The sequence below is a fragment of the Triticum urartu genome, chromosome 7, assembly GCF_003073215.2.
Source record: "Triticum urartu cultivar G1812 chromosome 7, Tu2.1, whole genome shotgun sequence".
In the NCBI taxonomy this organism is placed as follows: domain Eukaryota; kingdom Viridiplantae; phylum Streptophyta; class Magnoliopsida; order Poales; family Poaceae; genus Triticum; species Triticum urartu.
Genome location: NC_053028.1, coordinates 50,640,518 through 50,712,606, shown reverse-complemented (window position 1 = coordinate 50,712,606; position 72,089 = coordinate 50,640,518). Strand labels below are relative to the sequence as shown.

The window sequence follows — 72,089 nt, the reverse complement described above, 5'->3', positions numbered from 1 at the left end:
AAGTTCATCCCTACAAAATTGTCACACCCTAGTTTAGTTCAAGCATTAGAGTGTGCATCATGTTTAATTTCCTCCTAAATTTGAAATGGGGAAGACAGAACCCCCAACACCCCCCTGGAAACAACTAGGGTTTACTAAATTTATTTTCAATGAACCTGAAATGCCCTTCTAAAAAGTTCACCCTCTTTGTCTTGGGTTAGAACCTCTAGCAAAATTGGTGCACAATTTTCTAGGTCAACAGAAGGTCATTGAATTAAATCATAAGTATTTGATTTTGGGCATTTAAATGCTATAAAATAATTTAAATGCTCAAATAATTCTGGAAATAAATGTTTGTTGTTGGATATATTCTAAACAGAGCCCACAATTATTTTCAGGATTTTTGGAAACATTTAATATTTTTAATAAAGCCCAACAGTTGCAGAAATAATAATAAATAAGAAAAACAGAAAAAAGAGAGAGAGGGAAACCACCTGGGCCTTACCTGTGCTGGCCCAGCCCACCTGGCTCAGCCCAGCCGACTGGCCAGCGCCAGTCACCCCCTACCTCGCGCCAGGAGGCAGGGGCGCGTGCTCGCCGCGCGCCGGCCTCGCGCCGGCCACCTCCTGCTTCTGCCGACGCCCTGGAGACGTCCAGGGATGCCACGCCGACCCCCACGTCCCCCTCTCATCCTCCCTCACTCTCCCCCTCGTCTCCCTCACCCTCTCCCGCGATGGCCGAGCGCGTTCCTCACCGCCGTTCGCCGTAGACGTCACAAGAGCCACCCCCTCGCCTCTCTGACATGTCTAGAAGCTCCGCCACGACGCCCTCGCCCTCCCCACTGAGCCACGCTTTGCCGGAGGCCCTGCATCGCCGCCATCGGGCCGTCTTCAACCTCGGTACCCGCCGGACGCCGTTCATCGATTCGCCTCGCTCCGGTCGCCCCTGAGCCGACTGATCTGGTCATCGACCTCCCTGTGAGCTCTGCCGCTTTTCCCCTCTTCTTTCCCACGCGTTTGCACCCTCTAGGCCATAGTTCCACCATGGCCGAAGCTCGTCTCTGCTCGAGCTTGTCGCCGGCGTCGCTCCGGCGACCATTTGGTCATCCTGTGCTACGCAACATGCTTGCTGGATCTCGTAGTGCCTCGCTAGCGCCTCAGTTTTCGCGTTTGCACGCCGCAGCCCAAACCCCGCACATGGCCGAACTCCGACCGCCGCCTTGGAGCTCGTCGTCGTTGTTTCCGGCCACCATAGGCCCGGCCTCCACCACCACTAGATGCGCGCCTGCAAGAGCTCTCCGACGAGCCCAAGAACGGCCTCGCCCGTGCCCTGTGGGCGTTTTCCGAGCCGCGCCACCGTCTCGGGCCTCGCCGGCGTCGAGTCGCCGGCGGGTTTGACCTGCCGACCAGGGGTTTGACCCCGCTGACCGAGTTAACCCCCGGGTGGGCCTAGTTTGACCCCTCTGGGTCAATGACAAATGGGACCCGCCTGCTAATTAAGTAGGATTAGGACTAACTAAAAACTAGTTAGACTAATGACACTGACACGCGGGACCCACTGGTCAGGTTTGACCTGGACCGGGTCTGTTGACCTGCTGAGGTCAGCATGACGCAATGCTGACGCAGTAATGCATTTTCTGGATTTATTTTTATTTAGGAAATTCCAGAAAATGTTTAAAACTTCTAAAAATCATAGAAATTCAACCGTAACTCCAAATGAAATAATTTATATATGTAAAATTATCAGAAAAATTCAATCTATCCATCTGTAATGGTTTCATGCATGACAAAACAAGTTTACCTTGTTGTTTAAGCAGAATAAGGTAATGCACTAATAAGGCCATGTTTAATGAGCTAGTATTTGAATCTTTGATTCAAATGAGTTCATCCCCTTCTATTTTATCTTGCATTAGGCCAAGACACTTTCATCTTGCCATGTCATAGCATGCATCATATTGTTGCATATTGCCATGTGTTGATTATGCTCGGTGTGTCTTTCGTGGTAGGTTCTGCCTCCGAGGATAACCCCGAGTATCCGTCTGAAGGGCAGTACCCTACTACCTCTACAACAGGCAAGCAACCATTGATCATTCCGATACAACCCATGTTCTCGCTTCTTCTCTTGTTTACTGCATTAAGACATCGCGATTCAAACTGCTGTGTGCCACGGTAGTTGAACCCTTATCCTCTACATGACCTGCCATTGCCACAGTAACTAGATGAAACCCACTAGCATGGGTAGGAGTTGATTGAGCCATGTATGTGATTCCTAACTTGCTATGCCTGCTATGCTTAGAGTTGTGTCAGGTCTGGTTCATCTGGGTGATGGGCTAGAGTGATATGATTATGTCGATAATATGAGGAATGTGTTGAACATGTTTTGGTAAAGGTATCGATGAGAGGCCATGTAGGAGTAGATGGTGGGTTGTTTCATTGAGGCCGTCCATAAGAACTGAGATCTGTATGTGTGATTTAAGATGCAGTTACTACCGTACATTGGGCCCGAAACCAATGGACCCTCTCGCCTTCTTAATCACCCTAGTACTCTGTCCAGGAGTTGCAAATAGTTTCTGGTGTTTGTAGGTTATGTGTTGGCGGCCGTGCGTAGCGCTGACCCTAGGGGTGGGCTATGTTGCGGTAGATACACCGTGGCCGGGTATGCCGGGCGCCCGTTTGGCGTCTCGGGACCCTGTTCACATCGTTCGGGGCCGTATGTGGAAACCTCGGCCAGACTCCCTGCGGATGGAACCTGGATAGGCGATAAACCTGGACTAGAGACTTAAGTGTTTACGTACGCCGTGGCCGACACCCTCGCTGGGCTTCCGCTTGAAGGTTGCCGAGTACATGTCGTGTAAACGGCGGTAAGTGGTGAAAGCGTGTATGACAAAGTACACCCCTACAGGTTATAAAACTATTCGAATAGCCGCGTCCGCGGTAAAGGACTACTTGGTTGCCTATACAGTTCATAGACAAGTTAATGGATACTACTAAAAGACTCAAGATAAGTGTGAGTACCGAGGATGGCCCTCTCGTAGGATGACGAGGGAGGATCCCCGGTGGAGTATTGTGTTGGTGAGTAGTGGACTCATGTGCAAAAACTATTTTACTAGAGAAGTTCCGTAGGATAGCTTAGCCAAGAGTCAAAGCTGGCTTGCTGCAATAACCCCACCACCTTCTTGAGAATGAGCATGTATAGTAGGTTCTGATGTAAGACTTGCTGAGTACCTTGTACTCATGTTTGCTTATTTATTGTTTTCAGACGACAACACTGCCCCCTCCGATGGGTTTTATGTAGACCTTGATGTCGACGAGTGACTAGCCACCCAGGTGGTGATCCTGGCCATGGAGGGCCCTATGTAGATAGACAGGCTTCGAGAAGCCTTCTTTCTTTCTAGTGTCTGTACTCAGACTAGTTGCTTCCGCATGTGCTTGTATGATTGTATGACTTGAGTGTCGGGTCATGTGACCCCTATCTGTATGAACATGTTATGTATGGCTCTCTGGAGCCTTTAAATAAAGTACTTGAGTTGTAGATTTTTTTTGTGATGCCATGTTGTATGTACTCATATCGGGCATATTGTGTGTATGATTGAAATGCTTGGTATGAGTGGGATCCGACAATCTAGTTGTTTATCCTCGGCAGCGTTTCTTATGGGGAAATGTAGTCTAGTGTTCCTCGAGCCATAGTAGTCCGCTACAGCCCGGTTCACCGGAGTCCTGCTAGCCCAGCACTACTGTTCAGGACACTTGACTGGCCGGCATGTGTTTCACTTCGTTCCTATGTCTGTCCCTTCGGGGAAATGTCACGCGGTGACTTCCAGAGTCCTGCCTAGCCTGCTACAGCCCGGGTTCCCCGGAGTCCAGTTAGCCCAGTGCTACAACACGGAATCACTCGTTGATGACCGGCATGGTCGATGTGATTCATGTATGCCTGTCTCCATAGGTCTGTGCCGCTTTGGGTTCACGACTAGCCAGTCGGCCCGGGTTCTCTGTCATATGGATGCTAGCGACACTATCATATACGTGAGCCAAAAGGCGCAAACGGTCCCGGGCCATGGTAAGGCGACACCCGTGGGATACCGTGCGTGAGGCCGCAATGTGATATGAGGTGTTACCGGATAGATCGATGTGGCTTGGAATCGGGGTCCTGACAGCGTTGGCATCAGAGCCGGACTGCCTGTAGGTTCATTGAGCCAAACTGGTCGATGTCAAGTCTAGAAATGCTTTAGTTATATGTAGGGGAATTGATTGTGGAAGGGAACGTTAGGCTCTTTTACTCCTTTACCCTATGTCTCTGATCTGAGTCATTCTCTTCTCTTTCAACGTGGGCTAAGGACTAGGCTCTCTTCTTCTATCAGGTTCACGTGTTACTAATCCGTAGTAGCTTATAGGATTGTTGTTACAAGCCCCAGTTCAGTTTCTACTATTTTAGTATGTTGCTAATTGGATCAGAACCTTGATATGATGTTGTTGAGTGGTATTGCAGACTGTTGTGGATGTCTCAAATCTTTTTCTAAGCATTTACAGCTCTTATGCTGTCCAATTTTCCCTAGAAATTCTAATGTCTTTGCTTTGTGGTTGTGCTTTCAGATGGCCAACCGTGTTCAAAACCAAGTGGTTCGCCTGACCCGGTGCCTCGATGTGCCCGGTCATACTGCTATGTTAGTCCGGGTAATGATCGAGACGGGTTACCGTTGGTATCCCGAATACACCGTCGAAGAGCAATTCCGATACTTTAATCAAAGCCAATATTTCTGCACCGTCAGGATATTTCCTTCTTATCCTGGATCTACCGAGCCCCTTCACTGTTCCTATGGACTTGGGGTTACTGTTGAGATGGCTGTGCAGGATGCTGCCTATTCCATGAGGACCATCATGCGAGTCCGGACTGGCCTGCTTCGGAACACCGACTTCCGTTACATGCCAGCTTCACTTCCGGGAGCGCAAGGGTATCTTCAGGCTATCTATGCTGACTCCACTCAGGAGGAATCATTAACTCGTACCACTGCCGAGATGCTCGAAGATAAGGACCGAGAGAATCGGGCCATGAGGCTGGAGCTTTTCAATACCCATGCTGATCATTGGGCTACATTGACTCGGTTTGCACCTGTGGTGCAAGCTGGATGTATGGATACAAGGGATCTGTATCCTGTGAGATCTGCTTTGCCAAACATGGTGGATTGGCGTGATGTGGGAGGCATCACCCCACCCCGTGGTTCCCGCAGGCCACCATTTGTTGGTCCAAGACCTCATCCTAGTCCCTATGGTCCACAGGCTCCTCAGGACCGCCTGTTCCTGGATGATCACGTTGAACTTCCAGGCTATGGAGGTGACTTCTATGAGGACTACTACGGAGCTGTCTGAGTTAGTAGTAGTACCACTAGTATTGTAATAGTTGTATCTTCACTGTCCTGCGTGACTTGTGGAATATGACTTTGCGTGTAATCAATTCCGGAGTGTAGACAAATAATGTATAGGAGCTTGGAATGCCTCCGATGAGATGTAACTTCTTTCATCATAGTTGTACTGTAGCCTGGGCTTGTACTAAACTATGTATGATGTGTATGACCGTTGGTATATATATGGCAGTTTTATATTACGATGACATACGGATGAACATATCTGCATTCCGTGTTATCCATTACATTCTGCACTTCCTTGCTAAGTTTGAGCCATCCTTGTCTAAACCGTTGTCTTGTTTTCTCCTAGGATGGTCAACACTCGCAGCAACCCTGCTGCCTCGGAGCAGGGGGAAGCCAGTGCAGCTAGAGGTGAAAATCTGCCTCACCCGCCTTCTCTGGCCGAAGTAATGCTGGAGGCGGAAAGAAACAAGCGTGAGACTGACCGCCTGCTGGAGCGGATTGAGCAGAACACTGCACGCCACCTGCGAAATGACTTGGTGTCAATTAATGACTTTATCAAACTGTACCCACCAAAGTTTAACCATTCCGTCGAACCCCTCGACGCGGATGACTGGCTTCGCAGCATTACCCACAAGCTACGTTCTGCCAACGTAGCCGAAGCCGATAAGGTTACTTATGCTGCCTATCATCTTGAAGGCCCTGCTAGCCTTTGGTGGGAAAACTTCGAAGCTATGCGCCCGGTCGGCCAAATCACTACTTGGGCTGAATTCAGTGAGGCTTTCCGTGAGCATCACATTCTGGAAGGTCTCACGGATCGCAAGAGGGAGGAGTTCTGCAACTTCACCCAAGGAAGACTGACTGTGAATGCTTATAGTCGTGAATTTGGGAATCTGGCACGTTATGCCCCTAAAGAGGTATCTACTGACACTAAGAAGCAGGCAAGGTTCCGCAAGGGACTTAGCCCTGAGCTTCACCGCGATCTTCGTCTGCACGAGTGCACCTCCTTTCAAAAGTTGGTCAATAAAGCCATCAGTGCATAGACAGGCCAGACTAATTATGATGCTTCACGCAAGCACTCCCGTGATTTTGGCTCTTCATCTGGCTCTGGAGCTCAGAAGCGCCGGGTGTGGATCCCAAGCACGGCATTGCCACCCAGGTTCATTCCGAGGCCATCCTTTGAGGCGCCTCGTCCCAACCAGCAATTTGCACCGCCCAAGCCCTATGGTGGCCCCGCTGCTAATGCTGCTCCACGCCCCAATGTGGTGACATGCTTTAAGTGTGGAGAGCCGGGTCACTATAGCCGAGAGTGTCCCCAGAACAACAACCCCAATCAAACTAGAAAGTCCGTTGGCCGTGGTAAGCCCACGGGAAAAACATTCTACGCCAAGCCGGCCACCACTGCACGTGGCCATGTCAACTATGTTTCAGCCGAGGAGGCTCGTAAGGATCCCAACGTCGTCCTTGGTACGCCCCTTGTTAACTGCCATCCGGCATCTGTTCTTTTCGATACTGGAGCATCTCATTCATTCATATCTGAGAACTATGCTCGATTGCACAACACAACATTCTGTGACATGCCCTCTACCATGGAAATTCAAACCCCTAGTTCTAGATGGCAAACTTCTAGAGTAAGCCATGGGAACAAAATTCTTGTCGATAGACTTGTCTTCCTTGCATCCTTAATAGCTCTCAAGTCCTCGGACATAAACATCATCTTGGGTATGGACTGGATGTCAGCTCATTATCCTAAGATCGATTGTGCCACTAGAACCGTTCAACTTACTCACCCATCGGGGAAGAAAGTCAATGTCTTAACTCGAGTGGCCAAGCGCCTACTTTACTCCCTAAATGCCAACCCCCTTGCAGACCTTGAGGATGTTTCGGTAGTCCGAGACTTTCCGGATGTCTTTCCAGAAGAACTGCCAGGTGTTCCACCTGACAGGGATGTCGAGTTTGTGATAGACCTTGTTCCGGGAACCGTTCCAATTTCTAGAAAACCCTACAAGATGGCACCCTTAGAACTAGCCGAGCTTAAGAACCAACTCGATGAGTCCTTGAGAAAGGGTTTCATCCGTCCTAGTTCCTCTCCTTGGGATTGCCCCATCCTCTTCGTTAAGAAGAAGTATGGAATGGATCGAATGGTTGTGGATTACCGACCTGTCAACTTGGTCACCATCAAAAACAAATACCCGCTTCCTAGGATCAATGATATGTATGACCAGCTCGCTGGATCCTCGGTCTTCTCCAAGATGGATTTGAGGTTGGGCTACCATCAAATCAAAATCAGAAACGGGGACATTCCCAAAACGGCCTTTGTTACTCGCTATGGCCAATACGAGTACACCGTCATGTCCTTCGATTTAACCAATGCCCCAGCTACCTTCTCTCGGTTAATGAACTCGGTCTTCATGGAGTACTTGGATAAATTCGTCGTAGTATACCTCGATGACATACTCATCTACTCCAAGAATGAAGAGGAACATGCCGAACATCTAAGGCTGGTATTGATGAAACTTCGAGAGCATCGCCTTTATGCCAAATTCTCCAAGTGTGAATTTTGGTTTCCAAAAGTGACCTATCTAGGCCATGTAATCTCTGGTAAGGGTATTGCTGTCAATCCCGAGCGAGTTCAAGCCGTCCTTGATTGGACTCCACCTGAGACGGTTAAGCAAGTTCGGAGCTTCCTTGGCTTAGCGAGCTATTGCCGCCGCTTCGTCGAGAATTTCTCCAAGGTTGCTAAACCTCTAACTGAACTCCTCAAGAAAGATAAAAAGTTCGAGTGGACTCCACAGTGCGAGTTCAGCTTTCAGGAACTGAAAAGACGCCTGACATCTGCTCCGTACTGGTACCACCAGATTTCTCCAAGGACTTTATTATCTATTGCGACGCCTCGCGACAAGGACTAGGTTGCATACTCATGCAAGATCGTCAGGTAATTGCCTGTGCTTCACGGCAATTACATCCACATGAGGAAAATTATCCCACTCATGATCTAGAGCTGGCAGCTGTAGTCCACGCACTTAAAACATGGCGACATTACCTCCTCGGTAATCGTTGCGAGATCTTCACCGATCACCAAAGTTTGAAATATATCTTCACCCAACCAGATTTGAATCTCAGTCAAAGACTTTGGGTTGAGTTGATCTCGGATTACGACTTAGGAATAACTTACACCCCGGGCAAAGCCAATGTCATGGCTGATGCGCTAAGCCATAAGTCCTATTGTAACAACCTGATGTTACAACAAAGTCAACCACTTCTCCATGAGGAATTTCGTAAGCTTAATCTTCACATTGTTCCTCGAGGATTCCTATCTACCCTGGTGGCGAAACCTACCCTTACGGATCAGATCATCAAGGCACAGAAGGTAGATCCGGGAATCTCCCGTATTAAGAGAAACATTAAGAAAGGAGTCGCGAATTGTTTCTCCATTGATGATCAAGGTGTCGTATACTTTGGAAATCGCCTAGTGGTTCCAAAGGCACGAAACCTGAGGCGGCTGATCCTTAAGGAAGCTCATGAATCCCCTCTCACCATTCATCCCGGTAGTACTAAAATGTATCAAGACCTACGCCGGAGGTTTTGGTGGACTAGGATGAAGAGAGAAATCGCTCAATACATTGCTAATTGCGAAGTTTGTCGTCGTGTTAAAGCAGAGCATCAACGGCCTGCTGGCACCCTTCAGCCTTTGGCTATTCCTGAATGGAAATGGGATAAAATCAGTATGGATTTCATCACTGGGTTTCCCAGGACCAAGAGAGGGAATAATGCCATCTTCGTCGTGATCGACCGACTTTCCAAAGTAGCCCATTTCCTACCTGTTCGTGAGAGTATCACCGCTAGCCAGCTAGCCGAATTATACATCTCCCGAATAGTGTCTCTTCATGGTGTCCCATTGGAAATTAACTCAGACCGTGGGAGTCTCTTCACCTCTCGATTTTGGGAAAGTTTCCAAAATGCTATGGGGACTCATCTCTCTTTTAGCACCGCCTTCCATCCTCAGTCAAGTGGTCAAGTAGAGCGAGTCAATCAAATTCTGGAAGATATGCTCCAAGCTTCTGTTATCTCGTTCGGAATGAGTTGGGATAAATGCCTCCCATTCGTGGAGTTTGCTTATAACAATAGTTATCAAGCTAGCTTGGGCAAAGCTCCTTTCGAAGTTCTCTACGGACGAAAATGTCGAACGCCTCTTAACTGGTCAGAAACCGGGGAAAGACAACTCTTTGGCCCGGATATGATTCAGGAAGCAGAAGAGCAGGTTCGCGTTATTCGTGAGAAATTGAAAACAGCCCAATCTCGTCAAAAGAGTCAATATGATTGTAAACATAAGCCTATGACTTATGGAGTTGACGAGAAGGCTTACCTTCGGGTTACTCCGTTAAAGGGAACCCATCATTTCGGTATCAAAGGCAAATTGGCTCCTTGTTACATTGGACCCTTTCGCATTCTTGCCAAACGAGGAGAAGTTGCCTACCAATTGGAACTACCTCCGCATCTTGCCAGAGTTCACGATGTCTTCCACGTTTCACAACTTAGGCGTTGCTTCGCAGATCCTATCCGTGGAGTGGACCACGAAACTCTTGATCTACAAGATAACCTCTTCTATCGGGAATATCCCGTTCATATCCTTGATCAAGCCGAGCGTACCACTCGACATCGTAATATCAAGTTTCTCAAGGTTCAATGGTCACACCACTCCGAGAAAGAAGCCACTTGGGAAAGGGAGGATCGTCTTCGACTCAAGTACCCCACCTTCTTCCCGGAGGATCCTAAATCTCGGGACGAGATTCTTTTGAGTGGGGGTGAGTTGTCACACCCTAGTTTAGTTCAAGCATTAGAGTGTGCATCATGTTTAATTTCCTCCTAAATTTGAAATGGGGAAGACAGAACCCCCAGCACCACCCCTGGAAACAACTAGGGTTTACTAAATTTATTTTCAATGAACCTGAAATGCCCTTCTAAAAAGTTCACCCTCTTTGTCTTGGGTTAGAACCTCTGGCAAAATTGGTGCACAATTTTCTAGGTCAACAGAAGGTCATTGAATTAAATCATAAGTATTTGATTTTGGGCATTTAAATGCTATAAAATAATTTAAATGCTCAAACAATTCTGGAAATGAATGTTTGCTGTTGGATATATTCTAAATAGAGCCCACAATTATTTTCAGGATTTTTGGAAACGTTTTAGTATTTTTAATAAAGCCCAACAGTTGCAGAAATAATAATAAATAAGAAAAACAGAAAAAAAGAGAGAGAGGGAAACCACCTGGGCCTTACCTGTGCTGGCCCAGCGCACCTGGCTCGGCCCAGCCGACTGGCCAGCGCCAGTCACCCCCTACCTCGCGCCAGGAGGCAGGGGCGCATGCTCGCTGCGCGCCGGCCACGCGCCGGCCACCTCCTGCTTCTGCCGACGCCCCGGAGACGTCCAGGGATGCCACGCCGATCCCCACGTCCCCCTCTCATCCTCCCTCACTCCCCCCCTCGTCTCCCTCACCCTCTCCCGCGATGGCCGAGCACGTTCCTCGCCACCGTTCGCCGTAGACATCACAAGAGCCACCCCCTCGCCTCTCTGACATGTCCAGAAGCTCCGCCGCGACGCCCTCGCCCTTCCCACCGAGCCACGCTTCACCGGAGGCCCTGCATCGCCGCCATCGGGCCGTCTTCAACCTCGGTACCCGCCGGACGCCGTTCATCGATTCGCCTCGCTCCAGTCGCCCCCGAGCCCACTGATCTGCTCATCGACCTCCCTGTGAGCTCCGCCGCTTTTCCCCTCTTCTTTCCCACGCGTTTGCACTCTCTAGGCCATAGTTCCACCATGGCCGAAGCTTGTCTCTGCTCGAGCTTGTCGCCGGTGTCGCTCCGGCGACCATTTGGTCATTCCGTGCTACGCAACATGCTTGCCGCATCGCGTAGTGCCTCGCTAGCGCCTCAGTTTCCGCGTTTGCACGCCGCAGCCCAAACCCCGCACATGGCCGAACTCCGGCCGCCGCCTTGGAGCTCGCTGTCGTCGTCTCCGGCCACCATAGGCCCGGCCTCCACCACCACTAGATGCGCGCCTGCAAGAGCTCTCCAACGAGCCCAAGAACGGCCTCGCCCGTGCCCTGTGGGCATTTTCCGAGCCGCGCCACCGTCTCAGGCCTCGCCGGCGTCGAGTCGCCGGTGGGTTTGACCTGCCGACCAGGGGTTTGACCCCGCTGACCGAGTTAACCCCCGGGTTGGCCCAGTTTGACCCCTCTGGGTCAATGACAAATGGAACCCACCTGCTAATTAAGTAGGATTAGGACTAACTAAAAACTAGTTAGACTAATGACACTGACACGCGGGACCCACTGGTCAGGTTTGACCTGGACCGGGTCTGTTGACCTGTTGAGGTCAGCATGACGCAATGTTGATGCAGAAATGCATTTTCTGGATTTATTTTTATTCAGGAAATTCCAGAAAATGTTTAAAACTTCTAAAAATCATAGAAATTCAACCATAACTCCAAATGAAGTAATTTATATATGTAAAATTATCAGAAAAATTCAATCTATCCATCTGTAATGGTTTCATGCATGACAAAACAAGTTTACCTTGCTGTTTAAACAGAATAAGGTAATGCACTAATAAGGCCATGTTTAATGAGCTAGTATTTGAATCTTTGATTCAAATGAGTTCATCCCCTTCTGTTTTATCTTGCATTAGGCCAAGACACTTTCATCTTGCCATGTCATAGCATGCATCATATTGTTGCATATTGCCATGTGTTGATTATGCTTGGTGTGTCTTTCGTGGTAGGTTCTGCCTCCGAGGATAACCCCGAGTATCCGTCTGAAGGGCAGTACCCTACTACCTCTACAACAGGCAAGCAACCATTGATCATTCCGATACAACCCATGTTCTCGCTTCTTCTCTTGTTTACTGCATTAAGACATCGCGATTCAAACTGCTGTGTGCCACGGTAGTTGAACCCTTATCCTCTGCATGACCTGTCATTGCCACAGTAACTAGATGAAACCCACTAGCATGGGTAGGAGTTGATTGAGCCATGTATGTGATTCCTACCTTGCTATGCCTGCTATGCTTAGAGTTGTGTTAGGTCTGGTTCATCTGGGTGATGGGCTAGAGTGATATGATTATGTCGATAATATGAGGAATGTGTTGAACATGTTTTGGTAAAGGTATCGATGAGAGGCCATGTAGGAGTACATGGTGGGTTGTTTCATTGAGGCCGTCCATAAGAACTGAGATCTGTATGTGTGATTTAAGATGCAGTTACTTCCGTACATTGGACCCGAAACCAATGGACCCTCTCGTCTTCTTAATCACCCTAGTACTCTGTCCAGGAGTTGCAAATAGTTTCTGGTGTTTGTAGGTTATGTGTTGGCGGCCGTGCGTAGCGCTGACCCTAGGGGTGGGCTATGTTGCGGTAGATACACCGTGGCCGGGTATGCCGGGCCCGTTTGGTGTCTCGGGAACCCTGTTCACATCGTTCGGGGCCGTATGTGGAAACCTCGGCCGGACTCCCTGCGGATGGAACCTGGATAGGCGATAAACCTGGACTAGAGACTTAAGTGTTTAGTAGGCCGTGGCCGACACCCTCGCTGGGCTTCCGCTTGAAGGTTGCCGAGTACATGTCGTGTAAACGACGGTAAGTGGTGAAAGCGTGTATGATGAAGTACACCCCTGCAGGGTATAAAACTATTCGAATAGCCGCGTCCGCGGTAAAGGACTACTTGGTTGCCTATATAGTTCATAGACAAGTTAATGGATAGTACTAAAAGAATCAAGATAAGTGTGAGTACCGAAGATGGCCCTCTCGTAGGATGACGAGGGAGGATCCCCGGTGGAGTATTGTGTTGGTGAGTAGTCGACTCGTGTGCGAAAACTATTTTACTAGAGAAGTTCCGTAGGATAGCTTAGCCAAGAGTCAAAGCTGGCTTGCTGCAATAACCCCACCACCTTCTTGAGAATAAGCATGTATAGTAGGTTCTGATGTAAGACTTGCTGAGTACCTTGTACTCATGTTTGCTTATTTATTGTTTTCAGACGACAACACTGCCCCATCCGATGAGTTTTCTGTAGACCTTAATGTCGACGAGTGACTAGCCACCCAGGTGGTGATCCTGGCCATGGAGGTCCCTATGTAGATAGACAGGCTTCGAGAAGCCTTCTTTCTTTCTAGTGTCTGTACTCAGACTAGTTGCTTCCGCATGTGCTTGTATGATTGTATGACTTGAGTGTCGGGTCATGTGACCCCTATCTGTATGAACATGTTATGTATGGCTCTCTGGAGCCTTTAAATAAAGTACTTGAGTTGTAGAGTTTTGTTGTGATGCCATGTTGTATGTACTCATCTCGGGCATATTGTGGGTATGATTGAAATGCTTGGTATGAGTGGGATCTGACAATCTAGTTGTTTATCCTTGGCAGCCTTTCTTATGGGGAAATGTAGTCTAGTGTTCCTCGAGCCATAGTAGTCCGCTACAGCCCGGTTCACCGGAGTCATGCTAGCCCAGCACTACTGTTCAGGACACTTGACTGGCCGACATGTGTTTCACTTCGTTCCTATGTCTGTCCCTTCAGGGAAATGTCACGCGGTGACTTCCAGAGTCCTGCCTAGCCTGCTACAGCCTGGGTTCCCCGGAGTCCTGTTAGCCCAGTGCTACAGCCCGGAATCACTCGCTGATGACCGACATGCTCGATGTGATTCATGTATGCCTGTCTCCATAGGTCTGTGCCGCTTTGGGTTCACGACTAGCCATGTTGGCCCGGGTTCTCTGTCATATGGATGCTAGCGACACTATCATATACGCAAAGTGATATGAGGTGTTACTGGCTAGATCGATGTGGCTTGGAATCGGGGTCCTGACAAAAATCATATAGTTTGTCTATGCTCCATCTTCGTCACACAAAACATTTAAATCATGCACAACCCTGATGACAAGCCAAGCAATTTTTTCATACTTTAGAATTTTCAAACTTTTTCAACTTTCACGCAATACAGAGCGTGAGCCATGGACATAGCATTATAGGTGGAATATAATTGTGGTTGTGGAGAAGACAAAAAGGAGGAAGATGATCTCACATCAACTAGGCGTATTAATGGGCTATGGAGATGCCCATCAATAGAAGTGAGTAGGGATTTCCATGCAACGGATGCAGTAGAGCTATAAATGTATGAAATCTCAACAAAAGAAACCGAATGGGTGTGCATCCCACTTGCTTTCTCATGAAAACCTAGGGCATTTGAGGAAGACCATCCTTGGAATATACAAGCCAAGTTCTATAATGAAAAATTCCTACTAATATATGAAAGTGACAAAATAAGAGACTCTTTATCATGAAGATCATGGTGCTACTTTGAAGCACAAGTGTGGTAAAAGGATAGTAGCATTTCCCTTCTCTTTTTTCTCTCATTTTTTTTTGTTTTTTGGCCTTTATCTTTTTTTTATTTCCTCACATGGGAAAATGCTCTAATAATGAAGATCATCACACTTTTATTTACTTACAACTCAAGGATTACAACTCGATACTTAGAACAAAATATGACTCTATATGAATGCCTCCGGTGGTGTACCGGGATGTGCAATGACTCAAGAGTGACATGGATGAAAGAATTGTTGGGGAACGTAGTAATTTCAAAATTTTCCTACGCACGCACAAGATCATGGTGATGCATAGCAACGAGAGGGGAGAGTGTGATCTACGTACCCTCGTAGGCCGACAGCGGAAGCGTTATGACAACGCGGTTGATGTAGTCGTACGTCTTCACGGCCTGACCGATCAAGCACCGAAACTACGTCACCTCTGAGTTCTAGCACATGTTTAGCTCGATGACGATCCCCGGACTCCGATCCAGCAAAGTGTCGGGGAAGAGTTCCGTCAGCACGACGGCGTGGTGAAGATCTTGAAGTTCTACTGTTGTAGGGCTTCGCCTAAGCACCACTACAATATTATCGAGGACTATGGTGGAAGGGGGCACCGCACACGGCTAAGAGAACGATCTTAGAGATCAACTTGTGTGTCTAGGGGTGCCCCCTGTCCCCGTATATAAAGGAGCCAAGGGGGGTGCGGCCGGCCCTAGGAGGAGGCGCGCAGGAGGAGTCCTACTCCTACCAGGAGTAGGACTCCCCCCTTTCCCTAGTTGGATTAGGACTTGGGGAAGAAGGAAGGGAGGGAAGAAAGGAAAGGGGGGGGGGCGTCGCCCCCCTCCTTGTCCAATTCGGACTTGGGGGGGAGGGGCGCGCGGCAGCCCCTAGGCCTCCTCTCCTCTTTATGTCTCGACCATTTCGAGACTCCTCGTCATGTCCGTGATCATATCCGGTACTCCGAACTAACTTCGGTACATCAAAATATATAAACTCATAATGAAACTGTCATCGTAACGTTAAGCGTGCGGACCCTACGGGTTCGAGAACAATGTAGACATGACCAAGACATGTCTCCGGTCAATAACCAATAGCGGAACCTGGATGCTCATATTGGCTCCCACATATTCTACGAAGATCTTTTATCGGTCAGACCGCATAACAACATACTTTGTTCCCTTTGTCATCGGTATGTTACTTGCCCGAGATTCGATCGTCGGTATCTCAATACCTAGTTCAATCTCGTTACTGGCAAGTCTCTTTACTCGTTTCGTAATACATCATCTCACAACTAACTCATTAGTTGTAATGCTGGCAAGGCTTATGTGATGTGCATTACCGAGAGGGGCCAGAGATACCTCTCCGACAATCGGAGTGAAAAATCCTAATCTTGAAATACGCCAACCCAACATGTACCTTTGGAGACACCTGTAGAGCTCCTTTATAATCACCCAGTTACTTGTGACGTTTGGTAGCGCACAAAGTGTTCCTCCGGCAAACGGGAGTTGCATAATCTCATAGTCATAGGAACATGTATAAGTCATGAAGAAAGCAATAGCAACATACTAAACGATCGGGTGCTAAGCTAATGGAATGGGTCATGTCAATCACATCATTCTCCTAATAATGTGATCCCGTTAATCAAATGACAACACACGTCTATGGTTAGGAAACATAACCATCTTTGATTGACGAGCTAGTCAAGTAGAGGCATATTAGTGACGTTTAGTTTGTCTATGTATTCACACAAGTATTATGTTTCCGGATAATACAATTCTAGCATGAACAATAAACATTTATCATGATATAAGGAAATAAAATAATAACTTCATTATTGCCTCTGGGGCATATTTCCTTCAGTCTCCCACTTGCACTAGAGTCAATAATCTAGATTACACAGTAATGATTCTAACACCCATGGAGCATTGGTGCTGATCATGTTTTGCTCGTGGAAGAGGCTTAGTCAATGGGTCTGCTACATTCAGATCCGTATGTATCTTGCAAATCTCTATGTCTACCACCTGGACTAGATCCCGGATGGAATTGAAGCGTCTCTTGATGTGCTTGGTTCTCTTGTGAAATCTGGATTCCTTTGCCATGGCAATTGCACCAGTATTGTCACAAAAGATTTTCATTGGACCCGATGCACTAGGTATGACACCTAGATCGGATATGAACTCCTTCATCCAGACTCCTTCGTTTACTGCTTCTGAAGCAGCTATGTACTCCGCTTCACATGTAGATCCCGCCACAATGCTTTGTTCAGAACTGCACCAGCTGACAGCTCCACCGTTTAATGTAAACACGTATCCGGTTTGCGATTTAGAATCGTCCGGATCAGTGTCAAAGCTTGCATCAACGTAACCATTTACGATGAGCTCTTTGTCACCTCCATATATGAGAAACATATCCTTAGTCCTTTTCAGGTATTTTAGGATGTTCTTGACCGCTGTCCAGTGATACACTCCTGGATTACTTTGGTACCTCCCTGCTAGACTTATAGCAAGACACACATCAGGTCTGGTACACAGCATTGCATACATGATAAAGCCTATGGCTGAAGCATAGGGAACATCTTTAATTTTCTCTCTATCTTCTGCATTGGTCGGGCATTGAGTCTTACTCAATTTCACACCTTGTAACACAGGCAAGAATCCTTTCTTTGCTTGATCCATTTTGAACTTCTTCAAAAATTTGTCAAGGTATGTGCTTTGTGAAAGTCTAATTAAGCGTCTTGATCTATCTCTATAGATCTTAATGCCCAATATGTAAGCAGCTTCACCGAGGTCTTTCATTGAAAAACTCTTATTCAAGTATCCCTTTATGCTATCAAGAAATTCTATATCATTTCCGATTAGTAATATGTCATCTACATATAATATCAGAAACGCTACAGAGCTCCCACTCACTTTCTTGTAAATACAGGCTTCTCCAAAAGTCTGTACAAAACCAAATGCTTTGATCACATTATCAAAGCGTTTATTCCAACTCCGAGAGGCTTGCACCAGTCCATAAATGGATCACGGGAGCTTGCACATTTTGTTAGATCCCTTTGGATCGACAAAACCTTCCGGCAGCATCATATACAACTCTTCTTCCAGAAATCCATTCAGGAATGCAGTTTTGACATCCATCTGCCAAATTTCATAATCATAAAATGCGGCAATTGCTAACATGATTCGGACAAACTTAAGCATCGCTATGGGTGAGAAGGTCTCATCGTAGTCAATCCCTTGAACTTGTCGAAAACCTTGTGCGACAAGTCGAGCTTTGTAGACAGTAACATTACCGTCAGCGTCAGTCTTCTTCTTGAAGATCCATTTATTCTCAATTGCTTGCCGGTCTTTTGGCAAGTCAACCAAATTCCACACTTTGTTCTCATACATGGATCCCATCTCAGATTTCATGGCTTCAAGCCATTTTGTGGAATCTGGGCTCACCATCGCTTCTCCATAGTTCGTAGGTTCATCATGATCTAGTAGCATGACTTCTAGGACAGGATTACCGTACCACTCTGGTGCGGATATTACTCTGGTTGATCTATGAGGTTCAGTAGTATCTTGTTCTGAAGTTTCATGATCATCATCATTAGCTTCCTCACTAATTGGTGTAGGTGTCACAGAAACCGGTTTCTGTGATGTACTACTTTCCAATAAGGGAGCAGGTACAGTTGCCTCATCAAGTCTACTTTCCTCCCACTCACTTCTTTCGAGAGAAACTCCTTCTCTAGAAAGTTTCCGAATTTAGCAACGAAAGTCTTCCCTTCGGATCTGTGATAGAAGGTGTATCCAATAGTTTCCTTTGGATATCCTATGAAGACACATTTCTCTAATTTGGGTTCGAGATTATCAGGTTGAAGCTTTTTCACATAAGCATCGCAGCCCCAAACTTTCAGAAACGACAGCTTTGGTTTCTTGCCAAACCACTGTTCATAAGGCGTCGTCTCAACGGATTTTGATGGTGCCCTATTTAACGTGAATGCGGCCGTCTCTAAAGCATAACCCCAAAACGATAGCGGTAAATCAGTAAGAGACATCATAGATCGCACCATATCAAGCAAAGTACAATTACGACGTTCGGACACACCATTACGCTGTGGTGTTCCGGGTGGCGTGAGTTGCGAAACTATTCCGCATTGTTTCAAATGTACACCAAACTCGTAACTCAAATATTCTCCTCCACGATAAGATCGTAGGAATTTTATTTTCTTGTTACGATGATTTTCAACTTCACTCTGAAATTCTTTGAACTTTTCAAATGTCTCAGACTTATGTTTCATTAAGTAGATATACCCATATCTGCTTAAGTCATCTGTGAAGGTGAGAAAATAACGATATCCGCCACGAGCCTCAACATTCATCGGACCACATACATCTGTATGTATGATTTCCAACAAATCTGTTGCTCTCTCCATAGTACCGGAGAACAGTGTTTTTGTCATCTTACCCATAAGGCACGGTTCGCAAATACCAAGTGATTCATAATCAAGTGGTTCAAAAAGTCCATTAGTATGGAGTTTCTTCATGCGCTTTAGACCGATATGACCTAAACGGCAGTGCCACAAATAAGTTGCACTATCATTATCAACTCTGCATCTTTATGCTTCAACATTATGAATGTGTGTGTCACTACTATCGAGATTTAATAATAATAAACCATTCTTCATGGGTGCATGACCATAAAAGATTTTACTTATATAAATAGAACAACCATTATTCTCTGATTTAAATGAATAACCGTCTCGCATCAAACAAGATCCAGATATAATGTTCATGCTCAACGCTGGCACCAAATAACAATTATTTAGGTCTAATACTAATCCCGAAGGTAGATGTAGAGGTAGCGTGCCGACCGCGATCACATCGACTTTGGAACCATTTCCCATGCGCATCGTCACCTCGTCCTTAGCCAATCTTCGCTTAATCCGTAGTCCCTGTTTCGAGTTGCAAATGTTAGCAACAGAACTAGTATCAAATACCCAGGTGCTACTACGAGCATTAGTAAGGTACACATCAATAACATGTATATCGCATATACCTTTGTTCACCTAGCCATCCTTCTTATCCGCCAAATACTTGGGGCAGTTCCGCTTCCGTTGACCAGTCTGCTTGCAGTAGAAGCACTCAGTTTCAGGCTTAGGTCCAGATTTGGGTTTCTTCTCTTGGGCACCAACTTGCTTGCTGTTCTTTTTGAAGTTCCCCTTCTTCTTCCCTTTGCCCTTTTTCTTGAAACTAGTGGTCTTGTTGACCATCAACACTTGATGCTCCTTCTTGATTTCTACCTCCACAGCTTTCAGCATTGCGAAGAGCTCGGGAATAGTCTTATTCATCCCTTGCATATTATAGTTCATCACAAAGCTCTTGTAGCTAGGTGGCAGTGATTGGAGAATTCTGTCAATGACGCAATCATCTGGAAGATTAACTCCAAATTGAATCAAGTGATTATTATACCCAGACATTTTGAGTATATGCTCACTGACAGAACTGTTCTCCTCCATCTTGCAGCTATAGAACTTATTAGAGACTTCATATCTCTCAATCCAGGCATTTGCTTGAAATATTAACTTCAACTCCTGGAACATCTCATATGCACCATGACGTTCAAAACGTTGTTGAAGTCCCGATTCGAAGCCGTAAAGCATGGCACACTGAACTATCGAGTAGTCATCAGCTTTGCTCTGCCAGACATTCATAACATCTGGTGTTGCTCCAGCAGCAGGCCTGGCACCCAGCGGTGCATCCAGGACGTAATTCTTCTGTGCAGCAATGAGGATAATCCTTAAGTTACCAACCCAGTCCGTGTAATTGCTACCATCATCTTTCAACTTTGCTTTCTCAAGGAACGCATTAAAATTCAACGGAACAATGGCACGGGCCATCTATCTACAATCAAACATAAACAAGCAAGATTCTATCAGGTACTAAGTTCATGATAAATTTAAGTTCAATTAATCATATTACTAAAGAACTCCCACTTAGATAGACAACCCTCTAATCCTCTAAGTGATCACGTGATCAAAATCAACTAAACCATGTCCGATCATCACGTGAGATGGAGTAGTTTTATTGGTGAACATCACTATGTTGATCATATCTACTATATGATTCACGCTCGACCTTTCGTTCTCCATGTTCCGAGGCCATATCTGTATATGCTTGGCTCGTCAAGTATAACCTGAGTATTCCGCGTGTGCAACTGTTTTAAACCCGTTGTATTTGAACGTAGAGCCTATCACACCCGATCATCACGTGGTGTCTCAGCACGAAGGACTTTCGCAACGGTGCATACTCAGGGAGAACACTTCTTGATAATTAGTGAGAGACCATCTTAAAATGCTACCGTCAATCAAAGCAAGATAAGATGTATAAAAGATAAACATCACATGCAATCAATATAAGTGATATGATATGTCCATCATCATCTTGTGCTTGTGATCTCCATCTTCGAAGCATCGTCATGATCACCATCGTCACCGGCGCGACACCTTGATCATCATCGTAGCATCGTTGTCGTCTTGCCAAACTTATGCTTCCACGACTATCACTACCGCTTAGTGGTAAAGTAAAGCATTACAGCGCAATTGCATTGCATACAATAAAGCGACAACCATATGGCTCCTGCCAGTTGCCGATAACTCAGCTACAAAACATGATCATCTCATACAATAAAATTTACCATCATGTCTTGACCATATCACATCACAACATGCCCTGCAAAAACAAGTTAGACGTCCTCTACTTTGTTGTTGCCTGTTTTACGTGGCTGCTACGGGCTTAGCAAGAACCGTTCTTACCTACGCATCAAAACCACAACGATAGTTTGTCAAGTTGGTGCTGTTTTAACCTTCGCAAGGACTGGGCTTAGCCACACTTGGTTCAACTAAAGTTGGAGAAACTGACACCCGCTAGCAACCTTTGTGCAAAGCACGTCGGGAGAACCGGCCTCGCGTAAGCGTACGCGTAATGTCGGTTCGGGCCGCTTCGTCCAACAATACCGCCGAACCAAAGTATTACATGCTGGTAAGCAGTATGACTTATATCGCCCACAACTCACTTGTGTTCTACTCGTGCATATAACATCAACACATAAAACCTAGGCTCAGATGCCACTGTTGGGGAACATAGTAATTTCAAAATTTTCCTACGCACACACAAGATCATGGTGATGCATAGCAACGAGAGGGGAGAGTGTGATCTACGTACCCTCGTACACTGACAGCGGAAGCGTTATGACAACGCGGTTGATGTAGTCGTACGTCTTCACGGCCCGACCGATCAAGCACCGAAACTACGGCACCTCCGAGTTCTAGCACATGTTCAGCTCGATGACGATCCTCGGACTCCGATCCAGCAAAGTGTCGGGGAAGAGTTCCGTCAGCATGACGGCGTGGTGACGATCTTGATATTCTACTATTGCAGGGCTTCGCCTAAGCACCACTACAATATTATCGAGGACTATGGTCGACGGAGGCACCACACACGGCTAAGAGAACGATCTTAGAGATCAACTTGTGTGTCTAGGGGTGTCCCCTGCCCCCATATATAAAGGAGCCAAGGGGGGTGCGGCCGGCCCTATGAGGAACCGCGCAGGAGGAGTCCTACTCCTACCGGGAGTAGGACTCCCCCCCTTTCCCTAGTTGGATTAGGACTTGGGGAAGAAGGAAGAGAGGGAAGAAAGGAAAGCGGGGGCGCCGCCCCCCCTCCTTGTCCCATTCCGACATGGGGGGGGGGAGGGGCGCGCGGCAGCCCCTAGGCCTCCTCTCCTCTTCCTCCACTAGGCCCATTCAGGCCCATTAGGTTACCGGGGGGTTCCGGTAACCTCCCGGTACTCCAGTAAAATGCCGATTTCACCCGGAACACTTCCGATGTCCAAACATAGGCTTCCAATATATCAATATTTATGTCTCGACCATTTCGATACTCCTCGTCATGTCCGTGATCATATCTGGGACTCCGAACTAACTTCGGTACATCAAAATATATAAACTCATAATGAAACTGTCATCGTAACGTTAAGCGTGCGGACCCTACGGGTTCGAGAACAATGTAGACATGACCGAGACATGTCTCTGGCCAATAACCAATAGCGGAACCTGGATGCTCATATTGGCTCCCACATATTCTACGAAGATCTTTTATCGGTCAGACCAAATAACAACATACTTTGTTCCCTTTGTCATCGGTATGTTACTTGCCCGAGATTCGATCGTCGGTATCTCAACACCTAGTTCAATCTCGTTACTGGCAAGTCTCTTTACTCATTTCGTAATACATCATCTCACAACTAACTCATTAGTTGCAATGCTCGCAAGGCTTATGTGATGTGCATTACCGAGAGGGCCCAGAGATACCTTTTCGACAATTGGAGTGACAAATCCTAATCTCGAAATACGCCAACCCAACATGTACCTTTGGAGACACCTGTAGAGCTCCTTTATAATCATCCAGTTACGTTGTGACGTTTGGTAGCACACAAAGTGTTCCTCCGGCAAACGGGAGTTGCATAATCTCATAGTCATAGGAACATGTATAAGTCATGAAGAAAGCAATAGCAACATACTAAACGATTGGGTGCTAAGCTAATGGAATGGGTCATGTCAATCACATCATTCTCCTAATAATGTGATCCCGTTAATCAAATGACAACACATGTCCATGGTTAGGAAACATAACCATCTTTGATTAACGAGCTAGTCAAGTAGAGGCATACTAGTGACGTTTAGTTTGTCTATGTATTCACACAAGTATTATGTTTCCGGATAATACAATTCTAGCATGAACAATAAACATTTATCATGATATAAGGAAATAAAATAATAACTTTATTATTGCCTCTAGGGCATATTTCCTTCAAGAATTATGATCGGTGGCTTTGCCACAAATACAATGTCAACTACATGATCATGCAAGGCAATATGACAATGATGAAGAGTATCATAATAAACGAAACGATGGAAAGTTGCATGGCCATATATCTCGAAATGTCTATGGAAATGTCATAAAAGATAGGTATGGTGGCTGTTTTGAGGAAGGTAAATGGTGGGTTTAATGTACTGGCGAAAGTTGCGCGGTACTAGAGAGGCTAGCAATGGTGGAAGGGTGAGAGTGCGTATAATCCATGGACTCAACATTAGTCATAAAGAACTCACATACTTATTTCAAAAATCTACAAGACATCAAAACCAAGTACTATGCGCATGCTCCTAGGGGAATAGATTGGTAGGAAAAGACCATCGCTCGTCCCCGACCGCCACTCATAAGGAAGACAATCAAAGAAACACTTCATGCTTCAAATTTGTTACACAACGGTTACCATACGTGCATGCTACGAGACTTGCAAACCTCAACACAAGTATTTCTTAAGTTCACAACTACTCAACTAGCATGACTCTAATATCACAATCTTCATATCTCAAAACAATCATAAAGAATCAAACTTCTCATAGTATTTAATGCATTTTATATGAAAGTTTTTATTATATCCCTCTTGGATGCCTATCATATTAGGACTAAATTCATAACCAAAGCAAACTACCATGCTATTTAGAGACTCTCAAAATGATATAAGTGAAGCATGAGAGTTCAACAACAGACTACTCCAAAAGATATAAGTGAAGATCAATGAGTAGTTGAATAATTATGTAACTATGTGAAGACTCCTTCTCGTAAATAAAATTCCAGATCTTAAGTACTTTATTCAAACAGCAAGCAAATCCTAATAAAATAAATTGACGCTCCAAGCAAAACACATATCATGTGGTGAATAAAAATATAGTTCCAAGTAAAGTTACCGATGAAAGAAGACGAAAGAGGGGATGCCATCCGGGGCATCCCCAAGCTTAGGCTCTTGGTTGTCCTTGAATATTACCTTGGGGTGCCTTGGGCATCCCCATAGGCTCTTTCCACTCCTTATTCCGTAGTCCATCGAATCTTTACCCAAAACTTGAAAACTTCACAACCCAAAACTTAACAGGAAACTCGTAAGCTCCGTTAGTATAAGAAAGCAAATCACCACTTAGGTACTGTTAATACAAGATTTATAATTCTTCTCACATCATTCCTACTTTACCATATAATTCTACAATTTATATTAAGAAATATAAGCCATAGAAACAAGAAAACAAGCAAACTATGCATTGAAAAACGAATCTGTCAAAAACAGAACAGTCTGTAGTAATCCGTAACTCCCGAATACTTCTGTAACTCCAAAAATTCTGAAAAATCAGGACAACCTAAGCAATTTGTTCATTAATCTTCTGCAAGAAGACTCGGTATTTTATCACACTTCTGCTAAAAATGAAACTAATCTCCTGGGCGCAAAAGTTTCTGTTTTTCAGCAAAATCAAATCAACTATCACCGTAAGCCATCCCAAAGGCCTTACTTGGCACTTTATTGAAACAAAAGCTATAAAACATGATTACTACAGTATCATAATCATGTGAACACACAAAAATAGTAGGTATAAATGTTGGGTTGTCTCCCAACAAGTGCTTTTGTTTAATACCTTTCTAGCTAGGCATGATGATGACAATGACGCTCATATAAAAGATAAGAATTGAAACATAACGGGAGCATCATGAAACATATGACTAGCACATTTAAGCCTAACCAACTTCCTATGCATAGGGATTTTGTGAGCAAATAATTTATGGGAGAAAGAATCAACTAGCATAGGAAAGCAAAACAAGCATAACTTCAAGTTTTTAAGCACATAGAGAGGAAACTTGATATTATTGCAATTCCTACAAGCATATATTCCTCCCTTATAAATTTTCAGTAGCATCAAGAATGAATTCAACAATATATCCATCACACAAAGCATTCTTTTCATGATCCACAAGCATAGAAAATTTACTGCTCTCCACATGAGCAAAACTCTTCTCATTCATAATAGTGGGAGCAAACTCAACAAAATAACTATCATGTGAGGCATAATCCAATAGAAAGTTAAAATCATGATGACAAGTTTCATTGATATCATTATTCTTTATAGCATACATGTCATCGCAATAATCATCATAGATAAGAGGGATGCTTTCATCATAATAAATTTGCTCAACAAAACATGGGGGACAAAAAATATCATCTTCATCAAACATACCATCCCCAAGCTTGTGGCTTTGCATATCATTAGCATCATGGGTATTCGAGGAATTCATACTAGCAACATTGCAATCATGCTCATCATTCAAATATTTTGTGCCAAACATTTTAATGCATTCTTCTTCTAACACTTGAGCACAATTTTCCATTCCATCATTTTCATGAAAGATATTAAAAAGATGAAGCATATGAGGCACCCTCAATTCCATTTTTTGTAGTTTTATTTTATAAACTAAACTAGTGATAAAACAAGAAACTAAAATATTTGATTGCAAGATCTAAAGATATACCTTCAAGCGCTAACCTCCCCAGCAACGGCGCGAGAAATGAGCTTGATGTCTCTACACAACCTTCTTCTTGTAGACGTTGTTGGGCCTCGAAGTGCAGAGGTTTGTAGGACAGTAGCAAATTTCCCTCAAGTGGATGACCTAAGGTTTATCAATCCGTGGGAGGCGTAGGATGAAGATGATCTCTCTCAAACAACCCTTTAACCAAATAACAAAGAGTCTCTTGTGTCCCCAACACACCCAATACAATGGTAAATTGTATAGGTGCACTAGTTTGGCGAAGAGATGGTGATACAAGTGCAATATGGATGGTAGATATAGGTTTTTGTAATCTAAAAATATAAAAGAAGCAAGGTAACTAATGATAAAAGTCAGCGAAAATGGTATTGCAATGCGTTGAAACAAGGCCTAGGGTTCATACTTTCACTAGTGCAAGTTCTCTCAACAAGGATAACATAACTAGATCATATAACTATCCCTCAACATGCAACAAAGAGTCACTCAAAAGTCCATAATAGCGGAGAACAAATAAAGAGATTATTGTAGGGTATGAAACCACCTCAAAGTTATTCTTTCCGATCAATACATTGGGCTATTCCTATAAGTGTCACAAAAAGCCCCAGAGTCATAGTAAAATAACACCTCAAGACACAAATCAACCAAAATCCTAATGTCACCTAGATTCTCCAATGTCACCTCAAGTATCCACGGGTATGATTATACAATATCCATCACACAATCCTAGATTCATCTATTCAACCAACACAAAGAACTTCAAAGAGTGCCCCAAAGATTCTACGAGAGAGTCAAGACGAAAACGTGTGCCAACCCCTATGCATAAGTTCACAAGGTCACTGAACCCGCAAGTTGATCAGCAAAACATACATCAAGTAGATCACATGAATATCCCATTGTCACCATAGATAAGCACATGCAAGACATACATCAAGTGTTCTCAAATCCTTAAAGACTCAATCCAATAAGATAACTTTAAAGAAAAACTCAATTCATCACAAGGAGATAGAGGGGGAGAAACATCATAAGATACAAATATAGTAGCAAAGCTCGCGTTACATTAAGATCGTTCCATATCAAGAACACGAGAGAGAGAGAGAGAGAGATCAAACACATAGCTACTGGTACATACCCTCAGCCCCGAGGGTGAACTACTCCCTCCTCGTCACGGAGACCGTCGGGATGATGAAGATGGCCACCGGTGATGATTCTCCCCCCTCTGGCAGGGTGCCAGAACAGAGCCCCGATTGGTTTTTGGTGGCTACAGAGGCTTGCGGTGGCGGAACTCCCGATCTAGGTTATGTTCTGGAAGTTTGGGGATATATAAGAGGTGTTGGTGTCGGGAACAAGTCAGGGGGTCCATGTGGCAGCCACGAGGTAGGGGGCGCGCCCTGCTCCCTCGTGGTGGCCTCGGGACTCTTCTGGTCCATCTCTGATACTCCGTGGGCTTCTTCTGGTCCAAAAACAATCTCCGTGAATCTTTAGGTCAATTGGACTCCTTTAGTATTTCTTTTATGCTATACTCAAAAACAAGGAAAAAAACAGAAACTGGCACTAGCCTCTAGGTTAATAGGTTTGTCCCAAAAATCATATAAAATAGCATATAAATGCATATAAAACATCCTAGATGGATAACATAATAGCATGGAACAATAAAAAATTATAGATACGTTGGAGACATATCACCACCCCCCGCCCAGGCGCACCCTGATGCCTTATGGGGCCCACGTGGCTCTGTTGACCCTTATCTGAAGCCTATAAATTCTTTTTCCCCGAGAAATAAAATGAGAGAAGAAGTTTCATCGCGTTTTAAAAATACGGAGCCACCGGCACCTCCTATTCTTCATCGGAAGGACTGATCTAGAGTCCGTTCGGGGCTCCGGAGAGGGGGATTCGTCGCCATCCTCACCACCAACCTTCTTCATCACCAATCACATCATGCTCACCACCAGGAGTAGTCATTCCTTCATATGCTTGCTGGACGGTGACGGGTTCCATGAGATTTATCATATAATCGAGTCAATTTGTGAGGGCTTGATCCTTAGTATTCACTATGTTCTGAGATTGATGTTGCTATGAATTTTCTATGCTTAATGCTTGTCAATAGGGTCCGAGTGCCATGATTTTAGATCTGGATCCTTTATGTTTTCATTAATATATTTGAGTTCTTGATCCTATCTGCTAGTCATATGTCCTTGTTATTCTTGTAATATGTAGACCCCATAGTGACAATTATGCGGGATACTCTCGGGGATGACTGTAATTCGAGCAGTTCATGTACTCACCATGTGTTAATGCTTTGTTCGGTTCTCTATTAAAAGGAGGCCTTCATACCCCGCTGCCATGGGAGGATAGAACAAAAGATTTCATGCAAGTTCTTATTATAAGCACATATGACTATATACCGAATACATGCCTACATTACATTGATGAATTGAAGCTATTGTGTATTGCTATAGCTTGTGACTGTTACATGGTGAATGTCATCCAACATAAATATCCATCACCGATCTGATTCCTACTCTTTTCATATATTGATCTTTGCTAAGTTACTTTGTTGCTGTTGTTGCTGTTACAATCACTACAAAACTGCTACTATTACTATTACCGTTACTATTGCTACTGTTACCTTTGCTATCAAACTATCATACTACTATACTACTAAACACTTGGTTATAGATATTTAGTTCTCCAAGTGTGGTTGAATTGACAACTCAACTAATAATACTTACAAATATTCTTTGGCTCTCCTTGTGTTGAATCAATAGATTTGGGCAATACTACCTTCAAAGACTTTTGTGATCCCCTATACTTGTGGGTTATGAAGACTCTTTTCTGCGCCATTGCCAGGGAGCACAACTCTATTTGCTGAGTCACTTGGGAATTATATATGTTGATCACTATGAAGAATCTGAAATACACTAGAACCAATATTGTTCCCTATATGACGAGGGGAGGTAAGGAACCGTCATCTAGCTCCGCATTTAATTCACCTTCTGTTTTGAGTAAACTTGCGACGCCACCACCTACAATTAATTTTGATATGTTGCAAGTAATTTATGATGCTACTTCTACTATGAATGATGCTTGTGATGTGATAACCTACAAGTATAGGGGATAGCAACAATTTTTGCGTGTAGAGTATTCAACCCAAATTTATTGATTCGACACAAGGGGAGCCACAGAATATTTTCAAATATTAGGAGTTGAGTTTTCAATTCAACGACACCAAGAGAACTAGATATCTCCAGCAAAGTGATCAGTAGCACAGTAGTATGATAGTTTGATAGAAGTGGTAATAGTAGTAACAGTAACAATAACAGTTTTATAGTGATTGTAATAGTAGTAGTAACAACGAAATTAATTTAGCGAAAACCAATATGAGAGATGTTTATGCATTGGATCACTGATGGATAATTATGTCAGATGATATTCATCATGTAACAGTCATAACATAGCGCAATACAATAGCTTCAATTCATCAACGTAATGTAGGCATGTATTCCGTATATAGTCATACATGCTTATAATAAGAACTGTCCTGGCATCTTTTGTCCTACCCTCCCATGGAAGCAGGGTCCATAAGGAAATCTAACGGATATTAAGGCCTCCTTTTAATACAGAACCGGAACAAAGCATTAGCACAAAGTGAATACATGAACTCCTCAAACTATGATAATAGCCAAAAAAAGAATCCCAATTATTGTCTCCTTAGGTTATGCGGATCATAACAAGTAATAGGTGCATACAAATTGCAATATCGGATCAAGAACTAAAATATATTCATGAAGACATAAATGGTTCAGATCTGAAATCATGGCACTCAGGCGCTAGTGACAAACATTAAGCATAGCAAAGTCATAACAATATCAATCTCATAACATAGTGGATACTAGTGATCAAGCCCTAACAAAACCGACTGGATTACATGACAAATCTCATCCAACCCATCACCGCCCGGTAAGCCTATGAAGGAATTACTCACTCCCAGTGGTGCGCATCATGGAATTGTTGATGGAGGATGGTTGATGATGATGACGGCGTCGAACCACCCTCTTCGAAGCCCTGAACGGACTCCAGAGCAGCCCTCCCAATGAAGAACAGGTGGTGGTGGCGGCTCCATATCATAAAATGCGATGATTCTTTCTCTCTAATTTATTTCAGGATGGATAGGTACTTATGGAGTTGGAGTTAGGGTTGCCGGAGCTGCCATGGGCCCATAAGCCTGCCAGGAGCGCCCTAGGGGGTGGGCGTGCCCTCGAGCTTGTGGCACCTGAGTGGCCCACTCTGGTAATTGATATAGACCGAACCTCGATGGCGAGATCCGATCCGATGTTGTAGCCCAACCTTTCACGACACTCCACCTTCAGCTGCAGTAGCCTCTCGCCCGCGCCCGCGGTGTACACGAAATACAGGGTTTGAACCTTGTGGCTCAGCACGACAAAACCAATCTCGACGATGATACTCACGCGCAAAAACAATTTCTACAAAGAAATCACATTACAGAGGTTTTCTAAAGATCCCTCTAAAACTTGATACGGGTGTCTACACTTGAAATCACATCATGTCTATTTTATAAAATAACCTAATTATTACGGCAACACAATATGGCTTTACATATCAGCCGGATCATCTAACATGACTCGGAAAGCAAGCTCCCTAAGAGCAACTCTAGCAGACCCCGCATCCTGCGGGCCCGCAAAATGTGTTTGCAGTTCGCGCAAAACCGCTTTTGCGGGCCGGCGCGGGCTGGCACAGATGCAAACCCCGTATAATGGACCCGTAAAAAAGCATATTCGTGGAATATGCTTTTTTACCGGTCGGCTTCTGCGGGTTCTGGTCTGGCGCAGCTCCTTCTGGCCCGCAAAACTTAGATTTGCAACTAAATTGATCTAGCATAATGCTTTTCTTTGCTTTTGCAACAACATTAGATACAAAAGATATCACCAAATCTTGGCTAGAATAGCAAAACCAAAGAAAACAAGAACCACAAGTATGCATTTCAGAAGATTTCCAACTTCCATAACTGCTCCCACTAGTTGAAGCAATATCTTCTCCATGCACTCATTGTTGATATGCGGATTCTTGATCTTGCTTTCTTCATTCTTCATCTTTGGTTTCAAAGAAGTAGACGTTGCTTCCCCTCTAGTTGCACATGCCGCCGCATCATTGTCTTTGATTGTACTAAGGAGTGCACTAACATCTATTAAGTTTCTTTCTATCAACAAATCAATGTATTGGCCTTCCCAAAACCAAAATGAGCATCCATCGTCCTACACAAAACAATGAGCAAGTTCGAAGTGAGCTACCACAATTTTACTAAAGAATGAGCTATGGAACGAGGTAGCGCAAGTGCACGTACCCCCTCGTTTTCACATTTGTAGAACACCCATCCGGGGTGCTTCGGCGTGCCCGAAATGAGCCGCAGCACTTGGCGCGGGCAGTCGTCGCACTCTATGAGCGGCATCGGCAGGCCACAAAGATGTTGCGCGAGCGCCGAGCCCGGTGGACAGCCGGACAAGTCCATGCCCGCAAACCTTCGGTGGCGGCGGGCGGACGAACCCGTGCCTGCATGCGGCGATGCGCCCTTGCCTGGGTTGCGGGAGAGGCTCCCCGGCCACTCCATCGCCCGGGGAAGCAAGCGGCGGCCGGAAAAAGGCAAATCCGTCGGCCCGCGATGAAGTGCCGCAGATCTGCAAATCCGGCGGCCCGCCGACGCAGGGGGGAACGGAGGGGAGGCCTCATGCGCGTGGCGGCGCTTCGGCGTGCTCCTGCCGGCTGCTGTCGCCGGAATCTTGGGCGGCGGCCAGCGGCGGCGCGCGGGGGGAGAGGAGAGGTGGTTGGTGGGAGAAAGCGCGGGATGAAATACCCCCCTCCCCCACCAACCGCTTCCGCTTATATGCAGGACACCGCAGCCGCGAGGGGGAAACCCACGTTTTCCCGGATTGGGGTCGGGATTTTGTCGCGCCCCCTAAATTTTTTTGCGGGCTGGGGTAGAATGCAGGGTCTGATCGGGCTGGTTTTTCCGCCCCGACCTACATTTTGACGGTTATTTTGCGGGTCGGGACGGGATACGGGGTCTGCTAGAGTTGCTCTCATAACTAAACTCACGAGAAAACGTGAAAAGGAAACCTGAACGCTATATTTAAATAACAGATTATATGCTTTATATCCGAAAATAGTGGAGCCGCCCCCGCGTCGTCCTTGGCAACTCGGGTGGCGATCTGGCGGTGAAAAGAACCGGCGGCACCTCCATCCTCCCTTCCCCTCGCCGCCGCCAGAGGGCGCCGCCGGCAAAGCCGCGTGGTGTTGGCGGCGGCGGGGCGATGCTCATTCCAGAGATGCAAGCTGCTCGATCTACAACGGCGCTCAATCCATGCATGAAGGCTACACGGGCTGGATGCTGATTGGGTTGTGCGCTGATGCTTTAGCGGCCACGGCTAGGGCTGGTTGTTGGCCGTGTGTGCTGGCCCTGCTTGTTCAGCAGCGGTGACCGGCTTGGTGTCCATCAAATGGAGACACGGTAGCCAGATCTTACTGAGGAGGCGGATCTGTTTCGCCATGCTACAGGTGATGGCGCCGCAACAACGTTGTGGAGCGGTGTACTGGTGGAACAGGGGTGGTGCGACCACGGCCTGCGGCGACCATGGAGATGGCTATGCCTTGGGGCCATCGTTGCTGCAGTGGTCGTGGAGCACGTGCAAGACGAAGCTGTGTATGGCATTCTTCAAGTTGTACGACAGTTCAGAAGCACATGCATGTGTTTGGTCATCAAGTGCTTATGTCCATGTCACGGATAGGCACTCGACCGACTATCCCCGGTCATGTATGCCATGGAACGGTCCACCGACCAGTCTGTCTTCGACAATAAGATGCAATCTATGGACGAGGCGTGATGCAGAGGATATGGTTGTGCAACGACAACGCTGGTGTGATCTAGCGCTTCGCGAGTAGCTGCTGGGACTGCAGAAAAGTGGTGGTGACAACACATGTTGACTTCGATGTGGTGGTGCTTGTTGAGTACCCAGTCTCGAGCTCCGGGTTGAAAAATCCTAGGTCTACCCGAGTGGGTTATACCTAACAATGACGATGTTTTTGCATCGTTATCTTGTTGAAGGCATTGATCGGATATGCTCAGACTTGTTCTTTAGGTGAAAACCTAGAATCTGGCCTCTGGCGGTTGGATCCAGTGACGGCGGCGCTTGAGCGTCATTACCTTTCTGAAGGTGTTGTTGTTGAAGAACCTTGTTGTCCTTGTGGTGTCAAGAGACGATTGGTGTGAATACGGTCGTTGTTGTAGTTTGTCGATTGTTGTTTTGACCGCTTTAGTCTTTTTTTTCTTCACTTAGGCATAGCTTTGGTCTTATATGACTTTGCTTTTTGCCGTTTGTTTACTTGTGTGTGTTGGTGCTGGCTGTGTGCATCCTAGATATGCAGAGGCGGGATGTGTGCTCATTGTGTTTGTATTCACTTGATACTTTATTTTGAGTTAATAAAATCCACCCTTTGTTGAAAAATAAATATTCTAGCTATATAATCCTTACAAAATATTGACCTGGACTCTGTTGAACCGGTGCGTGGACCTCTAATTGTTGTGCTGGTGGACCCATCCGTTTTCCTTCAAGCATAACAGACTCCACATTTTGTACGTCCTATTTGCTGCGTGATACCCCTTACATGTCAGGAACAAAAATAGCAAACGCAGCTTGATCCTTGGCCTGGAATTTTTTAGTGTATTTGATCTCCCTTTACCATACGGGCCACCATTATCCTTCACGCCCACATGCACACCAAAGCATTAGAAATCCGTATGCTTGTTCACGCTCATTGTGTACGTAGGCACAAGTAGTACTCCTGATTCTACTTTGACTTTATATCGGTCAACAAGCATACATGTAATAGCAACCAAATTTTTCATCTTTTCTTCATACTCCTTATCAAACAGTGTGTACTTTTGTACATACGAACTACATATCTCTCCCACTTTCCAAAAGTGGTCCGCCCATGACATTGCCCACAACTATTGCTCCACCTTCAACACCATCTGTAGCATATTCAGTCATAGGTGTCGATATGGTTATATCAGTAATACTCTTCGCTAGTTTTTCTGTATATTCTGAAAATAATTATTCTGAAAATAATCTCCGTAAAGTTTTAGCCCAATCCGAGAACTTTTATTTCATCATAAATATAACATCATGGTAATTCTACTGAAAACAACGTCAGTCCAGATTAATTTCATTCAAATCATGCAAATTAGAGTCCAAAACAAGAGCAAAAGTGTTTGGCAAAGTAGATACGTTTAGGACGTATCAACTCCCCCAAGCTTAACTCATCGCTTGTCCTCAAGCAGTTCAATTGACAAACTGAAAGTGATAAATAAAAACTTTTACAAACTCTTTTTGTTCTTTTTGATGTATATATGTTGAATAGTGCTCAAGTTTTAAGCAAGTATTATGAACTAACCATATGAATGATAACATTTAGGTCTCACAATTACCCATGTCAATAACCTAACCAACTAGCGCGCAATAATAACAAATCTTGGATACCAACAATTTTTTAAAACAATCATGATATAATATGACAATATGGTATCTCGCTAGCGCTTTCTGAGACCATAAAATATAAATGCAGAGCACCTCTGAAGTTCAAGTAGTGACTAAATATTGTAATTCATGGTAGGAGAGATTCAGTCAAGGCACACCCAACATTAACTATACTCAATGCATAAAAATGAAAATAGTACTCTCCAACTGGTGCTTAAACGAGAAGGTGATGACTCAATAATAAAAGAAAAATAATATAAAAGTAAATAGATAGGCCCTTCACACACGGAAGTAGGGATTTGCAGCGCTGCCAGAGCTCGAAGCTTAGAACATAGATGAATATGATTTGAGAGGTATGTCTTTCCTATCAACATCACGACCGAGTGTTTTCAATATCTTCCATGCTAAACACATTATCGATGGTTCTCAAACTGAAAGGTGTTTACTCTCCCTCCACCAGAAAAACACAAGCCATGGCTAGTCGAATCCTCGGTTGCCCTCCATACCAACAACTTTCCGGGGGAGTTTGATTCATTATGTTTCATTTTGATCATGGGACTGGGCATCCCGAATACCAGCCCCTCTCGTGTAATGACAAGTGAATAAACACTTATTGTGAGAATAACCCGCTTAGCATGAAAGATACTAACCACCCCATGTCGCTCCATGAGCGGTACGGGCACACAAAACAGATGCTTATTTGAATGTTTAGAGGTGGCACATGAAAATTTACTTGGAACGGCAGAATAATACCGCATATAGGTAGATATAGTGGAGTCATCTGGGCCAACTTTCGGACAAAGGATTTGGATGCACAAGCAGTATACCCGCTTAGTACAGGTGAATGCTACCATATAGAATGAGAAGCGACCAGCTAAACAGCGAAAACGGTCATAATCATGCATTGAGAATAATTAACATCGAGTACAAGCATGAGTAGGATATAAACACCATGAACATAAATATCGTGGAGGCTATGTTGATTTTGAATCAGCTACATGCATGAACATGTACCAATTCAAGCCGCTTGAATTGTTGAGAGGATGATACCATAATATCATACTACATCTTAACCATTTTAATGCATGTTGACACTCAAGATAATTCATTATCCACTCCTATCTATTTAAGCATGGCATGAATAACTATAATCTCTAATTGTGATCATAAATATGTTTCCCCATAATATGCTGAATCAAGATCGACCCAGCGAACATATTTACAAAAACAAAAACAAGGAGAGTTCATACCAGCTTTCCTTCACCGCAATCACTTCATCAGATCATCATCATTATTTCCTTTCACTTGCACGACCGAATGATGTGAAAATAGTAAAGTACAAGTGTGCTATGAACTAAGATGGAATCTGCAAAAAAATTATTCAAAGGATAAGACAAAGTAATATGGGCTCTTCGATAAATCATCAATAATGCATATGACAGCCACTAAACAATTTGATTGCGGTCTTCTCCTTATGACAACTAAAAAAAGAAAATAATTTCAGAGAAACACACTGAAATATTTTTGGAGTTTTTGTGTTTTCAAAGAAAGCAAATTAACGAAAGGAGAAAAACTATTTACACGGGAAAGCTCCCAACAACCAAAAGAAGGACGTGAATCTTTTTGGGTTTTCTTTTACTACTACGAAATAACTAAACTAGAAATAAAAACTGAAAAGAAGCAAGAAATATTTTTGGATTTTCAAAGTTTTTCAAACACACAAGAAGAAAGCGGAAAATGAAACTAACATGGATATGCAATGAAAGAGGATAAGCAGCAACAACTAGAAATAAAACTAACATGGATATATAAAACAAAACTAACATGGTGAGAAATACGTACTATCCCAAGCGTAGGATTTTGGACTAAGTTGGTCTACGGCCATGGGTCGAAGTATCCTCCTCCAGGATAATACTATGGCTCCTGCGAGTTCCACGGATAGACAGGGTCCTGCGGATCCCACTGGTAAACAGGCTCTGCGACAGGCTCAGGCTCAGGTGCTGGCTCAGGCTCATCCATTTGGGGTGGTGCCAAGCCTTAATAAGCGTAAATGTCTTCCGGTATAATGGTGTACCTACCTATAGAAAGATCGAAAAAGAAGGTGCAGACAGGGTAATAGTCTCACAGGTGTCTTGAGTGAACACGAACTTATACCGAAATTGCCTCGGACACTATGAATAAAATCATGTCCAACCATGCTAGCATGACAGGTAAAAGCTTCTCCTCTACCTCATGGTGCCTAATAGGAATCTCCAAATGTCTAGCGAGGCGGAACAATAAATACCACCATAAGTGACTCCCTTCGAGCGGTTAGTGTGTAACTGCCGAGCAATTATAGCACCCAAACTAAAACTTCTGTCACTATAAAGAGCATGGCACAAAATAGCAAGGTCAGACGAGCTGAGTGATCCACTCTCCCACCATCCAGTCAAACACCTCCCAGCAAATAATGAATAATAACATAACACGGGAAAAATGTAAACTATTAACTCTAGCCCGAGAAACTCCTCAATGCTCCCCCATAGTCAATTTGGATATAAAATCCACAACGTCACTGGGATGTGGCTCTTTAGAGCTGTCCTCAGATGGAATCAAGCAAGCCTCACAAAACTCATCAAGTGTCATCTCCCTAGGAATTTCATATAAGTGGAATGAAATAGTGGGTACCTCTCTCCTAGAGTGAAAACGAAAGTTTTGCATGGAAGTATTTGTGAGGAGAAGGTACTATTCACACTTTTCTTCGAGGAACGGGATAATGCCGGCATTGTCCACCAAATGAAAGAAGTCATTGGGAATTCCCGCATCCCTCAAGAACGTGTTGCAGAGCCATTCACACGGCCGCACCTCAGCAGCACGAGGAAGGTTGTACTTGGGCTTCATAGCCTCCTTAGGACTCCGGCTCGAGTAACCTCTCAACCTCCACATGAGCATTTTGTTTTTCTATGAAATTTTTAGTGAATCAAAAAAAAGTGAACAAACTTAGCCAAATTGACAGCAACTACTTTCACAAGTGTTTAGAGGCTATATCATGCATCGAAACTACTTTCGACCATATAAATTCAACATGCAAGCTCAAGAACATGGTCACCACAGCAACAAAAAATTGCAATATATAAAGCACTAGAACAAAAACTAATTGGACAATTGGAGAGGTCACATGCAGAAGAATAATCTCCCAAAACAGTTTCGAAAATAGAGTTCCAAGCAAGGAGATCAAAAATCGCAGGGAAATGAGCAGTAACACGGGTTTGAGCAAGCTAGTGATTTTTTTCTGGAGGTGGAAGAAAGTGGCGGACTACTGGAATAAGTGAGTGGGTCCCTATGGGACCCTCAAGTCTGCTGGGTGCACCCCCTGGGGTGTGTTCAGTGCCAAAAATTCTAAAATATTCTAAAAAATCATATTAAATATTCTCTTTGGTCCTTCCTCTCGCGTGGCAGCTTCCCTCGTGTTTGCATCAAACCATCATTAGATAACATTTTTTTGCTTAGTGTGGGTGTATATTGTATCACAGAATAAACATAATTGAATGCTGAAACTAAATAACAGACATATATTGATTCTATCATGATTTGATGTGGCAATATATGTTGATAGAAGGTACATATTTTTTTAAAGGTGGTACAACTTCTAACCTTTCTATCAAATGATACACACTGCAAATTATTTGATCACTATTTTTTCACATGAATGTGCCTTCTGCACAAAAAGGAGTACCAAAATATGAGTTGACACAACCCATGCATGCGCCACAGATTCTCTTATATATTATTTTTCTCGTACGGAGTGATTCTTAACACTGGAACGTAATAAGCTTCAGATATACATGAATCACTCCTCGCCCTACATGACCTTAGAAACTAACACAACCTCAACTAATTAAGCTCATCCGTGCAGCTCTACTGAGTAAGGTAAAGTTAGTTGAACTATTTATATGAAAATGGATGTCCTAGCTAAAGTTAGTTGAACTATTTATGTAATCATAAATTTAGCTTTATTGGAATGCAAGATCATTTCTTCTTTTTAGAATTTAATATCTTATACCTGTTCAATGTTGGTCGGGGTTATAAATGGGAAATTGGCATGTGCTACTACAGAGTGCATGGGCTATAGATGAGAGTGTTATGGTGCTGCTAAAAGAAGGGCGCAAGAGGGTCAGCCGGGGGCCTTTTGCCCACGGCCGGGCAAGATGGAAGGGATTTCCTTCTTAATTCTTGCTTGATTAGATTGATACATCTCCTCTCTTTATATAGAGAGGTTTACTTGACTTCCAAGTAAGGCTTACATGACCCCTAAACAAGCGACCCTTATCTCTAATTAACCCTAAGACTAAGGGGCTATACCGCCAGCCCAGGCCATTAGGCCCATTACGTAATCTAACACTACACCCCACCTGAACATGCAGCTTGTCCTCGAGATGCAGCCTAACCAACTTATAACCATGACTCGACGCAACACAAACCTAACACCTAAAAACAAGCCTTTTACATCTTGGGTTGTTTTATTAGTCTCAACCTGAAATGGACTGGAACAATTTATTTTGGACCTCTTAACAAAAAGTGGACACCATCCGCACGTCGGACGTGCACGTGTACAGCCACCTGGATCCCATGGACACCATCTGTACGAAAGGAATGCATGGGTATGGCCACCTGAAAGTGGTCGCAAGAGCGACAGCAGAGGCGCCCTCACGGCGGCCGGCGGAATGCAGTGGTGCTACGCGGTGCGCTCCTGTCGTCGACACCATGCCTTCTTCCCGCCGGACGGTTGTTGGTCTACACCGCAGAGAGAACCATGGAGGGCTTGCGATGGATAATGACGAGGAGGGGTGCGCCCCCCAATCGCCGATGTCTCAGACTTTGAGGTCGCTGCCCACGGGGAAAACAGCATGCCCAAGATCCCTCGCACAGCGGACAAGATCGAGGTCCTTTGCTCAGCGAAGTCCAGCTAGGAGGAGTGGCAGCTGCAGAGCATGCATCTCCCGCACACGCTGTCGCGCTAGGAGGCCGCGCGCAGCAGCCTGCAGGCTCGCCGCCGCCGACACGTGGCGGGTAGTGATCCAAGCCGGAAGCAGTGATGGCGATGGCGGGAACTTGATCTGCTGGATGGGACGGCCTGGGGAAGCGGTAATGGCGACGGCGGGAACTTGATCTGGTAGATCGGGACTCTCGCCGGCGCGGTCGATGCGGGGCCGGAGCTTACCGGCGGTGGCTGCTGCAGCGGAGCGACGGCCGCAGCGGAGGCCGCCAGGAGCGGCGGCTGCCACTGTAGCCAGGGCGGGGCGGTGGTGGCGGTGGATGGCAGCTGCAGCGGCCTGGCGAGCGCGGTGGGGACGCCCTGGGGCAGCGGCAGCGGCTACTGCGGTCGAGCACCGGGCGCGGCGGAGGCCGCCAGGAGCGGCGGCTGCCACTACAACCAGGGTGAGGCGCTGGATGGCAGCTGCAGCGGCCCCGCGAGCGCGACGAAGGCCGCCTGGTGCAGCGGCTACCATGGCAGCCACGGAGGCGCGGTTGCGGTGATGGGTGGCGCAGCCAGGTGCGGCCCGTAGGACCCGGCAAAGAACAGGCGGATCTCCTGGACCGCCTGGGTTAGGTCCCGCAGTGCCCTGGAGACCTCCTCCGGGGTGAGGACGGCGGGGGCGGGCGCGGCAGAGGATCCCGGCGCAGACAGGAGCGGGGCGACGGTCGTGGTGGTCGGCGGAGGCGACGAGGTGACCGGCAGCGGAAGAGATGGGTTGGGCCGCGGTGAAGACATGATCGAGCCGAAGCTAGCTGATACCAAATTGTTATGGTGCTGCTAGAAGGAGGGCGCCAGAGGGTCGGCCGGGGGCCTTTTGCCCACGGCCGGGCAAGATGAAAGGGATTTCCTTCTTAATTCTTGCTTAATTAGATTGATACATCTCCTCTCTTTATATTGAGAGGTTTACTTGATTTTCAAGCAAGGCTTACTTGGCCCTTAAGCAAGCGACCCTTATCTCTAATTAATCCTAAGACTAACGGGCTATATCGCCAGCTCAGGCCATTATGCCCATTACGTATTCTAACAGAGAGTTTATCACATATAGAAGACAAAAGTGAGCGTTTAGAAGTGAATCCCAAATTTTAACCTACCATCACCTCACGCGCCCCATCATCGCCCACCGAGGTGACTATCAATCTCTCCAGTCTCTTTCTTGTCTCTTCACTGCATTGATGTTCAAAGTGCAAATCTAGGCTGCCCAGTGCCATGCATGGCAATTTGCTGGAACATTCATCAATTGATGATATTGCTCACTCAGTGGTGTGTATCATGTTCTTGCTGTGAATTGAATCGCATGTGCATGGACAGACCGTCATGCATTTTGGGCAGGGTTGGCAACATCCACCGTGACCCATCCTGGAATATACAAAATATCTCGCAAGTTATCACTGAGTTCTTCATGTCTCCCAAGCCCATGAATTGTTAACATTTTTTGTTCATCCAAATAAAGTACAAAATATTGATTATAATATGTCTCCAGCCCTTCCTTGCACCTTGCTTCTTCTCTCACTATAGATTCCCTGTTGCTTGCCCAAACACGCCTTTTATAGCACTGTTTGGTTCAGTCTGACCGTATAATGTTTGAAAAAATAAATGCAAGTGAATGTCGAACCTCAAATTAAAAATAGTAACTTCTATTCACTTTTTGTTCTATTGTTTTCCATATGGCAGTAAGAGCACATGATTGATTGCTTATTTTTTCTTAGTTTTGACACACGTTTCTATATAGGTTTTCTTTTCCTCCAAGATAATTTTGCAGGTCCAAAAAAGAATAAGTTATCATCAATAGTTGAAGCTTCACACAGTAGAATCAGTAGTCATATCATACACGACTTGAGAACTAACACAAACTTAGCCAACCTCATCAAGTTAACTATGTATGGGCTCGGTCTAAAACAAACTTGTTCTATCCCATGACACATAAATCTCATAGATACAACTTGGAATGCATGTACTAATATACATGCGCTTGTTCTATCCCAAAGATGCTCCTGACAACGGCCACCTGTGGATCCACCTAACCATCGATAATTTACACTGGGGTGCGGCATTCCTCAAAGACATGCAACTTAAATCTTAAGCCTGGCTATGATACCAGGTGTAGGATATACTCCTATGTGCCACTTGTGCCCCTACGACAACTCAATTCAACTCAGTCGAAGTTCATGATGGGAACAAGTGCGCACACAAACTAGATTCCTTTTAAGCCAATGCCTCTTTCTAGGGCATTTCTCTTTATTCATACATCAGCAATTATAAAAGTTGACGTCAAACGCGGAGTACCCTATCAGCTAGAAAATACAAAAAATCAATTACACTATCAGATTAAATAGTACTGATAAGTATGGACTTCTCCCAATAAAATGTGCAAATTGTGGACACATCAACTAATGGAAATACTCAGACAACTACATACATCAAAGAAACATTGATGATGAAGAGCATGACCGGAAATAAGAAGCTCGGTAGGTCAGATATTTTGTGTTGTCGATCGGGCATCCGAAGACAAATAGTTTCCGGTTTTCTCCATGTGAGGTTGATTGTGTAGGGTGATAGTTTTATAGGGCTTCGATGCCAGTACCTAGTTCTATAGCCATTACTTGATGTGTCCTCATTTTGCACATTGCATCATCAACGTTGCATCCGATGGTTCACAGTGAATGGACGCACCCAAATTGGATTTCAGTCACCTAACATCTAGCCGATATATCTAATGCAATCCAGACGCAAGATCTTCTTGCGAGTTCGCAAAAACATCTAGTCAATCCCTCTTCTATCACCATGGCATTAGGTCCAAGAGTACCTTCAGTAATGCATCGTACTACCCCAGCATACTCACATGCTATAACAGTAGAACCAATACGGACATCTTGCTTTAGAGAAAGTGCTTCTTGGTAGGCCATTGCGTCCAAAATGTTGCGCCCACCCTAGTAATCACATCGGGGACAAACCGACAAAGTCTCTGCCCACCACCCACTACCTCTCGACACCACCACCAGCTTTCAGTCTCTCACACTCCATTATTTGGTTAGCTTGTGCCCAGCAGGCAGAAACGACACCAGAGCCTGTGTTTTACTTTGCTCCATCAACACGTTGCGAGCAGATGGAAATCGAAGCAGCGGCTGCTGACTCCGGTGCCAGCGAGCTGGAGGTGGTGGTGTTCCCATGGCTGGCGTTCGGGCACATGATTCCGTACCTGGAGCTCTCCAAGCGCCTGGCTGCGAGGGGCAACGCCGTGAGCTTTGTCTCCACGCCACGGAACCTCGCCAGGCTCCCGCCCGTGCCGGTGCACCTGTCCGCCCACCTCCGTTTCGTGCCACTGCCGCTGCCGGCCATGGAGGGCCTGCTGGAGGGCGCGGAGTCAACGGCCGACGTGCTGCCCGACAAGATGGGCCTCCTCAAGAAGGCCATGGACGGCCTTGCCGAACCGTTCGCGGCTTTCCTCGCGGACGCCGTCGCCGCCGGGAGGAGGCCGGACTGGATCATCCTCGACTTCTGCCACCACTGGGTGCTACCCATCGCCGACGAGCACAAGGTACCGTGTGCGCTGTTCCAAATCCTCCATGCTGCCATTGCTGCCTTTTTGGGGCCGCGGTGGGCGAACGCCGCGCATCCGCGCATGGAGCCGGAGGATTTCACCGTGCCGCCCAAGTGGATCCCCTTCCCGTGCACCACCTTCTTCCTCCGCCACGAGGCTCAGTGGGTTGCCAGCGCCTTCCACGCCAACGCATCTGGAGTGTCCGACATGGACCGTCTCTGGCACATCTGGGAGCGTTGTCGCCTCACCATTCACCGCAGCTGTGAAGAACTGGAGCCCCAGATGTTCAGCCTCCTCTCCGACCTCTTCCGAAGACCCGCCATCCCTGCCGGGATCCTGCTACCGGCAGTGCCCGACGACCATGATGAAGACCACATACACAGCCGCTCAGGCTGTGTCAGCCGTCCCAAGGTCCTACGATGGCTCGACGACCAGCCCCCCAACTCTGTCATCTACGTCGCGCTTGGGAGCGAGGCACCACTGACGCTACAGAACATCCATGAACTCGCGCTCGGGCTAGAGCTCGCCGGTGTGCGCTTCCTTTGGGCTCTACGGAAGCCGGCCGGCACCGGCACCGGGAACGACGACGAGCACGATCTGTTGCCAGCCGGGTTCGAGGAGCGAACCCGGCTGCGCGGGCTGGTCTGCACAGGGTGGGTGCCGCAGGTGAAGGCGCTCGCGCACGGCGCCACGGGTGCATTCCTGACGCACTGCGGGTGGGGCTCCACCATTGAGAGCTTCGCCTTCGGGCTCCCGTTGGTGATGCTCCCATTCATTATTGACACGCCCATGATTGCACGGGCGATGGCGAAGAGAGGGATAGGTGTGGAGGTGGCGAGGGACGACAAAGATGGCTCGTTCGACAGGGACGGCCTCGCAGTGGCCGTGCGACGTGTCATGGTGGGGATGAAGGAAAGGTGTTTGCAACCAACGCCAAGAAGCTGAAGGAGCTTGTCGTGGACGAGGGGCGTCAGGAACAGTACATCCACGAGCTCGAGGACCATCTGAGACGCAACAAAGACGTGTAATATAATTGCCATGCATCTGCACTTGTATGTTGACCTGTGTGTTAAGAAAAGGGATTCTCCGGTAGGTCCGGTGCATGGGACCCATGCATTAGGCAATCTCTCTCCTCCTATATTTCTTACACTGCATCCAAGAGTAACTTCAACCCAAAGGGACGCACATTTCATTCAATTTTTGTCTGTTTGGGTGGGACAAGCGGACGAGATTGCCCGCCTTTTAATTTGGATCGGCTGCATCTTTCAACGGATGGCTGATGCATTTTTTTCCGCATCCACATAAGTAAGCAATTTCGAAAACATTCGGCCAAATTTCGCATAATTAATCAGTAAACGGCCGGTCAATCCCGACCAAAGTCCACTTAAACAACAATAAAACATAGGAGAAACTAAAAAAGCGGCTACACGCTGCCTTAGGCGTCGCCCTCCTTCTTGTCGTCATCGGGGAGGTGGAAGAAGGCTAGATGCAGCCCATGAAAATACGGTCTCCAATGCCGCTAGCATCGACTTCTCCGGCATATGCTTCGGTGGCGGTAGTGCTACGCGGTGGGTGCGCTCCTCCACCTCCTCCTGCTCACGGCGCATCTCCTCCTCCTCCCGTGCCCAGTAGGCACGGCGCTCCTCCTCGCATTCGGCCTGCATCTGGCAATCGATGTCGGCGTGCTCATTTGCCAGGTGGAGTTGCCACCGGTGCTCGAGGTAGCACACCGGTCCACGCGGAGGACACCGCTCAACGCGTGCCTCTTCGGCTAGGGCAGCGTGGGCGTGCGCTCTGGCTCGGCCTTGGGCTCGGGCAACGGCGGTGGGGGTGGGGACGCAGTCCCCGACAACAAATAGGGCGAGGGCCTCCTCCAGACCATCGTCCCAGCGGGCATCCTCCTCGCGTTGGCTTTCCTCCAGCGTGTCCTGCAGTACCGCCTCCACTACAGCTTGGTAGGCGGCCTCCTCCTCCTCCTCTAGCACTAGCTCCGCGGGTGGTGACACAAAGAGGGGATTGAGCTGCATGCTGTTGCGTCGCGCGGCGTTACGGTACGTGGTGAACCAGGCTTCCTAGTTCGGGGAGTTCGAGCCATAGGCAAGGAGGTGGCGCTGCGCTGGCGTCAGGAGGGCGCGGCGATTGCGCACCTCCTCCGCGTGCGCCCCTTGGGGAGGTTGACAGCCAATCACGACATTTGCTGGTGGTAATGCCAGTGCCAGTGCGTGCGGCGCACCCGGATATGCAGCCGGTGCCATGGCCGGTGACCCCTGGCCACACGCGGCATGGGCTCGAATGCTGCCGGGGGCAGTGGCGGCAATGGAGGTGGCGCGTGGGACGAGTTGGCACCGGCGTCGACCTTGACGGTGGACTTGCCGAAGAAGCCCATGGTGAGCTAGGGTTTTGCGGCCGCCGGCGATGAAGCAAATGCGGCCAGATGTGGACGGGATGGAGAACTGGATGAGCCCCCCTCCCAGTCACGTTTGCATTAATAAGGACGATGACCCGGATGCTTCCACATGCTGCCATTCAGGCCTGAGTTACGTGGTCGCATTGAATACAATTGCGGGTGGCAGTTGGGCAGCCGGCGGGCGGGGCCGCGGCGGACACCTAGCGAATGCAAGGCCTACCCGTCTCGTGTCTGTGTGGATACAAACCAGGTGCAAATTTGGGTCGGGATGCGTCCAAACGAGGAGTGAGAACACACATTTTTGGTTTGTGTTTTCGCGTTCCACTCGGACTCAAACGGACACGGGCGGATTATTTGCGTCGCCGCGTTAAAGTTGCTCTGAGTGCAACTCCAATGTGCCCGATGTCGTATGTTAATGGACATGGTTTTTGTCCATTTTTCATCCGTTTGAGTCGGCTAGAGGCGCGCTGTCCATCCGCGGCCGTCCAAACCTATCTCGTGCACCCAACCGGCTGACGCACTTTCGTCCACACGACCGAATTTTTTGGCAAGAAAATTAATGTAGTTCATGCCAGCGGGCACAATTCATACTGGCATACGTGCCAGCGGTCAGCATACATGCCAGCCAAAAAAAAACAGCATAGTTCTAGCCAGCGCACTTGCCAACGGTCGACACACTTGCTAGCACATAAGAAGATAGACCTATTTTCATCCACGCCATGCATCTTGACTCTGGTTCATGCCGGCACGAATGCTGACATAAAAAAAGATGGCCCTCTCGGCCATAGATCAACCATCAAGCTCGAGCATCTCCTTGTGGCTGTTCTCAAACTAAACCCTTCTCTTCGGGGACAACTTGCTCATGTCGACCGTCATGATCTCCGCCTCCTTGGCCATGAAAGTGAGCGCCACCTATTTTCCTTTTGACTTCTCATTAATCTGTTCAATCTCGAGCTTCTTTCTTTGGACGTTCTCCTTGGTCTTGAGCTTCTTCTTTTGTATCTCGATGTAGCCCTTCATTTGTTCCTCTTTTTCTTGTGGCTTGCTCTCCTCCCTTGCTTCCTTTTGAGTCATGAACCCTTGCAAAGTTTCTTGCAATGCAAATGTCGTTGCATCGCGCTTCTAATCCAACTTGGAGTTGGTTTTCCCCTCAACCGCTTATGTCCTTCAACATGCTCAACGATGGCATACGGCCCTCCATTAATCTTTAGGGAGGCATATTGGTCCTTGAACATGGGGCAACCATTAATGATCATCCAACATTGGGTGAGGGTTAATGGCTTCTCCCCATGTTGGGCCTTGAATGCTTCGAAAGCTTGGTATGCCTACAAACAAACACGAACAAAACAATGTACATTTATATGCAAGCATCAATCAACGGACATTCAATGGAACCATCAGGCAATGGAAATGAAAATGAAGGAGAAGGATTTGTATACAATGTCTTCGATGCCTAGGCTAATCACGGGACGGCCTTCGATGCTCTCAAGGGTGGGAAAAAACTTGTTGCACTCTTGGTAGATGAATCCCCACCTCTTTGACATCATCGAACCATGGTTGCTCTCAAACATGTAGGGCAGGAACTTCCTACGTTCATGGAATTTTCTATGAACTCTTACCCAAAATGGTGATCCTTTTTGCTCGACGCCGATCTTGGGATCTTATCCAATGTTGCTCCAAGCTTTGCAAATTAACATGTCCTCATCCTTTGTGTATGCCTTGGTCCGAATGCTTTGCCGCCTCTTCTTCTGTGCACTAGCTTGTTCAGTGAGTTCATCGGAAAACAAAGGCTCCCCCTCGATGTCGGCATCATCTTCTTCCTCTTGACCATGGTCGTTTGGCCATCGGTGTCATCAAGGATGAAGTGGTCGGCGATGCCCTCTTTGTCATGCGTGAATTGGGTGTGGCCATCTTGGCTTTGGATCTCGTCGGCAACCTAGCCATGGCCCTCGAAAATGTTCTCCAAGATGAAATCAATGGGCGAGTCATCATGTGTCACCCTCAGGGTCGGCGTATTGTAGAACAGGTGGCGGGTGTCGGGAAGGTTGCCCATAGGGATCTCCAGAGGTTGCTTCCTTTGCGTCCCGATGGATGACCCACCAGCCACAGTTGTGGTGTTAAGGTCGATGGCTGCGTGCACAGGAGTTGTTGGTGTGACCACACTTCCTTCCGGCGAGATGTCTCTAGGCGACGTGAAGAAGTGGGATGGGGCCATGTCATAATGGGGAGGGAAATTGTGCATTTGAGGCCTGGTGGAGGTGCGCGACGACTATGCCTGTGGTGGACGGGCAGCCGATGAGTCTGTGCTCGCCGCGGCCATGGCGGCGGCAAGAATGGTCGGCTTGTTACGAGGGTATCCTAGCATGGTGAGGGCACGTTGTGTCGCCTTGGCGAGGAGGTCCTCATTCTCCTTAATGACGGCCTCCTGTTGAGCGGTCGTGGCATCTCTTTCATTGGCCAAGACCTTCCTCTGGCCAGCCCTCATCGTGGATAGTATGGCCCGTGGCTCCGGCGTGAGCTCCTTCTTGGGAAGCTTCTTCCGCAAGGACTGTGGCGGCGGGGGTTGGCGCGTCATCCATGGCGAGCGGGTGGATGGCGAGAGGGTGGGAAGGGTTTTGGGATAGATGGGTGAATAGGGTGGATGTGCCACCGATGGGCGGGCCAGGAGAGGACATGGTCACGCATCACGCACGTCTGCGCCGACTCAAACCCGTCCCTAATTTGGGCCTGAAATGGGCCTCCGGTGAACAAAAATCGGATGCGCGTCTGTTTGCGTCGGTGCACTGGCCAATGTTTCTATCCGTTTCGACCAAAACCAATGCATGCGGACAAAATGCGTCAACGCAATGGTGTTGCCCTAATACTCTACTCACACATGTCTTCTCCATTTAGTTTGGAAGTTTGAATGCAATTTATCTATTGAATCAAAAGTCTAATTAGGATCCGTTTGCATCTGTGTGTGTCTCACGATTAATACTATGAAGTAAGACCACTCTTGAGTATATCATACATGTTTTAAACAATTAAATCTGAAATACGATAAAACTCTATGGGACATATTGCAAAAATGGTTGGAAATCATGAAAAATTTTGACAACAAGTGATCAACGGTTACAGTCACGAGAATTTTTTTGGCAAAGAATTGACCTTTGTGGTATTGTTAAAAAAACAAAATGTGCACTATATCAAAGTTAGTATTCACTCTATATTGTCAGGAAAAATTTGTTTTTCGCTCAGATTTTTTACGGGAGTTTATATATGTCGAAATTTTTATACGAGTTTGTTCGAGAAGTAATTCAAAGATTATAACTTAATTTTTGTATCAGTTTCATCATTTATTAGAATTCAAATTTTAAATCATGCAAATACATTCAAGATTGGCTTTGTTTGGAAGGCTTCATTACCAGAAACATAAATATGTAAACAGATCATGAATCCTAGTTATCTTTCCCATGGAGCACGCATTCTGAACAAATAGAACGCGCTCTCGTCACCTCCAGGGGGGGGGGGCTCGGGCGCCCTAGCCGCCGCAGCCTCCAGGCCCTCCCGCCCCCCTGATTCCCCGCAGCCGCCGGAGGAGGCCGAAGCTCGCCCGGCGGACGGCGAACCTTCCTCCTCTCCTCGTGATGGGATCCTCTGGCCGATACGTCATGGCGAACCTGGTCGCAAGGCGTGGAGGCGGAGTGGGCGTGATGGGGCGGCGACCCGATCGAATTCCGGCGGCGGTTGTGTCTCCACGGCTGCGGGGCAGCATGGGGACGGCCATGGCGGCTGGCGGTGGCGGATCTGGGCCCCCACCCCAGATCGGTTCCCCTCCAGATGGTGTGGGCTCGGGCGCCAGCCTGGCGGCCCTGAGTGGCGGTGGGCGTGCGCCGAGGTTGCCCCCACTCACCAGCGTGGTCGGGGGTGGCCAGAGGTGTGTGCGTGAGGCCGGCATCGTTCGGAGTTGGCTCTGGCGTGCGCGGCGGTGGGAATCTGGCAGGCGGCGGCCGGCTGTGAATCCCGGTAGCGTCATCTCCGACTCGAACTGCTCCGGTTCGTGCTAGTTCCAATACCTACCCTGTGCTGGCTAGACGGATCTGGCGGTGGGCATGGATCCCGGGGAAACTCCAGGCAGGCGTGGCGGCCGCACCGAAGTCGACGTCCTCGGCGCCGATTCCCTTCTTGGAGGCTTCGGTGTGGATCCTACGCCCCCACCTATGCCATGAGCGCAGGCGAAAGCCTCTGTTCCTCTGTTTGGGCGACAATGGCACTTTGGTGTCGTGTTCCTTCCTGAAGGCGTCGGCCGAGGACTGCTCAGGGTGGTGGAGTTGCTGGTAGTTCGGAGTCGACGCGAGATGGCATGTAGGTGGAGCGGTGTGGCATCAATAGTATCATCTGCGGTGGGTCTCGGCGGCATGGCGCAGTGGAGACTCTGCGTCCGATGCGCGGAGATGGACTTGTGCAGGAGGAGGAAGCGGTCTGGCGTCGTGGTGGCATTGACGGCAGATAGACCTGAAGGAAATATGCCCTAGAGGCAATAATAAAGTTATTATTTATTTCCTTATATCATCATAAATGTTCATTATTCATGCTATAATTGTATTAACCGGAAACATAATACATGTGTGAATACATAGACAAACAGAGTGTCACTAGTATGCCTCTACTTGACTAGCTCGTTGATCAAAGATGGTTATGTTTCCTAACCATAGACATGAGTTGTCATTTGATTAACGGGGTCACAATGGAGCGAGCAACTGACATATTGGAAATAATACATACTGATGTATGCAGTCCGATGAGTGTTGAGGCTCGCGGCGGGTATCATTATTTTCTGACCTTCACAGATTATTTGAGCAGATATGGGTATATCTACTTGATGAAACATAAGTCTGAAACATTTGGAAGTTCAAAGAACTTCAGAGTGAAGTGGAAAATCATCGTGACAAGAAAATAAAGTTTCTACGATCTGATCGCAGAGACAAATATTTGAGTTACGAGTTTGGTCTTCAATTAAAACAATGTGGAATAGTTTCACAAAATCATGCCACCTGGAACACCACAGCATAGTGGTGTGTCCGAACGTCATAACCGTACTATTATTGGATATAGTGCAATCTATGATGTTTCTTACCGATTAATCACTATAGTTTTGGGGTTATGCATTAGACACAACTGCAGTCACGTTAAAAAGGGCACCATCTAAATCCGTTGAGGTGACAACGTATGAACTATGGTTTGGCAAGAATCCAGAGTTTTCGTTTCTTAAAATTTGAGGTTGCAATGCTTATGTGGAAAAGTTTCAACCTGATAAGCTCAAACCCAAATCGGAGAAGTGCGTCTTCGTAGGATACCCAAAAGAAAATGTTGGGTACACCTTCTATCACAGATCCAAAGGCAAGTTATTCATTGCTGAGAATGGAACCTTTCTAGAGAAGGAGTTTCTCTCGAAAGAAGTGAGTGGGAGGAAAGTAGAACTTGATGAGGTAACTGTACCTGCTCCCTTATTGAAAAGTAGTTCATCACAGAAATCTGTTTCTGAGACTCCTACACCAATTAGTGAGGAAGTTAATGATGATGATCATGTAACTTCAAATCAAGTTACTACCGAACCTCGTAGGTAAACCAGAGTGAGATCCGCACCAGAGTGGTACGGTAATCATGTTCTGGAGGTCATGTTACTTGACCATGACGAACCTACGAACTATGAGGAAGCGATGATGAGCCCAGATTCCACGAAATGGCTTGAGGCCATGAAATCTGAGATGAGATCCATGTATAAGAACAAAGTATGGACTTTGATTGAATTGCCCAAAGATCGGCGAGCCATTGAGATTAAATGGATCTTCAAGAGGAAGACGGACATTGATAGTAGTGTTACTATCTACAAAGCTAGAATTGTCGCAAAAGGTTTTCGACAAGTTCAAGGTGTTGACTACGATGAGTTTCTCACTCGTATCTATGCTTAAGTCTGTCCGAATCATGTTAGCAATTGCCACATTTTATGAAATCTGGCAAATGGATAAACAAAACTGCATTCCTTAATGGATTTATAAAAGAAGAGTTGTATATGATGCAACCAGAAGGTTTTGTCAATCCTAAAGGTGCTAACAAAATATGCAAGCTCCAGCGATCCATCTATGGACTGGTGCAAGCATCTCGGAGTTGGAATATATGCTTTGATAAGTTGATCAAAGCATATAGTTTTATACAGACTTGCGGTGAAGCCTGTATTTACAAGAAAGTGAGTGGGAGCACTACATCATTTCTGATAAGTATATGTGAATGACATATTGTTGATCGGAGATAATGTAGAATTATTCTGCAAAGCATAAAGGAGTGTTTGAAAGGAGTTTTTCAAAGAAAGACCTCGGTGAAGCTGCTTACATATTGAGCATCAAGATCTATAGAGATAGATCAAGACGCTTGATAAGTTTTTCAATGAGTACATACCTTGACAAGATTTTGAAGTAGTTCAAAATGGAACAGTCAAAGAAAGAGTTCTTGCCTGTGTTACAAGGTGTGAAACTGAGTAAGACTGAAAGCCCGACCACGGCAGAAGATAGAAAGAGAATGAAAGTCATTCCCTATGCCTCGGCCATAGGTTCTATAAAATATGCCATGCTATGTACCAGATCTATTCTATACCCTACACTGTTTTTGGCAAGGGAGTACAACAGTGATCTAGGAGTAGATCACTAGACAGCGGTCAAAATTATCCTTAGTGGAATAAGGATATGTTTCTCGATTATAGAGGTGACAAAAAGGTTCGTCGTAAAGGGTTACGTCACTGCAAATTTTGACACTGATCCAGATGACTCTAAATCTCAATCTGGATACATATTGAAAGTGGGAGCAATTAGCTAGAGTAGCTTCGTGCGGAGCATTGTTGACATAGAAATTTGAAAAATACTTACGGATCTGAATGTGGCAGACCCGTTGACTAAACTTCTCTCACAAGCAAAACATGATCACACCTTAGTACTCTTTGGGTATTAATCACATAGCGATGTGAACTAGATTATTGACTCTAGTAACCCTTTGGGTGTTGGTCACATGTCGATGTGAACTATGGGTGTTAATCACATGGTGATGTGAACTATTGGTATTAAATCACATGGCGATGTGAACTAGATTATTGACTCTAGTGCAAGTGGGAGACCGAAGGAAATATGCCCTAGAGGCAATAATAAAGTTATTATTTATTTCCTTATATCATGATAAATGTTTATTATACATGCTAGAATTGTATTAACCGGAAACATAATACATGTGTGAATACATAGACAAACAGAGTGTCACTAGTATGCCTCTACTTGACTAGCTCGTTGATCAAAGATGGTTATGTTTCCTAACCATAGACATGAGTTGTCATTTGATTAACGGGATCACATCATTAGGAGAATGATGTGATTGACTTGAATCATTCCGTTAGCTTAGCACTTGATCGTTTAGTTTGTTGCTATTGCTTTCTTCATGACTTATACATGTTCCTATGACTATGAGATTATACAACTCCCGTTTACCGGAGGAACACTTTGTGTGCTACCAAACGTCACAACGTAACTGGGTGATTATAAAGGTGCTCTACAGGTGTCTCCGAAGGTACTTGTTGGGTTGACGTATTTCGAGATTAGGATTTGTCACTCCGATTGTCGGAGAGGTATCTCTGGGCTCACTCGGTAATGCACATCACTTAAAGCCTTGCAAGCATTGCAACTAATGAGTTAGTTGCAGAATGATGTATTACGGAACGAGTAAAGAGACTTGCCGGTAACGAGACTGAACTAGGTATTGAGATACCGACGATCGAATCTTGGGCAAGTAACATACCGATGACAAAGGGAACAACGTATGCTGTTATGCGGTTTGACCGATAAAGATCTTCGTAGAATATGTAGGAGCCAATATGAGCATCCAGGTTCCGCTATTGGTTATTGACCATAGACGTGTCTCGGTCATGTCTACATAGTTCTCGAACCCGTAGGGTCCGCACGCTTAAAGTTCGATGACGGTTATATTATGAGTTTATGTGTTATGATGTACCAAAGGAGTTTGGAGTCTCGGATGAGATCGGGGACATGATGAGGAGTCTCGAAATGGTCGAGACGTAAAATCGATATATTGGACGACTATATTCGGACATCGGAAAGGTTCCGAGTGATTCGGGTATTTTTGGTAGTACCGGGGAGTTACGGGAATTCATATTGGCCCTTAATGGGCCATACCGGAAAGGAGAGAAAGGCCTCAAAGGGTGGCCGTACCCCTCCCCATGGGCTGGTCCGAATTGGACTAGGGAGGGGGCGCCCCCTTCCTTCCTTCTCTTTTTCCCTTCCCTTTCCTTCCCTCCTACTCCTACTACTTGGAAGGGCTCCTAGTTCTACTAGGAAAGGGGGAATCCTACTCCCGGTGGGAGTAGGACTCCCCTAGGGTGCGCCATAAAGAGGGCTGGCCCCTCCCCTCCTCCACTCCTTTATATGCGTGGCCAGGGGGCACCCCATAGATACAACAATTGATCCCTTGGATATCTTAGTCGTGTGCGGTGCCCCCCTCCACCATAATCCTCCTCGGTCATATCGTAGAGGTGCTTAGGCGAAGCCCTGCGTCGGTAGAACATCATCATCGTCACCACGCCGTCGTGCTGATGGAACTCTCCCTCAAAGTTCGGCTGGATCGGAGTTCAAGGGACATCATCGAGTTGAACGTGTGCAGAACTCGGAGGTGCCATGCATTCGGTACTTGATCGGTCGGATCGTGAAGATGTACGACTACATCAACCGCGTTGTGCTAACGCTTCCGCTTTCGGTCTACGAGGGTACGTGGACAACACTCTCTCCTCTCGTTGCTATGCATCACCATGATCTTGCATGTGCGTAGGAATTTTTTTAAATTACTACGTTCCCCAACAAGACCATGAAAGGTAGATGCAGCAGTACATCTCTGAAGATGGATTGGTGGCAGGTGGCTGCGGCGGCCTCATACCCGGCAGGCGTCCTGGTTGAGGAGTGCGCCGGACCGGTGGGTGCCCCATACTCCGCAGGCGTCCTGGATGGGACCTTTGGTCTTAGATGTTAGGTTTGGCTGCGAGGTCTATTTGGTATTAAGCCCAAACTATCTGCATCCCTTCATCATTTGGATAGGAATAATGACAGATGTTGCCTAGACGGTGGCTTTAGTCTTGCTGTTGTATTACTTTGTAATGTCTTGTGTGAATAATGTCTTGTAGGAATAAAGTGGCTGCATGCAAGGGTACTAAAATCAAAGTATTACCCAAACGGAGAGATTCTAGACACTGTCTTTGCATCGGATGCATCCCAATCATGGAGGGGTATTGAGTTTGGCTTAGAGTTGCACAAGAAGGGATTAATATGGAGGATTGGGAATGGAAGGAACATCCAGATCCAAAGGGATCAATGGATCCCAAGACAGGAGGGACTGAAAGCGGCCCACTTCATCCGCAGATCGAGGTTGCGATGGGTAAACCAACTCATTGATCCCACCACAAGGAGCTGGAACCAGGAACTAGTCTCTCAGATCTTCAACCCATGTGATGCTCATGAAATCCTGAACATCAGAATCCCAACAAGAGAAACTGAAGATTGCATAGCATGGCATTTCGAAAAGTCAGGCATCTTTACAGTGAAGAGTGCGTACAAGTTGGCCATGGCTCTGAAGGAATCGGGGGAACAAACATCCAGCTCGTCGGCTAACTCAAATGATAGGAGCTCATGGGATCTCATTTGGAAAGCGAAAATTCCGGGGAAAGTTAAAAAAATTTCTTGGAGAGTTGCGACTAACACCTTGGCCACGAAGGTGAACAAATGCAAACATACACTTGTACACGACAAGAGGTGTGCCATATGCGGCAATGTTGGCGCCGCCTCCTCGTAGCGCCGCCTCTTCTTCTTCCTCCTCTCCCACAATTCTCTCTTCTCTCTTAGTTTCTCTCAAGAACACTCTGATAAACACAAAGACACACACACACACACACACATCCACCAAGGAAGAGTACCAACCAGCTTTGCCGTGAGACACTTCCTTGACAACCACAAGTGTTACATTTTGGCCACAGCCTTTCGGCCCCTTTTCTCATTACTTTACATCCAACATATATACAACAGGGGTTGGCCTCACGCACCCACTAACTACTGGAGGCAAGTCCGGCCACTAACACCACGTAACCCATGCCCGGCTAACTACCCTAGAATCTCTCCGGGCTAGCTAACAGCTTATCCATGCAGCCACTAACTAACCCATGCATGCATGCATTTGACTGATTAAACACAATACTATTGTAGCTTGCACGCACACACACGGCCACATCTCTATGTGTGCACACTGCCGCAGCTACTACTATCTGGATGACTCAAAGCAAAACCAATTACCCACTTATACAATAAGGTTAACTCTATCAATCACCCCCTTAATCTTGTTGTCTCTTATTCTTCTCTTGAAGCCCATGATCGACGATGTCGTCGGCGCAACACGGATATGACCACCATTGCCATTTTGTCACGCCGATTACCACCGTCGCCTCTGGCCTCGACGAAAGGGACACCTTCTATTCATTCACCGTGAGTGTGCTACCGCGACACGCTCGCTACCGCATGTTTTGTTGGAAATATGCCCTAGAGGCAATAATAAATTAGTTATTATTATATTTCCTTGTTCATGATAATCGTTTATTATCCATGCTATAATTGTATTGATAGGAAACTCAGATACATGTGTGGATACATAGACAACACCTTGTCCCTAGTAAGCCTCTAGTTGACTAGCTCGTTGATCAATAGATGGTTACAGTTTCCTGATCATGGACATTGGATGTCATTGATAACGGGATCACATCATTAGGAGAATGATGTGATGGACAAGACCCAATCCTAAGCCTAGCACAAAGATCGTGTAGTTCGTATGCTAAAGCTTTTCTAATGTCAAGTATCATTTCCTTAGACCATGAGATTGTGCAACTCCCGGATACCGTAGGAATGCTTTGGGTGTACCAAACGCCACAACGTAACTGGGTGACTATAAAGGTGCACTACAGGTATCTCCGAAAGTGTCTGTTGGTTTGGCACGAATCGAGACTGGGATTTGTCACTCCGTGTAAGCGGAGAGGTATCTCTGGGCCCACTCGGTAGGACATCATCATAATGTGCACAATGTGATCAAGGAGTTGATCACGGGATGATGTGTTACGGAACGAGTAAAGAGACTTGCCGGTAACGAGATTGAACAAGGTATAGGGATACCGACGATCGAATCTCGGGCAAGTACAATACCGCTAGACAAAGGGAATTGTATACGAGATTGATTAAGTCCTTGACATCGTGGTTCATCCGATGAGATCATCGTGGAACATGTGGGAGCCAACATGGGTATCCAGATCCCGCTGTTGGTTATTGACCGGAGAACGTCTCGGTCATGTCTGCATGTCTCCCGAACCCGTAGGGTCTACACACTTAAGGTTCGATGACGCTAGGGTTGTAAAGGAAGTTTGTATGTGGTTACCGAATGTTGTTCGGAGTCCCGGATGAGATCCCGGACGTCACGAGGAGTTCCGGAATGGTCCGGAGGTAAAGATTTATATATGGGAAGTCCTGTTTTGGTCACCGGAAGAGTTTTGGGGTTTATCGGTAACGTACCGGGACCACCGGGAGGGTCCCGGGGGTCCACCAAGTGGGGCCACATGCCCCGGAGGCTTGCATGGGCCAAGGGTGGTGAGGGACCAGCCCCTAAGTGGGCTGGTGCGCCTCCCACAAGGCCCAAGGCGCAGCAAAGGAGGAGAGAGGGGAAACCCTAGGCTTAGATGGGCCTAAGGCCCACCCTAGGGGCGCCCCCTCTCTCCCCCTCTTGGCCGCCTCCCCTTTCCCATCTAGGGCTGCCGCCCCCCTAGGGGTGGGAACCCTAGAGGGGGCTCACCCTCCTCCCTCTCCCCTATATATAGTGAGGCATGGGGCTGCCCATAATACGCGATCTGATCTCTGCCTGTTGGTGCAGCCTTCCCTCTCTTTCTCCTCATATCTCGCGGTGCTTGGCGAAGCCCTGCAGGATTGCCACGCTCCTCCATCACCACCACGCCGTTGTGACGCTGCTGGATGGAGTCTTCCTCAACCTCTCCCTCTCTCCTTGCTGGATCAAGGCATGGGAGACGTCACCGGGCTGTACGTGTGTTGAACGCGGAGGTGCCGTCCGTTCGGCACTTGGTCATCGGTGATTTGGATCACGACGAGTACGACTCCATCAACCCCGTTCACTTGAACGCTTCCGCTTAGCGATCTACAAGGGTATGTAGATGCACTCTCCTTCCCCTCGTTGCTGGTCTCTCCATAGATAGATCTTGGTGACACGTAGGAAAATTTTGAATTTCTGCTACGTTCCGCAACATGTTTGCCACCGGTGCCGCACCTCGCCGATGACTCTCCTCCATGGTCCTCACCGGTGCCGCAACTCGCCGGTGACTCAGCTCCATGTTGCCGACGATGACGCACCTTGTCGCCGACTCGGACATGGAACTCCTTTCACCTCCATGTTGTCGACGATGACGCACCTTGTCGACGACTCCGACATGGAACTCCTCATGGTAATGGCCTCCGCTCCATGGCCATCACCTCCTTGCCGCCGGTGACGCAACTTACCGGGCAGCATACCTTTTCTCCATCGCTCGTGACGCAGCTCGACGATGATGGGGACACGCACCGGCCGCTAGCAGCATCGCGCCGCCAACGGCGTCCACCTTGGGCCGCCGGTCTCCACCTCATATGGAGTCCGCCGCACCGTCGTCGTCGCCTCGGATCAACAAGGCTCTGATGCCAATTGTTGGCGCCGCCTCCTCATAGCGCCGCCTCTTCTTCTTCCTCCTCTCACACAATTCTCTCTTCTCTCTTAGTTTCTCTCAAGAACACTCTGATAAACACAAAGACACACACACACACACACACACATCCACCAAGGAAGAGTACCAACCAGCTTTGCCGTGAGACACTTCCTTGACAACCACAAGTGTTACATTTTGGCCACAGCCCTTTCGGCCCCTTTTCTCATTACTTTACATCCAACATATATACAACAGGGGTTGGCCTCACGCACCCACTAACTACTGGAGGCAAGTCCGGCCACTAACACCACGTAACCCATGCCCGGCTAACTACCCTAGAATCTCTCCGGGCTAGCTAACAGCTTATCCATGCAGCCACTAACTAACCCATGCATGCATGCATTTGACTGATTAAACACAATACTATTGTAGCTTGCACGCACACACACGGCCACATCTCTATGTGTGCACACTTCCGCAGCTACTACTATCTGGATGACTCAAAGCAAAACCAATTACCCACTTATACAATAAGGTTAACTCTATCAGGCAATGCTGATGAAAATGAGTTTCATGCAGTGGTGCAATGCACTAAAAGCAAAGCATTGAGGTATATGATGAGAGACCACTGGAACCTTCCGAAAAAACAAGCTTTCAGATATACAGGTGAAGACTGGCTGCAAGTATTGCTTAATACGTGCGACGCGGAAACGCGTAGCAAAATTCTGCTCCTGCTCTGGCGTGCATGGTTCCTGCATGATAACATAGTACACGGAAACGACAAAGAACCGGCCTCGGCATCAGTGAAATTCCTAGTCAGATATGAACAAGAAATCAAGGAGGCCCACATTCGGTCGGAATGTGTGAAAGGAACCTGTGTCATAAATCAGTTTGGGGATCAAAACCTACCCCCTCTGGAGCAAGAGCCTGCGCGCTGGTTATGCCCACCTGAGGGGACGATCAAATTAAATACAGATGCTGGTTTCGATGCAGTCTCGGGGCGCGGCACATGTGGCGCAGTTGCAAGAGACCACCGGGGATTGCCTATCCTATCGATGGGCTGCATGCTGGATCATTGCCAATCGGCCGAGGAGGCAGAAGGATTGGCAGCTCTGACGGGTCTCAGGGAGCTGTCGAAACATCATGATGGCTCACTGGAGTTGGAGATGGATTGCCTGGAGCTGGCCGAGGCACTGGCACCAGGAAAGTCAAATCAGTCTGCCTTGTTCTCAATAGTTGAAGATATCAAGGTGGCGTTATCTAGCTTCTCCTCCTACAAGGTTGGGTGGACGAGAAGGGCGCAAAACAAGCTAGCACACTGCCTAGCAAAGCGAGCAAAAGAGATCGGGGACTTTTTCTTATTGGGTTCAGTACCTGACGATCAAACTGTAATCTGGTTGGATGATTGTAAGATTTGAATAGTATGGGGCTGTTATGACCGGCCAGGTCTATGGCCGCCGCAGGCCCAACAGGCAGGATTAGACCCGCAAGTTATCTTAGTTTTATTCAGATTAGGCAAGTTATCTCAGGATTGATTCTTCTACAAGTTATCTAGGATATAAATATAGATTGTAAGACTCTTTTGGATTCAGGCAATAAAGACTATTATTATCTTTTGTTGCCCGGCTCCTAGAGGAGCCGGAAACCCTAGCCGCCGCCGCCCTCAACCCTAGCCGCGACGGCGCCCTGCCGCCGGCGCGCCCGCTCCTCGCCACGCCCACTCCCTCCTTGCCCCTACAACATACGTAGTAGAGCCGGTAGGAACCCTAGCCCTACCAATTTCAGAGACCACGTTGCGATCATGTCGATGCCGCCATCACCGCCGCCGCTGCCCGTCGGCACCACCGCGCCCATGACGACGGCGCCAAGCATCACCGCGCCGACCGCATCCGCCGGGACCTCGCTGGCGTGTCCTGTCTCCTCCTCGGCACTACCTGCACCGGCGTCTCTGGGCGCATCTCCACCATCGCCGCTGGCCGCCTTGTCTCCGGAGCAACTCGCCGCCACGCTACATCACCTCGTCACCGCCGTCCACGGGCTTCAGCTCCACCAGCAATATGGGGCCGGGGCCTATGCTCAACCGCCATCGGCCCCGATCGCCGCCCCTGGTCTTCTCCTACAGCAGCAGCCGCAGTACGGGGGCGGGGCGAGCCCCTTCGCGCCACCACCAGGACCGTACCAGGGCGCGGCCGCGTACGGCGGGCCCCCGTTCGGGCCGATCTAGGCGGGATTGGCATCCGGGCCAGCGCCGGCCGCGGCGCCCCTCTGGCCTTTGCCGCCGGCCACCTCGGCCGCCTCCTGGCTGCAGCAGTCGCCGCCCACCGTCTGGCCGGTTCAGCAGACGCCGTTCCCCGCATGGCCGGCCCAGCAGCCGCCGCCGACGGCGTCCCAAGGCCTGCGTCCACCGCCGTTCTCCGCGCCCTCATCAGCCGGGACCACCTCGGGCGCGGCCTCGACTACCGGGTTACCGATCCATCAAGTCCGGTTTCCCCCGTCCCCGTCCCCCCTGCCAACATGGGCGGCGGGGTCTTCGCCTTCACCGGTCTACACCACGACCGCGGTTGAGCCGACTCCGTTTCCGCAGTTCGGCAGGCCATCCGGCCCCGCCGGCCAGTACCCGAAGTACTCCGATCAGGCACCCCCGGCTTCACTCTTCCGAGCCCCCGCACCTGCTCAGCACGGCGGGCCGCAGCAGACACCGCCGCGGTTCGCCAAACTCGACTTCGCCACCTACAAGGGCACGGAGGACCGCCTCAACTGGCTCAACCAGTGCGAACAGTTCTTTCGAGGGCAGCGGACGCTCGCTTCAGATCGTAACTGGCTCGCGTCCTATCATCTTCGAGGCGCAGCACAGACCTGGTACTACGCCCTCGAGCAGGATGAGGGCGGCATGCCACCGTGGGAGCGCTTCCGGGAGCTCTGTCTTCTCCGTTTTGGGCCTCCTATCCGCGGGAGCCGACTAGCGGCCCTCGGCCGTTTACCATTCACATCTACGGTGCAGGACTACGCCGATCGCTTCCAGGCCCTGGCATGCCACGCGCCGGGCGTCTCCGCGACCCAGCGCGCCGAGCTCTTTGTGGGCGGTCTGCCGGACCATATCCGCGTGGACGTCGAGCTCCGGGATCCCCCGATCTCCAGACGGCCATGTACTACGCCCGGGCCTTCGAGCAGCGGGCCCAAGCACTGCAGCCGCCACTCGGACGGAGTGGCCGCCAGCCCAGTCGGCCAGCACCGACTTCCTCAGCCCCGGGTTGGCCTCTCCCATCCGCGACGGCCACATCCCCGGCTGCCACACGGCCCTTCCGTCGGCTGTCACCGGCCGAGCAGCAGGAGCGTTGCCATCAGGGTCTCTGCTTCAACTGCGATGAGCCCTATACGCCGACCCATGTCTGCCCCCGCCTCTTTTATTTAGAGACGGTCGACTACACCGAGGAGAACGACTCGCCCGACCCGTTACATCCGCCTGCGGCGCCCGAGGACGCGGCTGCGGATTCCGCAGCGACGGCGTGCGTCGTCTCCCTTCACGCCCTGGCCGGCATCCGGGGCGAGCAGACCATGCTGCTGCCGGTGACGATCCATGGCGAGCGCCTGGAGGCCCTGCTAGATACGGGCTCCACACACAACTTTCTGCCCGAATCGACCATGCGTCGTCTAGCCCTCCCGACGACGGGCGGGGAGCGCCTGCGGATCACAGTGGCGAACGGTGATCGCCTCCGGTGCCATGGGCTAGCCCGCGACGTTCCCATCTCCATCGGCGGCGAACACTTTTCCATCACTTGTGCAGGGATCGATCTCGGCTACTTCGACTTCATCCTCGGGGTGGACTTTCTCCGGACCCTTGGCCCCATCCTATGGGATTTCGACGCACTCATGATGACATTCTGGCGGCAGGGCCGCCGCATCCGGTGGGAGGGCATTGGGGGCGCCGCGGCTGCCGTGCCACACCTCCAGCTAGCTGCCGCGTCCTCGGAGGCTGAGCACCCCCTGCTGGATTCTCTTCTGGAGCAGCACAGCGACCTCTTCGACGCTCCGCGGGGTCTTCCGCCTGCCCGGGTGTACGACCATCATATTCACCTCGTACCAGGCTCCACTTCGGTGGCGGTACGGCCCTACCGCTACCCCCAGCTGCAGAAGGATGAGTTGGAGCGCCAGTGTGCCCTAATGCTCGCCGCAGGCATCATCCGGATCTCCACGTCACCCTTCACGGCGCCGGTGCTTCTCGTCCGTAAGTCCGACGGCACATGGCGCTTCTGCATCGACTACCACGCCTTTAACGCACTCACGCTCAAGGACAAGTTCCCTATACCGGTGGTCGACGAGCTCTTGGATGAGCTCCATGGGGCACGCTTCTTCACCAAGCTCGATCTTCGGTCGGGCTATCATCAGGTGCGCATGCATCCGGACGACATCGCCAAGACGGCGTTTCGCACCCACCATGGCCACTTCGAGTCCTTGGTGATGCCTTTCGGCCTCGCCAACGCCCGGCGACTTTCCAAGCCCTGATGAACGACGTCCTTCGACCCTACTTACGGCGGTTTGTGCTTGTTTTCTTTGATGACATTCTTATCTACAGCGCCACCTGGGCCGAACATCTCCAACACGTCGCCATCGTCTTCAACGAGCTTCGGGCGCACCACCTCCACCTTAAGCGCTCAAAGTGCTCGTTCGGGACACCTACCGTCGCCTACCTCGGCCATGTCATCTCGGCCGACAGAGTGGCTATGGACGCCGATACGGTGGCGGCCGTCTCCGCCTGGCCGACGCCTCACTCACCGCGGGCTCTCCGCGGGTTCCTCGGACTCGCTGGCTACTACCGGAAATTTATCCGGGAGTTCGGACTCATCGCGGCGCCCCTCACGTGGTTGCTTCGCCGCGACGCCTTCGCCTGGGATGCTGAGGCGATGACGGCATTCGAGGCCCTCAAGGGGGCCCTCACGACGGGCCCCGTCCTCCAGATGCCCGACTTTGACCGTCCGTTTGTGGTGGACTGTGACGCCTCGGGCGCTGGGTTCGGCGCCGTACTTCATCAGGGCGATGGGCCCCTCGCCTTCTTCAGCCGGCCTTTCGCTCTGCGCCATCTTAAGTTGGCCGCTTACGAGCGGGAGCTCATTGGCCTCGTCCAGGCCGTGCGTCATTGGCGGCCATACTTGTGGGGGCGGACCTTCCACATTCGCACGGACCACTACAGCCTGAAGTTCTTGCTGGATCAACGGCTGTCGACCGTTCCGCAGCACCAGTGGATCAGCAAGCTCTTCGGCTTCGACTTCTCGCGATTCCGACCTTGCGCCAACCGCCGACGCGTCCGCCGGGACGGCCCTGTGCATCCGCTCCGGGCCATCGTTCGGTCTCTTCACCGACATTCGACACGCCACTGCGACGGCCGATGACGCCGCACTTCTTCAGCAGCAGCTCGCGGCCGGCGACTTGGAGGAGCCCTGGTGCTTCTCTGACGGACTGCTCCTGCATGGACGCCGGATCTTTGTTCCGGCGCATGATGATCTCCGTCACCAGGTGTTGCAGCTCGCTCACTTGGCGGGCCATGAGGGTGTGCAGAAAACCCTCCATAGTCTTCGCGCCGACTTCTACATCCCTGGCGATCGTGCCCTGGTCCGCGACTGGGTTCGGTCTTGTCAGACTTGCCAGCGCAACAAGACAGAGACCCTAAGACCGGCGGGGCTCCTTCAGCCCTTGGAGGTGTCGTCTCAGGATTGGGCGGATATCTCCTTGGACTTCATCGAGGGCCTTCCCAAGGTAGGGGGCAAGTCAGTCATCCTCACGGTGGTCAATCGCTTCTCTAAGTACGCCCACTTCATCGCGTTGGGCCATCCGTACACAGCGGCATCCGTGGCCCGGGCCTTCTTCGAAGGCATAGTCCGTCTACACGGGTTCCCGACGTCGATCGTTAGTGATCGGGACCCAGTCTTCACGGGCCATGTCTGGCGTGACCTCTTCAGGATGGCGGGTGTCCAGCTCCGCCTGAGTACGGCGTTCCATCCTCAGACGGACGATCAGTCTGAGGTGGTTAACAAGGTCATTGCCATGTATTTGCGTTGTGTGACAGGTGATCGACCTCGCGCTTGGGTGGACTGGCTATCTTGGGCGGAGTACTGCTACAAAACTTCTTATCACTCCGCCCTGCGCGCGACGCCATTTGAGGTGGTCTATGGTCGACCACCCCCGCCTATACTTCCGGTCGACCCGGAGACGGCTCGGACAGCAGTAGCGGGTGACCTTATCCGCACCCGTGATGAGATGCTGGCTGAGGTCCGTCAGCATCTCCTTCAGGCCCAGCAGAGGGCCAAGCACTAATACGACGATCATCATCGCGAGGCGGAGTTCACAGTGGGTGACTGGGTGTGGCTGCGTCTTCTCCACCGCTCTACGCAGTCACTGGACCCGCGCGCAAAGCACAAGCTTGGCCCTCACTACGCCGGGCCCTTCCCTGTCGTGGAGCGCATTGGGAAGGTGGCCTATCGTCTTCAGCTTCCAGCCCGTGCCCGCATCCACTACGTGTTCCATGTGGGGCTGCTCAAACCTTTCCTGGCGAGCCACCGGCGGCTCCTCCGACGCTTCCTCCAACCGCCGATGGTCGCATTCTTCCAGAGCCAGCAAAGGTGTTGCAGGCTCAGCTCCGTCGTGGCGTCTGGTTCATCCTAATTCAGTGGGCGGGCCTTCCGGAGGAGGAGGCGACTTGGGAGCAGCGTGAGGATTTCCGTCAACACTATCCAGACTTTCAGCTCGAGGACGAGCTGTTTGCGCAGGCGGGGAGAGATGTTATGACCGGCCAGGTCTATGGCCGCCGCAGGCCCAACAGGCAGGATTAGACCCGCAAGTTATCTTAGTTTTATTCAGATTAGGCATGTTATCTCAGGATTGATTCTTCTACAAGTTATTTAGGATATAAATATAGATTGTAAGACTCTTTTGGATTCAGGCAATAAAGACGATTATTATCTTTTGTTGCCCGGCTCCTAGAGGAGCCGGAAACCCTAGCCGCCGCAGCCTAGCCGCCGCCTCCCTCAACCCTAGCCGCGACGGCGCCTTGCCGCCGGCGCGCCCGCTCGTCGCCGCGCCCACTCCCTCCTTGCCCCTACAACCTACGCAGTAGAGCCGGTAGGAACCCTAGCCCTACCAGGGGCAGTGTTTCTCAAAAAAAAGTGGCTGCATGCATCGTCCTACATTTCTAAAAAAAGATCATGAATCTGACTACATGTTACAATATTTGAATCATATGAAAATAAATGAATGAGTTGAAGTGTCTAGCACGAATTACAGTGCTGCAATCAACGGTTGGACCATGCACGGGACATCCAGTGCATGGCAGTTAATCCACTCTCCTTTTGCGTTGTGTTGTGTTGTGGTGTGTGTCATATATGCAAGCTCAGTAGGTACCCACCACGGACCCTCCTAACCTATGGTGGGATGGGATTTGGAATTGCTATAGTAGACCCTGAAAGTTTGGGATGTAGGGATTGTTTTTTGGCTACAACGCCAAAAAGAAAAGTGGGACCTAAGGGCTTTGGGTTTTGGTTAGATAGGTGTTTTTCACTGAAACTACTACTTTTTGGAACCTAAATGTCATTTGAGCATGGCTTGGAAATGCTCTAAGGCCGATTACCAAAAATTGTCTCAATGTCCTGACCACTCCACTTTATCTATGTTGAGATTCCAGCAAGAGGGATTAAAAAATTAGACCGGACACCTAAATACAACCGAGTCCCTGAAGCATGTCTAGAGATAGCCGCAATGGAATAAATAGCACAATGAACAAATTAGTATCCCAATTTCCACAACCCGGTGGCCACGGAGTTCCCGATGCCTCTCATGCTCATGAATTATTAAGATTTTTGGTTCCATAAAAATGAAGGTTCTCAGAACATGGTCAGAAACTTCTACCCGTGTGATCCACCTCTAGGCCGGCCGCACCCCCCCTTGAGCCTTTATATATGGAGGCAGGGGCACCCCAGAGAACACAAGTTGATCCACGTGATCATATTCTTAGCCGTGTGCGGCGCCCCCTGCCACCATAGTCCTCGATAATATTGTTGCGGTGCTTAGGTGAAGCCCTGCGACAGTAGTACATCAAGATCGTCACCACGCCGTCGTGCTGACAGAACTCTTCCCCGACACTTTGCTGGATCGGAGTCCGGGGATCGTCATCGAGCTGAACGTGTGCTAAAACTCGGAGGTGCCGTAGTTTCGGTGCTTGATCGGTCGGGCCGTGGAGACGTATGACTACATCAACCAAACGCTTCCGTTGTCAATCTACAAGGGTACGTAGATCACACTCTCCCCTCTCGTTGCTATGCATCGCCATGATCTTGCATGTGCGTAGGAAATTTTCTGAAATTACTACGTTCCCCAACAATAACAACATAATTGGATCATATAACTATCCCTCAACATGCAACAAAGAGTCACTCCAAATCACTAATAGCGGAGAACAAACGAGGAGATTATGGTAGGTTACGAAACCACCTCAAAGTTATCCTTTCTGATCTATCTATTCAAGAGTCCATAGTAAAATAACACGAAGCTATTCTTTCCGTTCAATCTATCATAGAGTTCGCACTAGAATAACACCTTAAGACACAAATCAACCAAAACCCTAATGTCACCTAGATACTCCAATGTCACCTCAAGTATCCGTGGGTATGATTATACGATATGTATCACACAATCTCAGATTTATCTATTCAAACCAACACAAAGTACTTCAAAGAGTTTCCCAAAGATTCTACCGGAGAGTCAAGACGAAAACGTGTGCAACCCCTATGCATCGGTTCATGGGCGGAACCCGCAAGTTGATCACCAAAACATACATCAAGTGGATCAATAGAATACCCCATTGTCACCACGGGTATCCCACGCAAGACATACATCAAGTGTTCTCAAATCCTTAAAGACTCAATCCGATAAGATAACTTCAAAGGGAAAACTCAATCCATAACAAGAGAGTAGAGGGGGAGAAACATCATAAGATCCAACTACAATAGCAAAGCTCGCGATACATCAAGATCGTACCACCTCAAGAACACGAGAGAGAGAGAGAGAGAGATCAAACACATAGCTACTAGTACATACCCTCAGCCCCGAGGGAGAACTACTCCCTCCTCGTCATGGAGAGCACTGGGATGATGAAGATGGCCACCGGAGAGGGATCCCCCCCCCTCCAGCAGGGTTCCGGAACGGGTCTAGATTGGTTTTCGGTGGCTACGGAGGCTTCTGGCGGCGGAACTCCCGATCTATTCTGGTCCCCGAACTTTTTAGGGTATATGGATATATATAGGAGGAAGAAGTACGTCGGTGGATCTCCGGGCTGTCCACGATGCAGGGGGCGCACCCAGGGGGTGGGCGCGCCCCCACCCTCGTGGGCAGCCTGGGACTCTTCTGGTCCATCTCCGATACTCCGTGGGCTTCTTCTGGTCCAAAAATATGTTTCGTGAAGTTTCAGGTCAATTGGACTCCGTTTGATTTTCCATTTCTGCAATACTCTAAAACAAGGAAAAAACATAAACTGGTACTGGGCTCTAGGTTAATAGGTTAGTCCCAAAAATCATATAAAATAGCATATAAATGCATATAAAACATCCAAAGTTGATAATATAATAGCATGGAACAATCAAAAATTATAGATACGTTGGAGACGAATCAGCTCATCATCGCTTCCTCATAGTTCGTAGGTTCATCATGGTCTAGTAACATGACTTCCAGAACAGGATTACCGTACCACTCTGGTGCGGACCGTACTCTGGTTGACCTACGAGGTTCGGTAGTAACTTGATCTAAAGTTTCATGATCATCATCATTGGCTTCCTCACTAATTGTTGTAGGAATCAATGGAACTAATTTCTGTGATGAACTACTTTCCAATTCGGGAGAAGGTACAATTACCTCATCAAGTTCTACTTTCCTCCCACTTACTTCTTTCAAGAGAAACTCCTTCTCTAGAAATGATCCATTCTTAGCAACAAAATATCTTGCCTTTGGATCTGTGATAGAACGTGTACCCAACAATTTCTTTTGGGTATCCTATGAAGACGCACTACTCCGATTTGGGTTCGAGCTTATCAGTTTGAAACTTTTTCACATAAGCATCGCCACCCCAAACTTTAAGAAACGACAGTTTTGGTTTCTTGCCAAACCATAGTTCATATGGTGTCATATGAACGGATTTAGATGGTGCCCTATTTAACGTGAATGCAGTTGTTTCTAATGCATAACCCCAAAACGATAGTGGTAAATCCGTAAGAGACATCATAGATCGCACCATATCCAATAAAGTATGATTACAACGTTCGGACACACCATTATGCTGTGGTGTTCCAGGTGGCGTGAGTTGCGAAACTATTCCACATTGTTTCAAATGAAGACCAAACTTGTAACTCAAATATTCGCCTCCGCGATCAGATCGTAGAAACTTTATTTTCTTGTTACGATGATTTTCCACTTTACTCTAAAATTTTTTGAACTTTTCAATTGTTTCAGACTTATGTTTCATTAAGTAGATATACCCATATCTGCTCAAATCATCTACGAAGGTCAGAAAATAACGATACCCGCCGCGAGCCTCAACACTTAACGGATCGCATACATCAGTATGTATTATTTCCAATAAGTCAGTTGTTCGCTCCATTGTTCCGGAGAACGGAGTCTTAGTTATCTTGCCCATGAGGCATGGTTCTCAAGCATCAAGTGATTCATAATCAAGTGATTCCAAAAGTCCATCAACATGGAGTTTCTTCATGCGCTTTACACCAATATGACCTAAATGGCAGTACCACATATAAGTTGCACTATCATTATTAACTTTGCATCTTTTGGCTTCAATATTATGAATATGTGTATTACTACGATCGAGATTCAATAAACCATTTATATTGAGTTTATGACCATAGAAGGTTTTATTCATGTAAATAGAACAACAATTATTCTTTGACTTAAATGAATAATCGTATTGCAATAAACATGATCCAATCATATTTATGCTCAACGCAAACACCAAATAACATTTATTTTAGGTTCAACACTAATCCCGAAGGTAAAGGGAGTGTGCGACGGTGATCTTATCAACCTTGGAATCACTTCCAACACTCATCATCACCTCGTCCTTAACTAGTCTCTGTTTATTTTGCAACTCCCGTTTCGAGTTACTACTCTTAGCAACTGAACCAGTATAAAACACTGATGGGTTTCTATAAACACTAGTGAAGTACACATCAATAACATGTATATCAAATATACATTTTTTTCACTTTTCCATCCTTCTTATCAGCCAAGTATCTAAGGCAGTTCCACTTCCAGTGACCATTTCCTTTGTAGTAGAAGCACCCAGTTTCAGGATTGGGCCTATCTTTGGGCTTCTTCATGGGAGTGGCAGCTTGCTTGCCATTATTCTTGAAGTTCCCTTTCTTTCCCTTGCCCTTTTACTTGAAACTAGTGGTTTTGTCAACCATCAACATTTGATACTTTTCTTGATTTCTACCTTCGTCGATTTCAGCATCACGAAGAGCTCGGGAATTGTTTTCGTCATCCCTTGCATATTATAGTTCACCACTAAGTTCTAGTAACTTGGTGATAGTGACTAGAGAACTTTATCAATTACTATCTTATCTGGAAGATTAACTCCCACTTGATTCAAGGAATTGTAGTACCCAGACAATGTGAGCACATACTCACTGGTTGAGCTATTCTCCTCCATCTTGTAGGCAATGTACTGTCAGAGGTCTCATACCTCTCGACACGGGCATGACTATTGATCTACAATTAAACAGGAACATATCAAAATTAAACGGGAAGCTACATCGCAAGCTATTGATCTACAACATAGATATGCAATTACTATCAGGACTAAGTTCATAATAAATTAAAGTTCAATTAATCATATTATTTAAGAACTTCCACTTATAGATAGACATCCCTCTAATCATCTAAGTGATCACGTTATCCATATCAACTAAACCATGTCCGATCATCACGTGAGATGGAGTAGTTTTCAATGGTGAACATCTCTATATTGATCATATCTTCTATATGATTCATGCTCGACCTTTCGGTCTCCAGTGTTCCGAGGCCATATCTGCATATGCTAGGCTCGTCAAGTTTAACCCGAGTATTCTGCATGTGCAAAACTGGCTTGCACCCGTTGTATGTGAACGTAGAGCTTATCACACCCGATCATCATGTGGCTGTCGCAATGGTGCATACACAGGGAGAACAGTTATACCTTGAAATTTAGTGAGGGGTCATCTTATAATGCTACTGACTTACTAAACAAAATAAGATGCATAAAAGATAAACATCACATCCAATCAAAATATGTGACATGATATGGCCATCATCATCTTCTGCCTTTGATCTCCATTCCAAAGTACCGTCATGATCTCCATCGTCAACAGCATGACACCATTATCTCCATCATCTTGATCTCTATAAATGTGTCGTCAGATGGTCGTCTCGCCAACTATTGCTTTTGCAACTATTGCTATCGTATAGCGATAAAGTAAAGCAATTATATGGCGCTTGCATCTTATGCAATAAAGAGACAACCATAAGGCTCCTGCCAGTTGCCGATAACTTCAATAAAACATGATCATCTCATACAGCAAATTATATCTCATCACGTCTTGACCATATCACATCACAACATGCCCTGCAAAAACAAGTTAGACGTCCTCTACTTTGTTGTTGCAAGTTTTACGTGGCTGCTACGGGCTTTGCAAGAACCGTCCTTACCTACGCATCAAAACCACAATGCGGTATAGTGATTTCTTTTTGATCTTCAGAAAGAACCCTGTTCATTGAATCCGATTGAACTAAAGTTCGAGAAACTGACACCAACCAGCCACCTGTGTGCGAAGCACATCGGTAGAACCGCTTCATCCAACAATACCGCCGAATCAAGAATCAACTAGTGACAGCAAGCAATATGTATATACCCACGCCCACAACTCCTTTGTGTTCTACTCATGCATATAACATCTACGCATAGACCTGGCTCGGATACCACTGTTGGGGAACGCAGTAATTTCAAAAAAAAATCCTAAGCACACGCAAGATCCATCTAGGTGATGCATAGCAACGAGAGGGGAAGAGTTTTGTCCTCGTACACTCGTAGACCGTAAGCGGAAGCGTTATGACAACGCGGTTGATGTAGTCGTATGTCTTCACGATCCGGCCGATCCTAGCACTGAAGGTACGACACCTTCGCGATCTGCACACGTTCAGCTCGGTGATGTCTCACGAACTCTAGATCCAGGTGAGTGTCAGGGAGAGCTTCGTCAGCACGACGGTGTGTTGACGGTGATGATGAAGTTACCGACGTAGGGCTTCGCCTAAGCACTACGACAATATGACCGAGGTGGAAATCTATGGAGGGGGGCACCGCACACGGCTAAGAAATCAACTTGTGTATTTATGGGGTGCTCCCCTCCCCTTATATAACGGAGAGGAGGAGAGGAGGGCCGGCCCTCACTATGGCGCGCCCCAAGGGGGATTCCTACTCCTAGTAGGAATCCATAGATTTCCCCCCTTCCCTAGTTGTTGTAGGAGAAGAAGGAAGGGGAAGAGGGAGAGAAGGACAGAGGGGGGCGCCACCCCTCCCTAGTCCTATTCGGACCAGCCCATGGGGGGGGCGCAACCACCCCATGAGGTCCTTCTATCCTTTCCCGTATGGCCCATTACT

The 72,089-nt window shown here is 47.6% G+C and overlaps 1 pseudogene; it reads left to right on the top strand.

Moving 5' to 3' along the window:
• The first annotated feature begins 42,641 nt into the window (after window positions 1–42,641).
• On the top strand, window positions 42,642–44,339 carry LOC125521510 (annotated as a pseudogene).
• The last annotated feature ends 27,750 nt before the right edge of the window (window positions 44,340–72,089 follow it).